This window comes from Oncorhynchus masou, chromosome 3, assembly GCF_036934945.1.
Source record: "Oncorhynchus masou masou isolate Uvic2021 chromosome 3, UVic_Omas_1.1, whole genome shotgun sequence".
Taxonomy (NCBI): Eukaryota; Metazoa; Chordata; class Actinopteri; order Salmoniformes; family Salmonidae; genus Oncorhynchus; species Oncorhynchus masou.
This window is the reverse complement of record NC_088214.1, coordinates 36970181-37042269: the sequence shown is the minus strand read 5'-3', so window position 1 is coordinate 37042269 and position 72089 is coordinate 36970181. Positions and strand designations below refer to the sequence as shown.

Below are 72089 nucleotides of genomic sequence, written 5' to 3'. Positions count from 1 at the left end.
AAGCACAATTTTACACTGGATTAAAGTAGAGACTCAGAGCTACAAAATGGTATATCTTACATTACAGTTGAGAACAGTAGGAAAGTCATTCTGCTTTGATCATTGATAAACTTGTAAACTCACTTTTGAGAAAATGGCCTTTGAATGTTTTGGTACTACTACTGGAGAGCTCCTCTTTGTCTACACCCATTCAGCATCGTTCACACCCTCTTAAGCTTTAGCCCCACCCATCTATTTAAGGATTAATCTGAGCATTCCGTGGAAACAACAGCAGCCAAGCACCCAAGCTAACTTGGTAACTACTTCCAGACACAAATGAGTGAACAGCTCACTTAACATTACTTGCCCTAGCAGAGCTGGTTAGGCTGTTATGTTATCCAGAGCGTTGGTGACTGCAACTGTGCTGTCAGATTGTCCGTTCGTTAATTCAGAGTGTTTCGCTCTTGGAGCATTCAGAGCGCAAATATGCAAGTAGCTAACCAACCAGGTTAGCTAGCTAACATTGGCTATAGCTAGCCAAGCAAATTACTCTGAGATACGAATAATAAGATCATACATGTAACGTTAGCTAGCCAGCTAGGTAAACAATGAACCATAATCCAGTCAAAAGTTTAGAAACAACTACTCATTCAAGGGTTTTCCTTTATTTTTCCTTTTTTTTTAACTACATTTTGTTCTATTGTAGAATAATAGAAGAGAGAGTGCCTTGAATTCTAAATAAATTACTGACAGTGTCACCAACAAAGCATCCTCACACCACCTCCTCCATGCTTCACGGTGGGAACCACACATGCGGAGATCATCCGTTCACCTACTCTGCATCTCACAATGACACGGTGGTTGGAACCACAAATCTCAAATTTGGACTCATCAGATCAAAGGGCAGATTTCCACCAGTCTAATGTCCTTTGCTCATGTTTTCTTCTTATTATTGTTGTCCTTTAGAAGTGGTTTCTTTGGAGCAATTCGACCATGAAGCCCGATTCAGGCAGTCTCATCTAAACAGTTGATGTTGAGATGTGTCTGTTACTTGAACTCTGAAGCATTTATTTAGGTTGCAATTTCTGAGGCTGTTAACTCTAATGAACTTGTCCTCTGCAGCAGAGGTATCTCTGGGTCTTCCTTTCCTGTGTCGGTCCTCATGAGAGACAGTTTCATCATAGCAAATTCCACAAATGAACTTTTAACAAGGCACATATGTTAATTGAAATGCATTCCAGGTAACTACCTGATGAAGCTGGTTGAGAGAATGCCAAGAGTGTGCAAATCTCTCATCAAGGCAAATGGTGGCTACTTTGAATAATCTCAAATATAAATATATTTAGATATGTTTAACACTTTTTTTGGTAACTACATGATGCCATAATCTACAATTTAGAAAATAGTAAAAATAAAAACCCTTGAATTAGCAGGTGTGTCCAAACTTTGGACTGGTACTGTGCGTGTTATATATATATATAACACACACACAGTACCAGTCCAAAGTTTGGACACACCTGCTAATTCAAGGGTTTTTATTTTTACTATTTTCTAAATTGTAGATTATGGCATATATATATATATATGCTGTATGCCATGATAGTCACACATGTACTACAAACACATTAGTTTCTGTATTCAATAGTGAGTGGTCTCATACTGTATATGTTCTGTATTTTGACCCACATACCTTATCTTTTTTCAGATAAAGAAACCTAAGCCAGACTGATCAGGCATGTTGACCCCTGTCATGACCTCTCGCTTCCCCTCACACCAGTGCTACCTGCCTTTAACCAACCACCAGGACAATGCCGAGTACAGACTGACAGTATTACCACTCATTTTGGCACTGTGGACATAGACGAGAGTTGTAGATTTTTTTTATAATGAGATTTTTAAAAATAGTACATACTTTATGTAAAAAAAAATGGATGAAGTTAAAAACAAAGATGGTTTCGTATAGAATATTTGTCGTAAATATCATGCTGTTGAGTGACATAATTTCTTTATTATTGGACCTTTTAACCAATCAGTAACCATATAGCCATATAAGGTAATGAAGAGAACGGACACAAACAAGCTGTGTTGCTCCTGGCTGAAAGCTGTGATTAATACTACTGATTGTTTTAACATGTTTTAACAGTTAAAGGTCAAATGTAGCCATTTTTATCTCAACGCAAAATAATTTCTGGGAAACATTTAAGTAGCTAACTGTGAATGTTTTTTACCATTTGAATTTAACACAAACAAAAATATCTTCTTAGCGAATAGCAATTTCTCAAGGACTGTGTGGTAGTGGAGAGGGGAAAACTGAAAACTAGCTGTTATTGGCAGCTGTTAATAACTAACTGACATTTACTATTGGTCTATTAACTAATTTACCACCTGGTGGTGCCACCAGGCAGGCCTAAACTCCATCCCACAAAAACAGGCAGAAATTGCAGGTGTTCTTTTTAAACAGCCTTTACCATTAAAGTGCATTATCATTATTTTCACAGTATTATCCCAACCTCAGTGTGGAAATGCATATAAAAATGCATATAAAAAACACAGGAAAAATCACTTTTTTGACTGCACTGGGCCTTTAACATGTCTAATAGTCTATCAATATTACGGAAACAATTATGGGAACAATTACATATGAGTTAGTTATTGCAAAAAGTGCCATATTACATCCTTAATCATCAATGATTTGTCTAATGTTAAGTATCTGTTGAATATGCGTAATACGTCATTTTGTATTTTCAGGTAAACAGAAAGTCCCACAATAAAGGGCTATGGTCGTTAGTTCTTTCTAACCTTGTACATTTGATGTTTGATTTTACATTGTAAATTATAGTGCACAATAAAATAATCAGTCAAGTAACTTGTGGCTTATCATTGTGCTCCTACAGACAGACCTTTCAATGTGAAGGCTAGCTACTTGTCTTCCACTATTACAAGTGTGGGAACAAAGTCATGAACTAAATAAAGCCTTTGAAGTAATCAATCTTGAGATTCATCCACACACAGAGCTTGCCTAACCCTTTAGGTTAAAGAGATGGGGAAAGACCTTTGTTTTGGTTTGGGTTTTTGAGAGTAGGAAGTGGCACCATCTGTGTTGATGGAGTCGGGGATCTGCACACAGGGCTTCTGGAGAAATAAAATCCATCTTTATGGAAACAAACATAACAGTTTATGTTCCAATGGGTTCTTCCTTTAACATCCACTTGTTTCGCTCAAGCAGTGCTCCTGCCTTTGTTTTCCATAGACATTCGACAGCATCCTACCTTCATCCCCTTCACTAAGGTATGCATTACAGTAAACATCACTTAATGACCGGAGAGGAATAGGTCAATTCATCTGTCCAGTTTAATTTATTTTGTGTCCAGTCCTCTGCAATCACAGCATTCTCACACAAATCAGAAATGTTACAAATGTCATGAAAATGACAATGGGTAAAGCATATTTACAGTAGAGAATCATTAGTACATTGTTCCAGCTTTTTCTGTCATTGTAGTTGAGTTCAGTCAACACTGCATAGGCATGAGACTCTCCTGTGGCACCGCCATTTCCATCTCCAGCAGGCTGTAGTAGTGTAGACCACCAGGAAAATAAAAACCTGGTCATCATGCTGATGACATTCTTAGTTTATATCGTTCATTGCTTTTTAAATCAACCTGGAGGTTGTCATATGCTGAATAAAAGGCCATTGAATAAATTCCTCGACACAGTTCTTCCACGGAAGAACTGAAGAAGGCCAAAGCGTGTTATTTTTTTCACAAACTTCAATTTGTCCTCCAAGTGTCTGAATTTGGTCTCACAAACTCCGTCTGTTCCTTCTATTCATGCACCTTCACTAGGCTGCGAGGTAGCGATAGCATACAATCTCATTTCCACAGTAGAAAGTTCCAGAAAGTACCAGTTTCTTACACCTTGGTTGGACTGCGAGGTAGCGGAAGCATACATTCTCCTTCCACAGTATAAAATACTAGTTCCTCCCCAAAGCCCCCTGAATGGTCAGGTCTGGTTAGTTCTGGTCAAATCCGGTTAGTTCCATTCAGCACTGGTCTGACACGAAGCGTATTCTCTGGTCGGGGTCATTGAAACTGTCCTTGCCATCCATGAAGCTCTCCCTGAGGTCTCGGTCAGAGATGATGAACCCTTGTTTGGGGTCGATGACCACCACACCATCCTTTTACAGCGCCCTGCGTACCACCTCGGGGTATTTTTTTATTTTTTATTTATTTATTTTTTACCTTTATTTTACTAGGCAAGTCAGTTAAGAACAAATTCTTATTTTCAATGACGGCCTAGGAACAGTGGGTTAACTGCCTGTTCAGGGGCAGAATGACAGATTTTGTACCTTGTCAGCTCGGCGATTTGAACTTGCAACCTTTCGGTTACTAGTCCAATGCTCTAACCACTAGGCTACACTGCCACCCCATATGCAGGGTTCCGCGAGCTCTGACGGGATGTCAGCTTTATAGCAGGGCTGCCTACCAGCCACCTCTGGGGGAAGCACAGAACTGAAAGGAGGTTTGTGCTCAAACAACTGTGTAAGAGAAGCATCCTTAAAATGTGTAACTACTCCATGTAGGCATAAACAATATCTGATGTTCTGTCAGATGAAGGTCCTAAATTTCACAAAGTGTTTAGCATAAATAAAATACAATTAGATGTGTTGTGGAGGGGGACAAGTTGGGACATTACCTAACATTATCGGAATGTTGAGTTTGCTGGGCTGCCGCTCAGATCTGGGTCAAAATAATATTGGCGTTCATTCAAGTACTTTTGGTGCTCTTGCTAATTGCTTGCCCAGCCTAATGGAACCAATGGAACAGTCCCAAAAGTGCACGCCCTGCCTATCGTGATCCTATGTATTATTCATTAGAATAAGATTGGCAACCACTTCTTTGTGTGATCTGAAAGAACAAAACAACATACAGATGGGTAAAGGATTTGTTTGGACACCTAGTGATCAATTCAAGGCAAGTCAGAGGGCTGCAGTCAATGTTCACACCAGAGCCACATATAGATGCATACCCTCACCATCACTACATCCTTGAGCAGCCAGAGCTAAACACAAACCTCAACACAACTCCCATTCTATACCTGTCTCCCTGGAGTGCGCACTCTTTTACTTCACATCATGGGTTTAGAAGCTTTGGATTGGCAAGCATGGACACATTTTTACACAAGTGGGATTTTCACACAATTTACAGTAAATCCACGAGGAGGAATATAACTAGTTCACGCTTTGGGGAGAATGCGTTTGGTCAGAAAGTGTGCCTGATATGTAGTGCTACTAACACACTGGAGGAGCACTGGTGAAGGGCAGGGCGGTGGAGACCATGGTGCTGGGTCTGGTTGCAGTAGTAGTGGTGGTGGTGGAGGTGGCGATCCGTTGTCTCACTGTGGTTGTCGTAGCAATCGGAGTGGTTGTAGTGTGAGTGAGAGTAACAATGTAAGGTGGCGTGGTGCGGGTGTAAACCATCTGAACTCAGCTCTGCCCCCCCGTGAAATCAAGACGGAGTGAATTAGTATCCAGTTTTGAATGAGTTTCCTTGAAGCAGAAGAAAACTAATGAACTTAATAGTGAATCGTTCAGCTCCTTTTCAGGGCAGCCTCCGTCTACCCAGTCCTGGCGATGTCTGTCGAAGCCACTGGAGCACCTGATTAGGAGAGAACAGCAACTATGAGAAAACACAGAGCTGATATGGGAGAGATAGGTTGGTCTTTTTTCTTTTGGGTTCTTCACAGCAACATTCCAGTGTATTTTCTACCTACAAATGGCAATAACCTTTACTTGGACTTCCCTATTTACCTCTGTAGTCCACTAAACGAGCTGCAGTTAAAGCCGATCTCAGAAGAGACAAAAGGACCACAGCTGGAGAACTGGACACACAATGAGACACTAAAGAAGAAGGCATTTCCAATAGAACAGCATCTCCTGAACCCTAGGCCAGAGCAATATTCATTAGAACACACTGGAGCAAAATGTTTTGCAAAGGAAAACTAAAATGTTTCTTATTGCACAAGTTCAACTAGTCCGCCCCGTTTCAGTCTGTTTTGTGCCAAATTAATACAGCCCTGGAGTACCCCGAAAATGTAACATTTTCGTTCCAACCCAGAACAAACAATAACCATATGGATCTTACTGTAAAGAGCTCGGCAGACTGACTTACTGGGCAGAGGAAGCACCTCGACCGCAGTGGAGTTGGAGCTCTTGGACTTAAGGATACCCACTTTGTGGTACTCATAGACAATCCTCCAGCGGACATCTGTCATAATGACTTAGGTGGTCAGACTGCGGTCTGGCATAGTGTTTTAATCATTTAACATTTACACTTAAGTCATTTAGCAGACGCTCTTATCCAGAGCGACTTACAAATTGGTGAATTCACCTTCTGACATCCAGTGGAACAGCCACTTTACAATAGTGCATCTAAATCATTTAAGGGGAGGGGTGAGAAGGATTACTTATCCTATCCTAGGTATTCCTTGAAGAGGTGGGGTTTCAGGTGTCTCCGGAAGGTGGTGATTGACTCCGCTGTCCTGGCGTTGTGAGGGAGTTTGTTCCACCATTGGGGGCCAGAGCAGCGAACAGTTTTGACTGGGCTGAGCGGGAACTGTACTTCCTCAGTGGTAGGGAGGCGAGCAGGCCAGAGGTGGATGAACGCAGTGCCCTTGTTTGGGTGTAGGGCCTGATCAGAGCCTGGAGGTACTGCGGTGCCGTTCCCCTCACAGCTCCGTAGGCAAGCACCATGGTCTTGTAGCGGATGCGAGCTTCAACTGGAAGCCAGTGGAGAGAGCGGAGGAGCGGGGTGACGTGAGAGAACTTGGGAAGGTTGAACACCAGACGGGCTGCGGCGTTCTGGATGAGTTGTAGGGGTTTAATGGCACAGGCAGGGAGCCCAGCCAACAGCGAGTTGCAGTAATCCAGACGGGAGATGACAAGTGACTGGATTAGGACCTGCGCCGCTTCCTGTGTGAGGCAGGGTCGTACTCTGCGGATGTTGTAGAGCATGAACCTACAGGAACGGGCCACCGCCATGATGTTGGTTGAGAACGACAGGGTGTTGTCCAGGATCACGCCAAGGTTCTTAGCGCTCTGGGAGGAGGACACAATGGAGTTGTCAACCGTGATGGCGAGATCATGGAACGGGCAGTCCTTCCCCGGGAGGAAGAGCAGCTCCGTCTTGCCGAGGTTCAGCTTGAGGTGGTGATCCGTCATCCACACTGATATGTCTGCCAGACATGCAGAGATGCGATTCGCCACCTGGTCATCAGAAGGGGTAAAGGAGAAGATTAATTGTGTGTCGTCTGCATAGCAATGATAGGAGAGACCATGTGAGGTTATGACAGAGCCAAGTGACTTGGTGTATAGCAAGAATAGGAGAGGGCCTAGAACAGAGCCCTGGGGGACACCAGTGGTGAGAGCGCGTGGCGAGGAGACAGATTCTCGCCACGCCACCTGGTAGGAGCGACCTGTCAGGTAGGACGCAATCCAAGCGTGGGCCGCGCCGGAGATGCCCAACTCGGAGAGGGTGGAGAGGAGGATCTGATGGTTCACAGTATCGAAGGCAGCCGATAGGTCTAGAAGGATGAGAGCAGAGGAGAGAGAGTTAGCTTTAGCAGTGCGGAGCGCCTCCGTGATACAGAGAAGAGCAGTCTCAGTTGAATGACTAGTCTTGAAACCTGACTGATTTGGATCAAGAAGGTCATTCTGAGAGAGATAGCGGGAGAGCTGGCCAAGGACGGCACGTTCAAGAGTTTTGGAGAGAAAAGAAAGAAGGGATACTGGTCTGTAGTTGTTGACATCGGAGGGATCGAGTGTAGGTTTTTTCAGAAGGGGTGCAACTCTCGCTCTCTTGAAGACGGAAGGGACGTAGCCAGCGGTCAGGGATGAGTTGATGAGCGAGGTGAGGTAAGGGAGAAGGTCTCCGGAAATGGTCTGGAGAAGAGAGGAGGGGATAGGGTCAAGTGGGCAGGTTGTTGGGCGGCCGGCCGTCACAAGAAGCGAGATTTCATTTGGAGAGAGAGGGGAGAAAGAGGTCAGAGCACAGGGTAGGGCAGTGTGAGCAGAACCAGCGGTGTCGTTTGACTTAGCAAACGAGGATCGGATGTCGTCGACCTTCTTTTCAAAATGGTTGACGAAGTCATCTGCAGAGAGGGAGGAGGGGGGAGGGGGAGGAGGATTCAGGAGGGAGGAGAAGGTGGCAAAGAGCTTCCTAGGGTTAGAGGCAGATGCTTGGAATTTAGAGTGGTAGAAAGTGGCTTTAGCAGCAGAGACAGAGGAGGAAAATGTAGAGAGGAGGGAGTGAAAGGATGCCAGGTCCGCAGGGAGGCGAGAGTTTTCCTCCATTTCCGCTCGGCTGCCCGGAGCTCTGTTCTGTGAGCTCGCAATGAGTCGTCGAGCCACGGAGCGGGAGGGGAGGACCGAGCCGGCCTGGAGGATAGGGGACATAGAGAGTCAAAGGATGCAGAAAGGGAAGAGAGGAGGGTTGAGGAGGCAGAATCAGGAGATAGGTTGGAGAAGGTATGAGCAGAGGGAAGAGATGATAGGATGGAAGAGGAGAGAGTAGCGGGGGAGAGAGAGCGAAGGTTGGGACGGCGCGATACCATCCGAGTAGGGGCAGTGTGGGAAGTGTTGGATGAGAGCGAGAGGGAAAAGGATACAAGGTAGTGGTCGGAGACTTGGAGGGGAGTTGCAATGAGGTTAGTGGAAGAACAGCATCTAGTAAAGATGAGGTCGAGCGTATTGCCTGCCTTGTGAGTAGGGGGGGAAGGTGAGAGGGTGAGGTCAAAAGAGGAGAGGAGTGGAAAGAAGGAGGCAGAGAGGAATGAGTCAAAGGTAGACGTGGGGAGGTTAAAGTCGCCCAGGACTGTGAGAGGTGAGCCGTCCTCAGGAAAGGAGCTTATCAAGGCATCAAGCTCATCAAGCTTAATCATAATGGAGGACCAGGGATGCAGGGAGAAGAGACAGTAGATTAGTAAAGTACGTTGATATTCACTGGGTGTCTGCTCAGTCTCATGAAGCACCACAAACTCGTCAGAGACGCCCACTCCGACTGGGTGGTTCACTGCACTGACCTTACTGATGTCAATAGGAACCTAAACACAAGAACAAGCACACCAAAGTCAGTCGATATGTATGACTGCCAGAGGGGAATTCACCTCCTTGTAGGCGAAGACGATGCTTCCGTCACTGTGCATAGAGGTCTGGAAGGTGAACCGGCACTGACTGACACTGTCGTGCAGGTGAACCTGGTCCCGCTGGACCACCAAGGCTGTGCCTAGTGGACAGACACACACAGAGACAGAGCTGGTTATAACCATATACTAGCACACCCAACCACACATGTAAGGTTCCAGGTTGTCCTTTTTTTTAGTACTGATGCAGCTGCACAGATGATAAGATCTCACAATGCATGGGTCCCATTATGCCTGGCGAAAACCAAACACTGCATTCCACAGTAAGAACCTCATACCAACGGTCAAGCATGGTGGTGGTGTGACGGTTTGAAGATGCTTTGCTGCCTCAGGACCTGGACGACTTGTTTTAATAGAAGGAACCATGAATTCTGCTCTGTATCAGATAATTCTACGGGAGAATGTCAGGCCATCCGTCTGCGAGCTGAAGCGCAGCTGGGTCATGCAAAATGACAATGATCCAAAACACGCAATCAAGTCTACATGAAAATGGCTAAAAAGCAATACATTTTATGTTTGAAATGGCTTAGTGAAAGTCCAGGCCTAATCCCAATTGAGATGTTGTAGCAGGACTTGAAAGGAGCAGTTCATGCTGGAAAACCCACACGTCGCTGAGTTAAAGCAGTTCTGCATGGAAGAGTGGGCCAAACATCAACCACAGTGACGTGAGAGACTGAACAACAATTACAGGAAGCATTTGGTCGGAGGTAATTGCAGCTAATGTGGCACAACCAGTTATTGAGTGTAAGGGGGCAACTACTTTTTCACACAGGGGCATTGAGTGCTACATAACTTTGTTTGTGAAATAAGTATCCCGTTGTTGTGTCATTTGTTCACTCAGGTTCCCATGATCTAATATTTTGGTTGAAGATCTCTGTTGACATTCTGTATAAACAGTAAGCAAAAGAACAGAACATTAGAAAGGGGGCAAATACTTTATCACGGTACTGTAAGTCAAATACTTAGACCATTAAATACTTCAGATCCACTTGATTGGTACAATGCGATGAACAGAATAAGCCCAATAACACTAACTCTGCCCACCTTCACATCCATCAAGCTAAATCAACCACACTTCCAAGTATTTAACATTATGTGTATATAAATGCAGGTCTGGAACTCTCCGGGAGGACGTAGCCCCTGCACGCCAGCACGGGAAACCCCTGAGGAGAGTGAAAGGTGCTCCATATGACATAGTGTTACTGGTCATTAAGTTTCATCCTACCAGTGTTTGAAAACCACGTGAGGGGTGACAATAGCATGTTGAATGTATTTTCAGAGGAGAGAGGGAAAGGCTCTCTCGTATTCTTCACACTAGCAGGCACAGCCAAAGGGGATGGTATACGGGCAGCTATGCCAGAGGAGGAGGGTGTGTTGTGATTGAGGTTGTGATTGAGGTCTCCTGTGGCCACCAGAACACTAAGTGTTATTGTGGTTTGGAGAAGACATAGAATACTTTCGAAGACCTCGGTTTCAATGGGAAATCAGCAGTTCAAACAAAAGTACTCTCCTCGCCATTGATTTGGTAAATAGTGATGGGACTGGAGAAATGTAACCACTCTCAAATTCATAGACAGAGCTATGGATCCAAGATCAACATGACAGTTGTAACCGTGTTTTGAGGCTACACAGTGTTTGTTTATTTCCAAACGAAGGAGTAAAAGAAGCTAATATCATAAAGCATTTGTAAAAAGTACAAAAATGTATGTAGTGATCGCAGACTGCCCCTTTAATGAGCTGCGACTGGCACTAATAGCAGTAATAGGTCTACATTTCAGCAAGGTGACATTTATGAAGCAGGTCCTCTTATCTTGCTAAGTTGTTTTATCTCCTGGTATCTTGGGAAAGTCCCTTGGGAAGTATTATTCTATTTTAATCTATGCCAGACAACTGTTTCCACTCTTTCATGATTCAGCATTGCAGCGATGTCGATTAATCACAACAATTGAGCCTGTTCTTTTATGGCCTAATGTTTACAGTAATTTCTTCGATATTTAAGCTATTTCTAAAAAGGTGAATAACTTGCCAAAACATCAAGGCTAGAAATCATAGTGCACAAGGCTGAGCGTTAAGAACAAAACACAGAGATAATTTGAGTATGATAATGACTTACCACTTGCAGGCTTTAATTCCACATGGCTTATTTTATACTGGCAAACAATCAATATTCCAGAGATAAAATTGAGTCTTCGACATTGTCAGTTCCTATGTCTGTTTTTTTTCTCCTTTTAAATCCCCAAATCACACTATCAAATAAAACACCCTGTTAGACAACTATTCATGCCCTCTGCACAAGGTCCTTTTGGTTCGAAGTCTCAAGGCTATACTAAAGGCTGTCTGCTTTTCAAACAAAAACCCGGAGCAAGGTATGCGATAAAAATTGAGTAGTTGAATCTTTAACGTAAAATACAAAACATATCAATAGCAATACTTCCTGTAAGAATCAAAAGTTGCTATATCTATTCTTCTTGGAAAGGTTGTGTGATCAGTTGATAGGAGCTAAGATCTAGAGCTAAGATCATACGTCTGATGACAATGAGTGTGATGCTGTTATTATCGTCACCCTCCTGCGTGGTAGAGACTGGAACCTGTCTATAAGCGCTGGAAACTCCATGTGCACACGTCCCAAAACAGTGAGTCCGTGGCCGTGCTGAGTACATAGGACCGTCTCTTTCTGTACTATTTTGTGTGTGTGTGTGTGTGTGTGAGATGGATCATACTGTACTTCCTCCCACAGCCAAACACAGGACCTCTTCACTATACTGTATCTCATTATTACTGAATGCCGCCCTTATACAGTTGTGTACTAGTGAGACATGGCATAATACTGTAGCTTTCAAGATGAAATAAAAGACATCAATATGTCAACTCTCGGTTACCCAGGTTACTACATTGGAGTTATCATAGAGAGTATTGTTGTTGTGATTCTGTATATTTCCCACTTGGTCTGTGGTGATGAATGAGAAACAGATATGGTTGTGCTTCTACTGCACCATTAACAGTAGCCACATGACAAATAAGCATCCGTTGACTAGACTAAGCAACACGCCACTGAATATCACACTGCCAAGGACTGTGTTCACCCTGGAAGTCTATACCACAAATGGATTAATACACACTAGCAGTAGCCCTGGTTTTCTATCATGTGTTTATGGTGTGTATTATTTCATCGTGGTACACCCCCCGTCAAATACACGTGGATCAATGTACAGTAATAAAGAAACCCACATCTTTGATCCTCAGCTAGTTTCAGAGGCAGACAACCTACAGTAAATGTGCCTGTGCTCACAAACAATCATTTTCCCCTCACAGCTTGAGGTTCTACATGAAACCCAAAATACTTCTGTCCACTGTGGGGACTGCCGCAGAAACCTTTGGAACCCTTTTTTTCCTAAGAATGTGCTAATGTCTTGCCACTGGCATACCAGACACCCTCGCAGCTCTGGGGGGCCCATGCGCCTGTCATAGATATCTATTTTCTAGTAACCCTTCAAAATGTCATTTATATTAACCTTTTTCATTTCCATATGTATGTACTGCTGTAGGAAGCTAAGTGTTTGTTTCTTGGGCTTTAGGAATATGACTGAAAAAGTGACTCAGGCCTTGACAAGTAAAAATAAAATACAGATTGAACACATAAGAGGATATCGGTTGACAAATGCCGTGGTCAAGGCTACGCCAGTGTAATGAGTGGAGCTTACACAGGTGCTCGAAAGGCATATCAGAACAAGAGCTTAATGCTTCTGAGGGAGTTCTTCATGAGTTTTAGTTTAGAAAACAATCTCTCCGCAGAAGCGACAGTTACAGGATGGTAAAAAAACAGCTTTATTACCTTGGGAAACTGGGCCGAAGGGCGTTGGGCTTCAAATAGAGCAGCTCTGCAACGTCTTTAATTGAGCCGCTCATTCTCCTTAATTGCCGGCCTCGACACGTTACGGAAAGAGATTAACTGTACAGGTCGTCTGGATACTGGACAGCCAATACATTGGCAGACGCAAATAGATGATCATGTTTAGTGGACAATAAAAAAAGAGGGTTGCGATTTTGTTCATTCTGGTGAACCGCCGTTTGTGTTGTGTGGTCGTAAATATCAGCAGTCCTTTACCTCTGGTATGTCTTAAGTTTAAATTGTGTGCATCACAGTGGACATAGGCATACAATGCACCATGTTTCAGGAAAGACTGTCTGGGTTGGCAATACTCGGTATAGAAAACAGTCGGCCCGCAACCTGGACCGACAGTGAATTGTTTTCCCAGGGAATTCTCTGAAGTTGGATTTAATTTAATTTACCTTGAATATTGCAGGCCATTTGTGTAGGCTATTAGCCAGAAACAATAAATAGTTGCTTCTTTTATCCTCGAGCCAACTACGTTTTTCCTCATTGTTAGGCTATTTGTATTTATTGAGGATGACCATTAGCTGCTGTGTAGTTTTTATACAAAGTTCATAAATAGCATCTAAATACGATAGATGGCTATAGATAGTGTACTGAATTAAGAAACAATCCCTAGGAAGCTAATGTTTTGAAAGTGGACTGACTATTATTTGGCATTGTTAGACTGGTTTTTATGCACAACAGCTTTCCATCCAAGCTGGGAGAGAGCACGGGGACGGCTCATGTCATGCAGGTTCAGGGAGCCTACACAGGACAGGTGCATATTATAAAACATCTCATGGTAGCTGATTAGTATTAGTTGCAGAAAACATTTATTTTACAATCTGCAATGTTTGAATTTCCAAATTTAATTACTGAACAAGTAATTACATCATCATTGCCACCAACCAGCAGTCTAAAAATGACATCATTGAAACACCATATATAGCTTCGTGAAATAGGCTTAACGAAAATGATGAACAAATAGGCCTACCAATAAACATGTATCCATTAGCTAAAGCAAAGATACACATGCCCTTGCACCACAGAAAGCCTATCATCAATTCATTAGGCATGCAGCCAAATGGGGGAGTCTGGGTGTTTGCTACCATGTCTGTGCTGGATGTGCCAGGGCCTGGGGATGGATGGACAGTGGGGCTGGGGCTTGGAGAGAGGTCTGGGGACGGGGGTGGATAGAGGGCTGGGGGTTGGGGCTTGGAGAGAGGTCTAGGGATGGGGCTTGGAGAGAGGACTGAGGCTTGGAGAGAGGACTGAGGCTTGGAGAGAGGACTGAGGCTTGGAGAGAGGACTGAGACTTGGAGAGAGGACTGAGACTTGGAGAGAGGACTGAGGCTTGGAGAAAGGACTGAGGCTTGGAGAGAGGACTGAGGCTTGGAGAGAGGACTGAGGCTTGGAGAGAGGACTGAGGCTTGGAGAGAGGACTGAGGCTTGGAGAGAGGACTGAGGCTTGGAGAGAGGACTGAGGCTTGGAGAGAGGACTGAGGCTTGGAGAGAGGACTGAGGCTTGGAGAGAGGACTGAGGCTTGGAGAGAGGACTGAGGCTTGGAGAGAGGGCTGGGAATGGGGCATGAGATGGTTGTCTTGTATTACAGGTTAGAGAGGCAAAGACTGAAAAAGAAACTTGTAAATAAACATTTATTACAGTAAAGTGCAACACAAAAAAACTCTTACTCTAGATACAAAGATTTGTTTGTTGGTTTATCTAATGTCATTATGAATATACCACTTTTTAACATAGCTTTTGATCTTCATCAACATTGTCCTCGTCACTATGGTAAATGCAATTCCCGAGCATAAAATAATGAACATACAGTAGCAGTCAAAAGTTTGGACACACCTACTCATTCAAGGCTTTTTCTTTATTTTTTACTATTTTCTACATTGTAAAATAATATTGAAGACACCAAAACTATGAAATAACACATATGGAATCATGTAGTAACCAAAAAAGTGTTAAACAAATCAAAGTTGCCACCTTTTGCCTTGACGACACCTTTGCACACTCTTGGCATTTTCTCAACCAGCTTTATGAGGTAGTCACCTGGAATGCATTTCAATTAACAGCTGTGCCTGGTTAAAATTTGTGGAATTTCTTTCCTTCGTTAATGTGTTTGAGCCAATCAGTTGAATTGTGACAAGGTAGGGGTGGTATACAGAAGTTAGCCCTATTTGATAAAAGACCAAGTTCATATTATGGCAAGAACAGCTGAAATAAGAAAAGAGAAACGACAGTCCATCTACAATGTAAAAAAAAATGAAAAAATAAAGAAAAACCCTTGAATGAGTAGGTGTCTCCAAACTTTTGACTGGTACTGTATGACAATCGAGCTTTCCTAAGGCTATAATATGAATACTGTTCGATACAAACTGAAGCTCATTCACTTCAGTTGACACTGTATTTAGTAGTGTTTGAGTTTATTACATTTTTTACAGGGATAGTGCACATTAATCAATGTTTCTGTAAAATGGATGGTTTTAGTCGGCCAGCTAGTTTTCAATCGCTCTCCCTAGTGTATATGGCAACTTTGTGTTGCTATGAGCTCATGAGAACAGTTATGAGAACGGTTTAGAGATATTCCTCCTCAAGCATCAGAGTTAACCTCTCTGAACTCTGCAGGGTCTGAAGAGGGATCATACAAGGTGTTGAAGAATGACAGCTCAGATTCCCTTCCAACTTCTAAACCCTAGAAATAAAAGAAAAAAAAAAGTCTCTTCATACAGTCCTAGACAGAGCACAACTTGGCCAATATGGCTCTCAAACACACGTTTTCACGATGGCATTGACTGTCATAACTTTTAACAGTATAGAATATGATTTTGTGATGATGTTCGCTATTTTATGTATTTCATGTAATTTCATGTAATTCTACTTACGCTGCTAAGATCAAAAACGTGGACATTTTCCAGAGGTTCAGGTAGGCTGTGGGGGAGACGTCACTGAATTATTTCTACCACTTTTGTGATCAGGTATCATTGGATCTGTTTTTACATTGGAATCACAAATAATGCCATTGTCATTGTCACTGCTATCATCATCATCAGCAGCAGCATTCTCATCACCAGGAAAGACATCACCAACTCATCATTAACAACTTGATCATAATTCTCATCGTGACATACTTGGTGGAGCGTTTCCGTGGGAGGACAAAGAGAACAGTGGCGATGACAGCCACCGCCAGCAGAGAGAGAACCACTCCCAACCACATGGCCCACGAATCTGTCGGCACAGGAACACATGAGAGAGTTCAAAAGTCAGTGAACACTGTAAACATTGTGTACATCAGTGTAACACCCTCGTCAAAACGGGGTTGTTAGTAAACTCATTCTAATACCATCCTGCTGACCACACCAAATGTCTAAACCTGGGGGCTGAGGGACCATTGATCAGACGTTCCAGTCCAGAACAAGTCCAGGCCAGTCCAGTACAGCACAGTACAATACAGCTCAGTGCAGTGTGGTCCAGTCTAGTGCAGTGCAGTCTAGTACAACAGAGAGAGAGGCCTACTATCTGGAGTTGGAGTGTCCGTGGGTACGGTGTTGTAGCAGTGACCAGGATGGATGGTGATGTCATCGAGAGCCACGTCACCGCCGGGGGCCCGTCCCCTCCAGTACATGAACACAAACTGTGGAGGGGACAGGACACAGCCTTTATATAAATCACAGACATATAGAGTATAATTAGTGACACATCAGTCTCACATGACCGTGCTTCCAAGTCTTGTTAATGATTTGGCTTGGAAGCCTGGGAATGGTGGTTTCTGACACAGGTAGTCACACACTAATACGGTAGTCCAGTGATGTTTAATCAAACCAGAGACAAAACGTACATGGAGAAGACAAGTATAAAATGTAAGAAGATCCTTGTATGCTTTCCTGGCCACTACAACGACCGCTTAATATAAAGCCTCCCTGAAGTGTTAAATGATTTACTTAATACGTATGACTGTAGACACTTACCCAGAATGGCTGAGTATAATCCACGTATACGCTGCCCTCCAACCACACGTCTCCCTGGCTGCCTGACTCCGTCCACAAGACATCAGCAGCACCTCCACTAGTATGCTGTTTCCTGGGGGAATGAAAGAATCAACCAATCAATAAGCCAATCAATCTACCATTCATACACCCCGTCCATCAATCCATCCATCCACCCACTGTCCATCCATCCTTCCCGAGGACAACACGATCGTACCCACCTGTCATTGCGGTAGAGGTTGAGGGTCCCGATGTGAGGGCCATACATGTGAAACCAGAAAGTCAGACAGTAACCCCTGCTGTCCGCCTGCAGTATCTCACTGACCAGCATGGATCTGTCTCCCCATTGGCCAACAGAACTGTCCACATACAGGTAGTAACCTGGGAGGAGACAGGACAGGGAGAAACTAACGGGCCTTTTCTGACCAGCATCCCATTGACAGCCACACTATCCAAAATATAGAACTGACACTTACCTTAAACCTAACCTTAAAGGGATAGTTTGGGATTTTGGCAAGTTCCATTTATCTACTTCCCCAAGAGTCAGATGAACTCGTGGATACCATTTCTATGTATCTGCGTGCAGTTTGAAAGAGGTTGCTAATTAGCATTAGTGTAATGACTGGAAGTCTATGTAGACTTCCAGTCATTGCTTTTAAAAGCTAGTTAGCATTGGCTTGCGAATCTACCTCCGACTTCCTTTATACTGGAGGCAGATACATAAAAATGGTATCCACTAGTTCGTCTGACTCTTGGGGAAGTAGATAAATGGAACTTGCCAAAATCCCATACTATCCTTTTAATGTTAGGGTTAAGGTAAGTGTCAGTTTTATATTTTGGTTAGCCGGGCTGTCCCTTTAACCAAACCCCTAACCTAGGGATGTCAAACTCAATCAGTGCAAGGGCCATACTGGAAAAAAAAAATCACAGGCCAGACATAGCCTATTATGTTTGTTAAAAACATTTTTTTTTTTTTAATCATACAACTACGACCTAAACTGGCCATTGTTCTATTAGAAAACGTATGGCCTTTTATAATGTACATAGGATGTTTGTATATAGCATATTTGACATGTAAATAGAATAAAACATTTAAAAAAGTAATAAATACTATTTGTCCAGCCTTTGCCGCTTGCAGATGTGCATTAGGCTATATGCTGCGACCCTAATCAAAAACAATTGAACAAATCAAAATAACAAAAACATAGCTAGGTTGTTGTAACATTTAAACCTAAAACAAAGTTTTTCTGTTTTTTTTGCACTGCATGGATCACCGGTGAGGTTGAATGCAGATTTGCTGTATGGCAGTGGAGGCTGGTGGGAGGAGCTATAGGAGGACAGGTAATGGTTGTAATGGAATAAATGAAACGGAGTCAAACATGTGGTTACCATATGTTTGACTCTTTTCCATTCATTCCATTCCATCCAATATAATAAGCATGTCCTCCTAAAGCTTCTCCCACCAGCCTCCTCTGCTGAATGGTACACTCAAAGGGCCGGTTTCCCGGACACAGATTAACCCTAGTCCTGGACTAAAGAGTACTTTCAATGGAGATTTTCCATTGATCTTGCTTTTTAGTCCAGGATTAGCCTTATTTCTGTACCCAGGAAACCGCCCCATTATGTCTTGTAGTTGTAGGCTACAGAAAAGGGCCCGTTGGAACCCAAACTTGGCATGACCATTTAGCCTACAACAAGTTTACACTTTCAGTCCGGTAAAAGATTCGGTCAATGCCATTAGTGATGATATGACACAGTGCACTGGCTGGCTCGTGTGTAGGTTTGGGAGGAGGGGTGTTGTGTGTGGCCATTTGGCGTGCAGCACATTGGCTGTGACTTGTAGTGCAATGCATCGCGGGCTGTATGGAAGCGGGCCAAAATTAATTGACAACCCAAATCATTGCGTGGGCCGGATAGAAATGTGTCATGGGCCGGATTTGGCCCGCGGACCTAGTGTTTGACACGTGCCCTAACCAAATTTTAACAAATTCTCTAATTAAATAGCCGTTTGCACGTCAGCAACGTCCCATGTATTTTCCCCCACAGGACAGGTACACATAACACAAAAACTTTCAAAATGTTTGGAAAACAGAGACAATCATACCAGAACGTTAACATTAAGAACGCTAACGCTTTGATTTCTCTGTTTGAAAACATTTTGCTACGTTGTGCCCTACTGAACATAACACATGCTCACCTAGGGAGGAGTTGGTGGTGTGGTCCACACTGGGTCCAGTGTTAGGGTTTGGTGAGGCCCCTCTGCCCCTCAGCCAGTCCCCCTCATCCACCCCTGCCATGGCCATGTTGGTCCAGCCACACAGGTTGGTCTGGAAGTCACAGCGTCCAGGGGGAGGACAGGGGCTGTTGGTCACCAGGATGTCATCAAAGGCCATGTCTCCCTCATCACTGCTCCCCTTCACCCCCTCCACAATGATCTGAAACCGCGTAATAGCTATGAGAACCACCAGGAACAAAATCACTGTCATGTACAGCAACCTTCAAACGACTCCTTGTGGACCCCCAGATGTTTAAAACTTTTGTTGTGGCCCTGAAATAACTCACCTGGTTCACCTATTCAAGAGCTTGATGGTTAAATCAAATCAAATTGTATTTATCACACGCGCCGAATACAACTGGTGTAGACTTTCACAGTGATGCAGTTTTATTGATTATTATAAAAGATAAAATAGTAACTAACACGAGAGGAATACAATAAAATACACAAGAATGGAGCTATATACAGGAAATACCCATACCAGGTCAATGTGGAGTTATATACAGGGATTACCAGGTTAATGTGGAGCTACATACAGGGATTACCAGGTCAATGTGGAGCTACATACAGGGATTACCAGGTCAATGTGGAGCTACATACAGGGATTACCAGGTCAATGTGGAGCTACATACAGGGATTACCAGGTCAATGTGGAGCTATATACAGGGATTACCAGCACCAGGTCAATCTGGAGCTATATACAGGGATTACCAGCACCAGGTCAATGTGGAGCTATATACAGGGATTACCAGCACCAGGTCAATGTGGAGCTATATACAGGGATTACCAGCACCAGGTCAATGTGGAGCTATATACAGGGATTACCAGGTCAATGTGGAGCTATAAACAGGGATTACCAGGTCAATGTGGAGCTATATACAGGGATTACCAGGTCAATGTGGAGTTACATACAGGGATTACCAGCACCAGGTCAATGTGGAGCTATATACAGGGATTACCAGGTCAATGTGGAGCTACATACAGGGATTACCAGGTCAACGTGGAGCTACATACAGGAATTACCAGCACCAGGTCAATGTGGAGCTACATACAGGGAGTACCAGTATCAAGTCAATGTGGAGCTATATACAGGGATTACCAGCACCAGGTCAATGTGGAGCTATATACAGGGATTACCAGGTCAATGTGGAGCTATATACAGGGAGTACCAAGTCAATGTGGAGCTATATACAGGGATTACCAGGTCAATGTGGAGCTACATACAGGAATTACCAGCACCAGGTCAATGTGGAGCTACATACAGTGAGTACCAGTATCAAGTCAATGTGGAGCTATATACAGGGATTACCAGCACCAGATCAATGTGGAGCTATATACAGGGATTACCAGGTCAATGTGGAGCTATATAAAGGGAGTACCAAGTCAATGTGGAGCTATATACAGGGATTACCAGGTCAATGTGGAGCTATATACAGGGAGTACCAAGTCAATGTGGAGCTATATACAGGGATTACCAGCACCAGGTCAATGTGGAGCTATACAGGGAGTACCAGGTCAATGTGGAGCTACATACAGGGAGTACCAAGTCAAATGTGGAGCTATATACAGGGAGTACCAAGTCAATGTGGAGCTATATACAGGGAGTACCAAGTCAATGTGGAGCTATATACAGGGATTACCAAGTCAATGTGGAGCTATACAGGGAGTACCAAGTCAATGTGGAGCTATACAGGGAGTACCGGTACCAGGTCAATGTGGAGCTATATACAGGGATTACCAGGTCAATGTGGAGCTACATACAGGGAGTACCAAGTCAAATGTGGAGCTATATACAGGGAGTACCAAATCAATGTGGAGCTATATACAGGGAGTACCAAGTCAATGTGGAGCTATATACAGGGATTACCAAGTCAATGTGGAGCTATACAGGGAGTACCAAGTCAATGTGGAGCTATACAGGGAGTACCGGTACCAGGTCAATGTGGAGCTATATACAGGGATTACCAGGTCAATGTGGAGCTACATACAGGGATTACCAGCACCAGGTCAATGTGGAGCTACATACAGGGAGTACCAGTACCAAGTCAATGTGGAGCTATATACAGGGATTACCAGGTCAATGTGGAGCTACATACAGGGATTACCAGTACCAAGTCAATGTGGAGCTATATACAGGGAGTACCAAGTCAATGTGGAGCAATATACAGGGATTACCAAGTCAATGTGGAGCTATACAGGGAGTACCAAGTCAATGTGGAGCTATACAGGGAGTACCGGTACCAGGTCAATGTGGAGCTATACAGGGAGTACCAGTACCAGGTCAATGTGGAGCTATATACAGGGAGTACCAGGTCAATGTGGAGCTATACAGGGAGTACCAGTACCAGGTCAATGTGGAGCTATACAGGGAGTACCAGTACCAGGTCAATGTGGAGCTATATACAGGGATTACCAGTACCAGGTCAATGTGGAGCTATATACAGGGATTACCAGCACCAGGTCAATGTGGAGCTATATAGAGGGATTACCAGTACCAGGTCATTGTGGAGCTATATACAGGGAGTACCAATACCAGGTCAATGTGAAGCTATATACAGGGAGTACCAGTACCAGGTCAATGTGAAGCTATAGACAGGGAGTACCAGTACCAGGTCAATGTGGAGCTATATACAGGGATTACCAGTACCAGGTCAATGTGGAGCTATATACAGGGATTACCAGTACCAGGTCAATGTGGAGCTATATACAGGGAGTACCAGTACCAGGTCAATGTGGAGCTATATACAGGGATTACCAGTACCAGGTCAATGTGGAGCTATATACAGGGATTACCAGTACCAGGTCAATGTGGAGCTATATACAGGGAGTACCAGTACCAGGTCAATGTGGAGCTATATACAGGGAGTACCAGTACCAGGTCAATGTGGAGCTATATACAGGGAGTACCAGTACCAGGTCAATGTGGAGCTATATACAGGGAGGACCAGTACCAGGTCAATGTGGAGCTATATACAGGGAGTACCAGTACCAGGTCAATGTGCAGAGGTACGGCATACTTTAAGTAGATATGTATGTTAAATAAAGAACAGAGTAGCAGCAGGAAACGATTAGTGCAAAAGTGAGTGAGTGTGCATGTAGGTTTGTTTACGTGGTGTTGATATGTGTGTGTTAAGTGTGTGTGCGTATGTAGTGTTTGAAAGTGGGAGGGATTTGTTTGGGGGTGACAGTGTGAGATTGAGTGTTACCCGTTTCAAGAAGCTAGGTGTATGTCGCACGTCACTACTTCACAGGAGAGGCATTTTAACGTAATTATTTATTTTTTATCAACATTTTGTGAACATGTCTAGACAATAATGATCCAACCAATTACCTAGATGTGGCTGGTGGGAGGTTAAAGCATTTCTTTCACATGACCCATTAATTTAACAAGTGTGTCTGGGTAAGCATCACCTAATTATTATAAAATAATTATACAATATTTTTATCTGGACACTTACAAAGTCAGATTAGGATATAGGCCAAGGACTAGATGAGGTGAATTTTTTACTTGGAGTTTTTCCTTATTGTAGCCTACTACTTTCATCACTTTTAGTTTTTAAATCTTTCGTTGTTTACTAACACTACCTTACTGTAACGGCGTTCTTCGTTTGTCAAAAGAGAGTCGGACCGAAATGCAGCGGGGTGGTTACTCATGATCTTTAATGAAGGATCGCGATACATTAAATAACTATTACAAAATACAAAACAACAAACGGAACGTGAAATCTAATTACAGCCTATCTGGTGAAACTACACAGAGACAGGAACAATCACCCACGAAATACACAGTGAAACCCAGGCTACCTAAATACGGTTCCCCATCAGAGACAACAAGAATCACCTGACTCTGATTGAGAACCGCCTCAGGCAGCCAAACCTAAACTAAACACACCCCTACAGGGAGTACAATCCCAATGCCTACAAAACCCCCAATACGACAACACAATAACATAAACCATATCACACCCTGGCCTGACCAACTAATTAACTAAAACACAAAATACTAAGACCAAGGCGTGACAGAACCCCCCCTAAGGTGCGGACTCCCGGACGCACCTCAAAACCATAGGGAGGGTCCGGGTGGGCGTCTGTCCATGGTGGCGGTTCCGGCTCGGGACGTGGACCCCACTCCATTAATGTCATTGTTCCTCCCCTACGCGTCCTGGGATAATCCACCCTCGCCGCCGACCATGGCCTAGTAGTCCTCACCCAGAACCCCACTGGACTGAGGGGCAGCTCGAGACAGAGGGGCAGCTCGGGACAGAAGGGCAGCTCGGGACAGAAGGGCAGCTCGGGACAGAAGGGCAGCTCGGGACAGAAGGGCAGCTCGGGACAGAAGGGCAGCTCGGGACAGAAGGGCAGCTCGGGACAGAAGGGCAGCTCGGGACAGAAGGGCAGCTCGGGACAGAGGGGCAGCTTGGAACAGAGGAAGCCCAGCCAGGCAGTTGAATCCGGCAGATCCTGGCCGACTGGCGGACCTGGAAGAGTCTGGCCGACTGGCGGATCTGGAAGAGTCTGGCCGACTGGCGGACCTGGAAGAGTCTGGCCGTCTGGCGGACCTGGAAGAGTCTGGCCGACTGGCGGATCTGGAAGAGTCTGGCCGACTGGCGGATCTGGAAGAGTCTGGCCGACTGGCGGATCTGGAAGAGTCTGGCCGACTGGCGGATCTGGAAGAGTCTGGCCGACTGGCGGATCTGGAAGAGTCTGGCCGACTGGCGGATCTGGAAGAGTCTGGTCGACTGGCGGATCCTGGCAGACTGACGGCTCTGGCTGCTTCATGCTGACTGACGGCTCTGGCTGCTCCATGCTGACTGGCGGCTCTGGCTGCTCCATGCAGATTGACGGCTCTGGCGGCTTCTTGCAGACTGACAGCTCTGACTGTTCCATGCAGACTAACAGCTTTGGCAGCTCCTTGCCGACTGGCAGCTCCTTGCAAACTGGCAGCTCCTTGCAGACTGGCAGCTCCTTGCAGACTGGCAGCTCCTTGCAGACTGGCAGCTCCTTGCAGACTGGCAGCTCCATGCAGACTGGCAGCTCCTTGCAGACTGGCAGCTCCATGCAGACTGGCAGCTCCATGCAGACTGGCAGCTCTGGCTGCTCCAAGCAGACTGACAGCTCTGGCTGCTCCATGCAGACTGGCAGCTCTGGTTGCTCCATGCAGACTGGCAGCTCCATGCAGACTGGCAGCTCCTTGCATACTGGCAGCTCTAGCTGCTCCATGCAGACTGGCAGCTCTAGCTGCTCCATGCAGACTGGCAGCTCTGGCTGCTCCATGCAGACTGGCAGCTCTGGCTGCTCCATGCAGACTGGCAGCTCTGGCTGCTCCATGCAGACTGGCAGCTCAGGCTGCTCCATGCAGACTGGCAGCTCAGGCTGCTCCGAACAGGCAGGAGGCTCCGGCAGCGCTGGAGAGGAGAAAGGCTCTGATAGCGCTGAACAGACAGGAGACTCCAGCAGCGCTGTAGAGGAGGAAGGCTCTAGAAGCGCTGAACAGGCGGGAGACTCCGACAGCGCAGGAGAGAAGAAAGGCTCCGACAGCGCAGGAGAGGCGAGGCGCACTGTAGGCCTGATGCGTGGTACTGGCACTGGTGGTATTGGGCCGAAGACACATGCACAGGAAGCCTGGTGCGGGGAGCTGCTACCGGAGGGCTGGGGTGTGGAGGTGGTACTGGATAGACCGGACCGTGCAGGCGCACTGGAGCTCTTGAGCACCGAGCCTGCCCAACCTTACCCGGTTGAATACTCTCGGTTGCCCTGCCAGTGCTGCGAGGTGGAATAGCCCGCACTGGGCTATGTAGGCGAACCGGAGACACCGAGCGCAAGGCTGGTGCCATGTAAGCCGGCCCAAGGAGACGCACTGGGGACCAGATGCATAGAGCCGGCTTCATGGCATTTGGCTCGACGTTCAATCTAGCCCGGCCGATACGCGGAGCTGAAATATACCGCACCGGGCTATGCAACCGCACTGGGGACACCGTGCGCACCACTGCATAACACGGTGCCTGCTCGGTCTCTCTAGGCCCCCGGTAAGCACAGGGAGTTTGCGCAAGTCTCCTACCTAGCGTAGCCATACTCCCTGTAAGCCCCCCCCAAGACATTTTTGGGGCTGATTCCCGGGCTTCCCTCTGCGCCGTCGTGATTGCCTCTCCAACTCCATTCTCCTATAGCCCTCTTCGCACTGCTCCAGCGAATCCCAGGCGGGCTCCGGCACTCTCTCTGGGTCGACCGCCCACCTGTCTATTTCATCCCACGTCGTATACTCCGTACTTCTGCTGTCCATAACGTCCTCCCTTCGCTGCTCCTGCTGTCGCTGCCTGTTACCACGCCGCTCGGTCCGTGTGTGGTGGGTGATTCTGTAACGGCGTTCTTCATTTGTCAAAAGAGAGTCGGACCGAAATGCAGCGTGGTGGTTACTCATGATCTTTAATGAAGGATTGCGATACATGAAATAACTATTACAAAATACAAAACAACAAACGGAACATGAAATCTAATTACAGCCTATCTGGTGAAACTACACAGAGACAGGAACAATCACCCACGAAATACACAGTGAAACCCAGGCTACCTAAATACGGTTCCCCATCAGAGACAACAAGAATCACCTGACTGATTGAGAACCGCCTCAGGCAGCCAAACCTAAACTAAACACACCCCTAATCAACCACAATCCCAATGCCTACAAAAACCCCAATACGACAACACAATAACATAAACCCATGTCAAACCCTGGCCTGACCAACTAATTAACTAAAACACAAAATACTAAGACCAAGGCGTGACACTTACTCACTCTGTTTAGCACATGGCCTCACATGTGAATCCTTAGAGGTGGGTGGGACTAAAGTTTAAGATTCTGAATGGGTGTAGACAAAGAACAGCTCTCCAGTAGGTGTACCAAAATATTCAAGGGCATTTGCTCAAAAGTGGGGTTACAAGTTTATCAACTTTCAAAGCAGAATTACTTTCCCATTGTTCCTCAACTGTAGTGTATAATATATCATTTTGTAGCCGAGTCTCTACTTTTATCCAATGTAAAAAACACCATTTAAACTTTTGCTACATAAGACCGAATAGAGGAGGTTGGTCACATATATGGTGAGTATATAAAGTGAGTGTCTGTAGGGTCAGTGAAAGATGGAGTCAGTGCAGATAGTTTGTGTACCATTAATTGACTTATTAACTATTTAGTAGTCTTATGACTTGGGGGTAGAAGTTGTCTTGGAGACTGTTGGTCCGAGAGCCGATGCTCTGGTACTGTTTGCCAGACGGGCCATCCTCTGACACCACCTGATATAGAGGTCCTGGATGGCAGGGAGCTCGGCCTCAGTAACGCACTGGGCTGTCCGCACCACCCTTTGTAGCGCTTTACGGTCAAGGGTGGTGAAATGACCATACCAAGCGCTGATGCAGCCAGTCAAGATGCTCTCGATGGTGTCGCTGTAGAACTTTGAGGATCTGAGGGCTCATGCCAAATCTTTTCAGACTCCTGAGGGAGAAGATGCACTGCCGTGCCCTCTTCACAACTGTGTGGGTGTGTGCGGATCTAGTCCTTAGTGATGTGGACACCAAGGAACTTAAAGCTCTCGAACCACTCCACAATAGTCCTGTCGATGTGATAGGGGCCTGCTCTCCCATCTTTCTCCTTTAGTCCACGATTAGCTCCTTGGCCTTACTTTGTGGGAGAGGTTGTTGTCCTGGCACCACACTGCTAAGTCTCTGACCTGTGGGCTGACTCATCACTGTCGGTGATCAGACCTAGCACCATCGTGTCATCAGAAAACTTGATTTTGGTGTTGGAGTCGTGCGCGGCCACACAGTCATGGGTGAACAGGGAATAGAGGAGAGGACTAAGCACACCCCTGAAGAGCCCCCGTGTTGAGGGCCAGCATGGCAGGGGTGTTGTTGCCTACCCTCACCACCTGGGGCTGACCCATCAGGAAGTCCTGAATCCAGTTGCAGGTGGAGGGGTTGAGTCCCAGGGTCCCTAACTTGGTGATAAACTTGGAGGGGACTATGGTGTTGAACGCTGAGCTGTAGTCTATGAACAGCATTCTCACATAGTTATTTCCCCTTTTGTACAAGTAGGAGAGGGCAGCGTGAAATGTAATTTAGATTGCGTCATCTGTGGATCTTTTGTGGAGGTATGCAAATTGGAATGGGTACAGGGTGTCTGGGATGATGGTGTTGATATGTGTCATGACCAACCTTTCAGAGTACTTCATAATTACATTTAGGCTGATTACCTTGGAGCTCTTGGGAACAGGGACAATGGCGGTCAGTTTGAAACCTTCTTTGGATTACAGACTGGGTCAAGGAGAGATTGAAAATGTCTGAAGATACCTACCATCTGGTCTGCACATGCTGTGAGAACGCGCCCTGGTATTCCAGCTGTCCCGGCAGCCTTGTGATTGTTAACCTGTTTAAACATTTTGCTCACATTGGCCACGGAGAACGGTATCATATAGTTATCCGGCTTTCACGTGAGGCACAGTGTTATATTCCTCGACGCGAGCATAAAATACATTCAGCTCGTTTGGGAGTTCTGTATTGCAGGGCAGCTCATGGCTGGGTTTCCCTTTGTAATCCGTTATCGTCTGCAAGCCCTACCACACAAGACAAGTGTAGAACAAGTAGTAGGATTCCACCTTAAACAGGATTATTTACAGTAAGTGTTAGGCTGGAGAAGGATGGGAATAGAAACTAAAAACATTGGGTTTCGACACATAGCAATCATCAGTGTGTTTGGCCTAGGACAGCATCCCACAGCGTCAAGACAGGGGCTCACCCTGTAATCGTCCCTGTCGAGCTGCAGCGTTGCCTGGGCAAACCTCCACAGAGCCCCCTGGTCCCCTGAGCGAGACAGCAGCATTACCAGGGCCCCTTGTTTACTCCACTGGTACACATTCAGCGTCCCCATGCCCCTCCCGGACATGTGGTACCACAGCTGAAGACACACCCCTTTACCTGCGCCACAAACAGACATGTAACAAATATTCTTATTCATTTTTTTTTAGGATCTGCTCAAAAGTAGTACACTATATGCAAGTGAAATAATAGGCTATCATTTAAGACCAAACCTCTGTCATCTCTAGGAGATGGTTGCCAGTCTATGATTGCGTTCTGATTCTCTCAAAGTGTGCACTTGTCCACTCTTCCCCACGCAATGAACAGCATTGGGGTTGGCATGGGTTCATACCAATCTTCCACCATGGAATTAAAAGGAAAGGACTGAAGGGAAGTGAACAAGTGCACATAGAGCAGAAGGGTAGAGAAATGGGACGCAGAATATCCCTTTCACCTGCAAGGAAAAGTGGGGAGGCCATCCTGGCTGTCTGTCCAGGCCGGTCAACCCCCGATGAGGGCAGGTAGAAGTAGTGTCCAGTGGCGGTGTTGGTGGTGTGGTCGTAGTCCGGACCGGTGTTAGGGTTAGGTGTGGACCCGGACCCCCTGACCCAGTCACCGTCATCATCAGCCTGCTGAAGCCAGTTACAACTGCTCTCCTCGAAGTCACACAGGTCTGGAAGGTAAAAAAGAATAATTAAGATATACAAAATATATGCAAAGGTATGTGGATGTCAAATTAGTGGATTTAGCTATTTTAGCCACACACAGCCATGCAGTCTCCATAGACAAACATTGTCAGTAGAATGGTGTTACTGAAGAGCTCAATGACTTTCAATGTGGCAGCGTCATAGGATGCCACCTGTCCAACAAGTCAGTTGGTCAAATTGCAAAGTGGCAGGCCACACAAGGTCACCGAACGGGACCGCCGAGTGCTGAAGCGTGAAGTGCGTAAATATTTTCTGTCCTCGGTTGCAACACTTAATACTGAATTCCAAACTGCCTCTGGAAGCAACGTCAGCACAAGAACTGTGAATTGGGAGATCATGAAATATGTTTCCATGGCCGAGCAGCCGCACACAAGCCTAAGATAACCATGCCAATGCCAAGCATTGCTCACCGCCATTGAACTCTGGAGCAGTGGAAATGCGTTCTCTGGAGTGATGAATCATGCTTCACCATCTGGTAGTCTAACGAACGAATCTGGGTTTGGCGGATGCCAGGAGAATGCTACATGCCCGAATGCATACTGCCAACTGTAATGTTTGGCGGAGGGAGGAGGAATAATGGTCTGGGGATGTTTTTCATAGTTCGGGCTAGGCCCCTTAGTACCAGTGAAGGGAAATCTTAACACTATAGAATACCATGACACTCTAGATTCTGTGCTTCCAACTTTGTGGCAACAGTTTGGGAAAGGCCCTTTCCTGTTTAAGCATGACAATGCCCCCGTGCACAAAGTGAGGACCATACAGAAATGGTTTGTTGAGATCGGTGTGGAAGAACTTGACTGGCCTGCACAGAGTCCTGACCTTAACTCCATCGAACACCTTTGGGATGAATTGGAACACTGACTGCGAGCCAGGCCTAATCTCCCAACATCAGTGCCCGACCTCACGAATGCTCTTGTGGCTGAATGGAAGCAAGTCCCCACAGCAATGTTCCAACATCTAGTGTTAAGCCTTTCCAGAATAGTGGAGGGTGTTATAACAGCAAAGGTGGGACCAAGTCCATATTAATGCCCATGATTTTGGAATGAGATGTTAGACGAGCAGGTGCCCACATACTTTAGGTCATGTAGTGTATCAACATATAGTTAATGATATATGGAAATATACAGGTATATTAACATATACAGACATACATAAAAACTAACAAATGCATGCTAGGACTTGTATCAGAGTACACCATTAAGAAAAGTTATACTAAGTGTACAGAATGAAGTTATGATGAAGGGTACCTGATGGGGCACAGGGTCCCGCGGTGAAGGTGATGTCATCGATGGCGATGTCCCCCGCCTCCCCACCCACCGAGGCCTCCAATACCACCAAGTGGACATCTTGTAAGGTCACATGACTCTGGGCCAGCCGCCACTCATCCCCCTGAGTGCGACCCCTGTACCACACCTATAGATAAAGACAGGAGAGCAGGTAGATGATATAGATCACTGATCTTGTGTCAGATATTACCTATAGGTCATAGGTAAAGACAGGGGGAGATTTAGATGTTACTCCTAATCTCTGATCCAGGTTCTGTTCTTACCAGTGTTCCTAGCCGGGACTGTGTGGTGTGTAGCACCAGCCTAAGTGATCCTACAGTGGGCCCAAACATGTGGTACCAGAAAGAGAGGCAGTACCCCTGGGGCCCTGCAGGGGGCAGCAACTGGGACTTCAGCTGAGCAACACTACCAACGGTGCTGGGAGCAGAGCTCTCGATGTACAGGTAATACCCTAGGAATTAAACAACACACCGATTAACATTGAGGAAACCATTGAATTATGCAACAGGTTGGAACCGTTGAAAAAATTGAAAGCACCCTGCTGACTATGCCAACATTACAAGATGGCAACAGTTCCATAATATTACGTATATTGACCAGATTTGATGTAATCATGATCATTGGTTACACTACCCCTTTAAAGTACCAGAAACAGTGAGGGAAGAACCATAGCCTACTAGCATCAAACATTGAGAGATGCTTTAATGTTGCAATAAAATATAAAATAAAAACAGGGTGTGTTTTAATGTACATCATCATGAAATGAGTACATTGAGTGCTGATGTGATGCAACTATGGGAATGACTGACCAGTGGTGGTGGTGTGGTCCCCAGCAGGCCCAGTGTTTGGGGTGTCTGTAGGACCAGACTTCACCTGCCAGTCCTGTTCCTCCTCTGCCCCCCGCATCCAGCCACACAGGTCCCTCTCGAAGGAACAGTCATATGCAGACAAGGCTGGGGAGAGAAAAGTTAAATAGTGACCCAGTGACATGATGTGGCCTCGGCCTGTATTCATAAAGCTTCTCAAAGCACTGATCTAGGATCAGGTCTAGGATCAGGTCCTGCCCTGTCTACCTAGTCTTATTCCTTATGATCTAAAAGGCTAAACTGATCCAGTCCTAGCCTTACCTGGTGGCTGGTAGGATGTGTCACAGTTGAGGAAGGAGATATCGTCCAGTGCAACAGCACGGGAGACATCTGAGAGGCTCTCCCCTGCCAAGCTTCTGAACACTACCTGAGAGTACAGACAATTACGTCAGTACAGTCAACTAGCATGCTGTGGGTCCAGAGGTTTCTCCTGATCGCCTGAACTGAGAACAGAATAATCTCGGCCCTCGTAGAGTCGAGTAGCGATCAGAGTTTTTCCTGGTCTAGTAACATGATCAGTTAAAAATGACTCCTGGACCTAAACATGTGGTTTTATGGCTCCACTGAAGTACCGTGCCAGTTCAATGTATGGCCCAATGGAGTCATATCAACAAAGCTAGTAAAGGGTATATGGGAACACACACCTTATAGGGCTGCAGATGTTGACCTAGGGGCAGGTGCTCTGGTCTCCACTGGGGGTCGGTGGTGAGTGTGCGTGACCATAATGCTACCTCTTTGCCCTCAGCCTCCTGCAGAAGAACAGTCAGAGACCCTACACTTTTACCACGCATCTGGAAGTGAAACCTGAGTGAGTGAGAGAGTGAGAGAGAGAAGGGGGTTTGGATAGAGAAGAAGGGGGGGGCAGAGAGAGATGCTAATACATGGTCTGTGAGTCTATAATATAAAATATTGTTGAATAAAACTGAGGTCAAAATCCACAGGTAGACATTGAAGGCGGGCTCGTGGCATCAGCCTACTGGCTGTCCTGTCTGTCACTCACAGTATCTGGCAGTAGGGGGACAAGGATGGGAGGGCGGGACTCTGGAGACGAGCCTCGATTTGGGACTGGCTGAAATTGACTGCCATGTAGAAGCCTATACACAAAGTAGGAGGGAGAAGGAAAAGGCCTAAAACATGCAATCTGTAACTTTCATTTCCTGTCAAAAGTGCTGCTGCTGCACTTGCTTTTTAAACTGTGTTGAGGAACGAAACCATCAGTTTTTTTCTTGGCTGATTGTGTTAATAGTACCGATCGAGTTGTCACTGGTGAAATGAAAATAACAGAACACAACTTTATGTTAAATGGCTTTACATGTGCCGTTGCGTTGTCATTGGTAGGTGGTTGTGGCCATGTGTTTGGTCAGTGTGTGTGGTCCATTGCAGTTACCTGTGCCAGTTGTGTGGTCCGTCTCTGGTACTGTGTGGTTTCCGGCTTCCTGTCTCTGCCATCTGTTGACGCCCTCGCTGGTGTCACTCCACAGACACTGGTCACTCTCAAATGTACAGGGACTGGTGGTGGGAGGGACTGAGGAAGTGGGTGTGGTTTCAGTTGTGGGAAGGTCTGAGGGAGTGGGTGTGGCTGGATTAGTTGGAGGGACAGAGGAAGGCGGGTTGACTGGCAGCTGGCTGTTGTTAGGGTCGTGGACACACTCCTTGAAGAAGGAAACGTCGTCAACTGCAACCAGACCAATGTGGTTATCTCCTCTCTTATACTGGAATACAATCTGCAGACACACAAGCATACGTACACACACCAAGTGAGCCGATGTGAGCAAGACGGATTACCAGGACATGTGATCAGAGCATGTGCTGACCAACTGGCAAAGTGTCTTCACTGACATTTTCAACCTCTCCTTGACCGAGTCTGTAAATCTACATGTTTCAAGCAGACCACGATAGTCCCTGTGCCCAAGAAAGCTAAGGTAACCTGTCTAAATGACTACCGCCCGTAGCACTCACGTCGGTAGCCATGAAGTGCTTTGAAAGGCTGGTCATGGCTCACATCAACACCATCATTCCAGAAACCCTAGACCCACTTCAATTCACATACCGCCCAAAAGATCCACAGATGACACAATCTCAATCACACTCCACACTTCCGTTTCCCACCTGGACAAAAGGAACATCTATTTGAGAATGTTGTTCATTGACTACAGCTCAGCGTTCAACGCCATAGTGCCCACAAACTCATCACTAAGCTAATGACCCTGGATCCTGGACTTCCTGATGGGCCGACCCTCGGTGGTAAGGGTAGGGAACAACACATCTTCCACGCTGATCCTCAACATGGAGGCCCCTCAGGAGTGTGTGCTTAGTCCCCACCTGTACTCCCTGTTCACCCACGACTGCGTGGCCAAGCACCACTCCAACACCATCATTAAGTTTGCCGACGATACAACGGTGGTAGGCCTGATCACCGACAATGATGAGACAGCCTATAGGGAGGAGGTCAGAGACCTGGCAGTGTAGTGCCAGGAAAACAACCTCTCACTCAATGTGAGCAAGACAAAGGAGCTGATCGTGGACTACAGGAAAAGGAGGGCCGAACAGGCCTCCATTAACATCGACGGGGCTGTGGTGGAGCAGGTTGAGAGTTTCAAGTTCCTTGGTGTCCACATCACCAACAAACTAATATGGTCCAAACACACCAAGAAAGTCGTGAAGAGGGCTCGACCACGTCTTTTCCCCTCAGGAGACTGAAAAGATTTGGCATGGGTCCCCAGATCCTCAACAGTTCTACAGCTGCACCATTAAGAGCATCCTGAACGGTTGCATCACCGCTTGGTATGGCAACTGCTCGGCATCCAGATGTAAGGCACTACAGTAGATAGTGCGTACAGCCCAGTACGTCACTGGGGCCAAGATTCCTGCCACCCAGGACCTATATGCTAGGCGGTGTCAGAGGAAGGCCCAAAGAATTGTCAAAGACTACAGTCACCCAAGTCATAGACTGTTCTCTCTGCTACCACGCGGCAAGCGGTACCGGAGTGCCAAGTCTAGGTCCAAAAGGCTCCTTAACAGCTTCTACCCTCAAGCCATAAGACTGCTGAACAATTAATCATATGGCCACCCGGACTATTTACATTGCCACCCCTCCTCCCTTTATTTTTACACTGCTGCTACTCGCTGTTTGTTATCTATGCATAGTCACTTAACCCCTACCTACATATTACCTCTAACCTGTACCCCTGCACATTGACCCGGTACAGGTACCCCTTGTATTTAACCTCATTACTGTTTTTTCCCTCTTTAGTTTATCTAGTAAATATTTTCGTTAAGATTTTCTTAACTGCATCGTTGGTTAAGTAAGCATTTCACGGTAAGTTCTACACCTGTTGTTTTTGGCACATGTGACAAATAAAATTATATTTTAATTTGACACCAATGAGCCATCCAATCTGTTATGCAATACACACTAAATAATCTCCATGTCACAAATGTCTGTGTGTGTGTGTTTGTATGTGTATGTGTGTTGTCCTCTCTGACCTTGCTGTTGACCGGTATGAACAGTATGACCTCTGCCCTGTGCCAGCTGTAGTCCTGTGATGAGTCTCTGGTCCACAGCACAGTGTCATCAGCCCCATCCTGGTCTGTCCTCAGCCTCATAGTCAGACTGGCCGTCTCCTCATCCTGACTGTAGTAGAAGAACCTCACCTGTAGGGAGAGACAGAGAGCAGCGTCTCACTGAGAGAACTACAGACTAGCTTGAGGAGGCTTCGGCACTGCTGTTGGCAAGTGCCAACAGCAGTGGCAAGTGCACCCTCTAGCCAACTCTATGTGCTGGTGTAACATTCATGTTCATTGCGAACCATATAGATAGCGATTGACAGAGTGGTTGTGAACGTAGAGCGACTCACGGTGCAGTTGGAGCTGGGTAGCAGAGTGCTGGAAAGCAGCTCTGATGTCTGGCCCTTCTCAGTCAGGTGGCTCCCGGGAATCACATAGTGCCCTGAAATATAAAGACGACCTCGTTCTATCACAAAGAACCGGCCTGTATCTACACCACCGACAGTAGTGGGGGGACGGTAATCTCAGCACCCTGAAGTAAATCTCTCAGGAGCGTTGCTACTCCATAAGTCTGTGACGAAAGACCACGGGGATGGCCAGAGGGCAATTCTTGAACTCCCTGATCCACACACTATAATCTGTCTCGAAGTGCACCGAGTGGACCTACCTGCTCCGTTGTTTTTGGTGTGGTCCCTCGGCGGCCCGTGTTGAGGCCAGGCACTCTCTCCCTTCTGGAAGGTCCAGTCAGCCCCGGGGGTGTCCACCTCACTCTCCTCCCAGGAGCACAGGCCCTGCTCAAAGCTGCAGTGCCCTTTGTAACCCTGCTTCTCTGGATACACGCGGACAGAGGAAAGGGAACACTCAGGATACAACCAACCCGATTAGAGCGCTTTGTTATTATTATGTGACCTGGCCAGGAAAAACTCCAGGTCCTTGTTAAAAGTATGAACCAAGGTTTTCCTGCGAACAAAATGGTCCTTCTCACTCACCACAGTCGGCCTCGTCAGTCCCATCCCCACAGTCGTCGGTGTAGTCACACACTCGGCTCTGTGCCACACACACACGGTTAGAGCAGGTGAACACTCCAGCTGGACAGGAGTCCTGGGGCTCTGAGGGGGAGCGAAAACAGAGTTCAGCAAAGACTCACTCAACCTGCTTTAAAATCAGCACTGGAGCAAAGTGAGATTCAATCTATATACTGTAGCTCCTGTAATAGACAGGTAGTACAATGCTATGTTTTGCTATACTATATTCCCCTAAATGCAATTGACCACTTAGGATATTGCCATTGTATTTTATAGCGTAATTGTTTCCCTTCCTCTGCAACACAAGTACCACAACCCATGTCTACAGTCACTTTGCGTGTTTGCTGCTCACCAGGCAGACTACAGTTGAGGAAGAGGATGTCGTCGATGGCGATGTCCCCTAGCTGACTGAAGGTCCTGGTTGCCTGGAAGAACAGGGTGAACACATGGGGGGTACGACCCACGATCACCTCCCCCCGACGCCACGCGTCCCCCTGGTCCCCCGACCGCCACCACAGAGGAGTGGTCCTGGAACCCTCCTGAAGAAGCACACGGAATTCCCCTACACCTACATCAACGCAAGCACACACACAATGCACACACCCATAAACACTACGACGGCCCATACCAAAAATGTAACCATAAGCAGACCAAACTCTTTGGTCCTTTAAAAACCTGCTGTATGTAAAACATTGTGTGCTATAGCTTGGAAAATAAATAAATGTGACTCTGGATGACAACATTATGATGTTTGTTTCCAACATTAGGTCTGTTTTCCTAAAGAAGTTAAATCCGCTTTGTGTTTTGTTTCCTTGCCACGATACTAACGAGTATGACGATACTGGTATCATCCCGGCCCTAATAAACACGCATAAACGCAAAACGTGCACATACAGGTAAAAAGTATATTGAAAGAAGGTGCTTCCACACAGGTGTAGCTCCTGAGCTAATTAAGCAATTAACAGCCCATCATGCTGGGCAGGCCATTATTTTGGCCACCGTGGCTATGTTCCTATAGGACGACAATGCTCCCCATCCACGGAGCACGAGTGGTCCCTGAATGGTTTGATGAGCATGAAAGTGATGTCAATCCTACGCCATGGCCGTCTCAGTCACCAGAGCTCAACCCAGCTGAACCCTTAAGGGAGATCCTGGAGCGCCGCCTGAGACACCGTTTTCCACCACCAACAACAAAACACCAAAGGATGAAATGTATATGGAGTTCCAGACACTTGTAGAATCTATGGCGATGTATGGAAGCTGTTCTGGTGGCTCGCGGTGGCCCATCGCACTATCAAAACACTTTATGTTGGCATTCCCTTTATTTGGGCAGTTACCCGTACGTGCAAGCACGCACACACACACACAGTACTTGTTACGCACGCGCGCAGATGTGTTGGAGCATCTTACCTGTTCCATACATGTGGTAGTAGAACTCCAGTAAGCACACAGCACTGGCCTGCTTCATGGTGGGACTCTGCAGCGCTGCAAAGCTGTCCACATCCCCACGGCTAGACTCCACTGCCATGTACCAGCCTGGAGGAATACAGGGTAAACAGAGGGGAGTTCAAGTAGAACTACAAGGGTGGTGTGTGTGTGTGTCTTAAATGTGTGGGTGTGCCTTACCCAGCTCAGTGCCCAGGGTGTGGTCTAGTGACGGGCCAGTGTTTTCCGTGGTAGTGCCATTCCTGCCCCGCTGCCAGGTAAACTGGCCCACACTGACATCCGCCCAATCACAGGTGCCGTTCTCAAAGGAGCACCCCACAAAGTCGCCGCTGGTCCCATTGTCTGTCGGGACAGGTGAACGTGGGATGGAAGGACATGGAATAGGGTATGGGGGGACCGAAACAGGTGTAGGGGACAAGGGCCGACAGAGGAAAGGGACAGTTAGCCTTGCTGTTTTGATTTTCCCATAACCAGTCTACAACTATAGCTATAAAGCCTTCCACTTGGTTTGTACTGTACCTGGACAAAGCCCTGGCGTTACAAAAATGTCATCAACAGCAATAAATCCACGGCCTCCAGATTCTGCGTCTATCAGCACCTAGACAGACAGGGGTTAGAAAGTACACTCAGATGAGCAGGACCAGTGTTTGAGCTGCTTACACAGCGTTAAACCAGTCACTCAGTCACTGTACCTGGAATGGACCGGACTTCTCCACAGTGCCAGAAAAACGGGTCCAGTTGGATCCCCCAGACTGGGTCTCAAACAATAACTCTTGTTTTGTTGGACCAGAGCGCTCAAACACGCGCAGGGCTCCAGACTCACTGCACAATAAGGAACACAAAGGGAGGGCCGATAATTATTCTATTAGAGAAATGTTGACTCCTACCACACTTCACCAATATAGAGCCTGCTATCCCAATAGTAGTAGTTCATATACAGGTCATTACAATAGTAACGTTCCATACGGTGGCAGGTAGCCTAGTGGTTAAGAGCGTTGGGCCAGTAACCAAAAAGTCGCTGGTTCAAATCCCCAAGCCGACTAGATGAAGAAAAATCAGCTGTTGATGTGCCCTCGAGCAAGGCACTTAACCTTAAACTGCTTCTCGATAAGTGTCTGCTAAATTACTAAAATGTAAATTACTCCAACCAGAGGGTGGGGTGTGTATGTCTTGTTTTTGAATGTATGTAACTTGTCATATGTGTTTTTAATGTACCGGACATCACAAAAAACAACTTCCCGTCTAAGAAAAGTCAAGTCCCAGTAAGTTTAGGCTCTGACCTGCCATTCATGTGGTACCAGATGGTAAGGCAGGTGGCTTCAGCCTGAGACTGGATCCACTCGGAGACCACCACGGCCCGACTGCTCTGGTTCTGTGGCAGGGCCGGGCTCAGCAAAAACCTCCCTGATAGGAGAACAGATCACAATATAGGTAAACGTATACATCAGTCATCATAAGGCAGCAACTATCATTTCAGCTTGAGTATCTGATGCACAGGAAAATGGGCTTTGATGTCTGGCTGCACCACATTAAGCTACTAAAACAATGTGTGTACAATCTCCGTGTTTATTTACCGTTATTTTACTAGGTAAGTTGACTGAGAGCATCTACTCCTTCACAGGTTTAATTGGAAGGGAATCCTATTCTAGCATGATTTTCAACTAGTTGACCTGGATCGATCGACGTGTTTCTCTCTGTAACTGCCTGCGGTGCCTGTGGTCCAAGCTCTCACCCTCTGGTGTCTGACTGGTGTGGTCAGTGTCTGGGCCATGGAAGCGTCCGTCTGCCTGTACCCAGTCATGTCCGTCTGTCCGGGCCTCGTTGACCCAGGTACACTGGCCAGACTCAAAGTCACAGCTGCCCGTGGGAGTACAGGCTCCTTCCCTCATAGACACGTCATCAATCTGCACCGTCCAATCAGAGCCCGGCGCGTGCTCTGCTCTGAAAACCACCTGAGTGTGTGTGCGGTGTGTGGGGTGAGGGGATGGGAGGTTTTTGGGCGTGTGAAGTCAGAAGAAAGTGGAAAGATATCCATCAGTCACTCGCCATTCCACTTTCCAATGAGGATACCTGGTCATAGGAATGGCTGGTATCACAGCCAATTAGAATGCGTACAGTGTTGCGGTAGCTAGCTAGCGGAGCTAACCTTAAAGGTGTTAGGGGCGGACACAGTGAGTTCTGCCACCTCCCAGCCTGTAGAGGGAGCTCCAGAACGCTGCCACAGAGCCAGGCCCTGCTCCTCGCTCCTCAGGACATGCACTGACAGACGGTCAGTGGAGCCAGCAGGCAGCCAGTACCTAGAGGCGAGGAGTGAGAGATCAGGGGCAGAGGTGAAATGAGAAGATTGTGGGGTGAGGTTTTTAGTAGGAGAGTTAGGTGAGAAACGAGGCTAAGGGGTGAGAGGGGAAAAGAAAGGTGAGGAGAGGTGAGTTGGGAGGAGAGTGAGGTAACAGCGAGGGACTGAGCTCACCAGAAACGAACACACATCCCTGTGGTAGAGCTTAGCTCTGAAGAAAGCAACTGAGCCACCTCGATCTCCTCGGAGTTCCGTTTCAACACAGTCAGATAGAAACCTACAGGACACAGACAATCGATAATTGCCATTATAATAGATTGGATTTACGCAGCACTTTAACGGGTGCTCAAATCCCGCTTTTGCACCAGCTAAATTCTCAGCCAAACAATGCCATGAATGACTACTGTTTGACCTGCTTCCTGAAGACGGCCAGGTGGGACATCCCAGTTAGATACGGTTCAACAAAAAAAAGATGTTTCCCTTCCTTTTCTACCACCCTTCCCAAACACAATGATATTGGGCCATAATAGCACTCACCGTTCTCAGTTCTGTAGGTGTGGTCCAGTCGGTCCTTCCTGCCTCTCAAACGGCCCCAGCGCCCCTTGTGACTCACGTCTACCTCAAAGTCACACCAGGAGTCTACCTCAAATCCACACGGATCTGTATGAAGCAAACACTTATTACCCTGCTGCTTCCCCATTCTCTCCCAATTTAGAATATCCTCATAGTCTCAAATCAGTGAGGAAATATATTGACGACATGATGCGTTTGATATGGTGTAACCCCACAGAATGAAATGGAACTCTAGTAAGTGATATGATCGATATAGGTTATACTATGTGCATTAGTGGCAATATAATAACAACAATTATATACACTTTCAGTGTTAAAAAATGCTTCACAGGGCAGTGTGTTTATAGAGCCATTATGAACGCATCTCTTACGTTGATCTTTGCAGGCCCCTTCCTTGACTGTGACATCATCGATGGCTATAAACCCACTGCCAGAGGTATTCCTGCTTCCAGAGAACTGAACCTAGACCACAGATCATACATGTCCATTTATTATGGATCCCCATTAGCCAAGGCAGCAGCTACTCTTCCTGGGATCCAGCAAAATTAAGGCAGTTTATACAATTTTCAAAACATTACAATACATTCACAGATTTCACAACACACTGTGTGCCCTCGGGCCCCTACTCCACCACTACCACATATCTACTGTACAAAATCCATGTGCACGTGTGTGTATGTTATCATGTGTCTGTGCCTATGTTTGTGTTACTTCACAGTCCCCGATGTTCAATAAGGTGTATTTTTATCTGTTTAAAAAAATATATAATTCACTGCTTGCATCAGTTACTTGATGTGGAATAGAGTTCCAGGTCGTCATGGCTCTATGTAGTAGTGTGCGCCTCCCATAGTCTGTTCTGGACTTGGGGACTGTGAAGAGACCTTGTGGCATGTCTTGTGGGGTATGCACGGGTGTCCGAGCTGCGCGCCAGTAGTTCAAACAGACAGCTCGGTGCATTCAACATGTCAATGTGCACGTGTGTGTACCATCAGGTAAACCTCTCACATATACAAGTAGTGATGAAGTCAATATCTTTCTCCACTTTGAACCAGGAGAGATTGACATGCATATTATTAATATTAGCTATCCGTGTACATCCGAGTGCCAGCCGTGCTGCCCTGTTCTGAGCACTCATTACCACTGTGTGTGTGTGTGTGTGTGTGTGTGTGTGTGTGTGCGCATATATACCTCCTGTGTGTCTACTATGCCTAGTTGAACCTGTGCATTCATCCACTCTGAATCCTGGCTGCCTTGGCGAGTCCACACCACAGTTCTTGATGTTTTCTACCATGAAGAGAATGATTATAGTTCCATGTAATACTAAATGTTACAGTACTCTTGTAGGTGACGCATTGAAAAAAACAGAACTATTAGTTGAGAAGGTAGATATGTGCAAGTTAGAGGACAATAACATAAAAGCTTGGTGATGAAAGGCACTTGTTCAACCGTCAGTTCAACCAACTGTAGAAGGCTGTTACTCTAAACCCCCTCGCCACTAATACATATATTGACAATGATTTGGGCAATTGCAGTCATCAGGGAATTCTGTATGTTTATTATAACGTAACTAAGGCCCAGAGTTGTAAAACTCCTTATAAAACATCCGTGTAAAAAAATATACGGCCAGGACAGAGATTAAGCCTCGTCCCGGATTAAAAAACAAGCGCAATTTGGATTCTGAATTGAAAGTACTTCTCAGTCCAAGACCCGGTTGAGTCTGTGTCTGGGAAAGCAGCCCATACTGTAGTAGCTGTCTACTGTACATACCGTCTGCACTAAGAGATCCAGGTTGGACACAGATGGTCCCAACATGTAATACCAGAAGCCAACGCAGAGGTCCGTGGTTTGGAACGTAAGAGGAACAGTGACGACCGCGGTCTCACCGTCCACGCTACCAGACATATTCACCATCAGGTAAAACCCTGTCACACACACAGGACACAAAGCAGCCATTTTTTAAACGACAGTCTTCGCCACTTTGAGTGAAACTTGTGGCAGATGCACAAGGAGACATGACCCCCTCCTTTGGACCATCTGGCAGAACGGCCAGAATATGTAGGAGACGGTGCCAGACGCATGACGGAACCAACCCTATGAACTATGCCTATGTAACGTGTAACCAGTATATAAAGAGATCTAACGGGACTGCCCCGTGGGGGAAGATCACTTCAGACCGGTACTTTATGCATCTAAGTTTGACAGTGACCTCTCCAGCATGCTGATAATAAACAATGATTGATTTAAAAATTGATTTGGAATGTCCCTGTGTAAAATGTCCATGACAGTAGCTAGCTCTTCAGGTCCAGAACAGTACCTTTGTCATTTCCGACCGTGTGGTCGTACAGTGGTCCATTCCATGGCTGGTCCACCTGCAGGCCTTGGGAGTGGACCCAGTCGAAGGCGTCGTCGGTCTCCTGGACACAGTTACACAGGCCTGATGGGGAAAGACAGGAACATTTTCATCTTATGTAGTTTTCCCCATATTCTCTTTTACAGGCGTATGTTATTGCTTCCTTCACAGTGCTCCTTTATGAAGCTGAACCCTCCCCGCAACTCATTCTTAATGCCAATCAGACCTAAGTAAATCTTCTTGGAATTCTTCCGCAATTCCAGGAGACTTCAGGCTAAACTAGGAGGGGTTGGCAAACAGATCTGGGACCAGGTTGATGTATTTCCTAGCAAGCCTCTTCTCTGTGCCTCACCATGTTCAAAGGTGCAGTCCATAGGAGTGGCTGGAGGGGTGGTGGGGGCTGTGGTGGGGGCTGAAGTGGTTGGGATCAGCTCTGCACAGGTCAGGTTCATCCTAACGTGGATGTCATCCAGGGCTATGCCTCCGTCTTCGCTGCCGGGGCGCCTGGTAGAAAATATGATCTGCAACAAAACATATGGTCCAACAATGTCTACTTGAATGCTCACTGGTACATTGGTTGACCGCTGTCTGATTGGTTGACCGTTGTCTGACCTGGTGTGGTCCTGTAGCGTTGTAGTCCACCATGGCCTGATACCAGATTGGGTCGAGTTGACCAAATCTGCTCCATATCGAACGTAGAACACCTGTCTCGTTCACATAGACTGTCAGCTCCATCTGGTCTGGGGAGGGAAGCAAACACTAAATGCACACTTTTTTTTTTGGTATGTATGACACCATTAGGCCCTATAGTGGCATGGTATTACACGAACAGGAGACTGCTGTGGGGAGGACAACTCATAATAATGGCCGGAACGGAGCAAATGGAATGGCATCAAACACCTGGAAACCATGTTGGATGTATTTGACAACATTCCACTGACTTCACTCCAGCCATTACCACAAGCCCAATTAAGGCGCCGCCAACCTCCTGTGCGTGCAAGATCGGTTTATTGTTTTGCATTATATCCTTCACCATTTACAGCCATATCAGAGCCAGTTTAGGCCACTTACCCATGGCTCCCCACATGTCCATGAAGTACCAGAACTCTATACATGCATTCTCTACCGCCTCCATAGGTTCACTCTGCAGCTGGGTAATCTCCAGTCCAGAGGAAAATACACCTGTCGAGAAGATGATGTAGTGTCCTGGAGAGGAGAGCCACAACAAACACAAGTAAAGCCATTTTCTTTAGACAACGAAAACCACCGCTGGAAACGCTGTGCCCTGGGTATAAACTTCAGCAGGCTAACGCTGTCTTGTGGCACAGGGCCGACCAGGGCTCAAACCCAATTGGTCACACAGGCTTGAAGACTTGTTAAAGCTCCCCAAGCCTAAAGTTGAGCTAAGACTTTAGCTCAGCGGTCAAATATGATCTTGTGGTACAGACAGTTGACCTAGGATCAAACCCCTTCAGTCACACCGTCAGCCTACCCTGGCCAGAGTTGGTGGTGTGGTCCACTTTTGGAGAGAAGCGCCCTCCACTGGACCCTGACCACCATTCCCAGTCCACTCCTGACGCAGCTGGGGGATTGTTCAGCCAGCCACAGTAGTCCATCTCAAAGTCACAGAACCCTGCAGAACACACACACAGATGGACTTACGTGCACACACATACGGATGGACGCATGCACGAACTCAAGAACACACACATAGTAAGAATAGCTTTCAGAGCCTTTCTGGTTTCTGTGTGTATTTTCTTTTGTTTTTTACACTAACATCCCACTGGTCATCGATTCATTGACACACTCACCTTGTGGTGGACACGGCCCATTAACAAGGGTGAGGTCATCAATGGCAATGTCCCCCTCCCGGCCATCCCCGGCCACAGCCTCAAAGATGACCTGTCAATCAGGAAACACATTGCTGTAATCTTAGTGAGTCTATCTATGAACGGTCTGTGTTTGATTGTATGACAATACGTACAGGGTCCATGCTTCATAAATGTAAATTAGTGGGCAAGTAGATTACAGGGTACAGTAAACAGTGGTCCTCAGCTGAAAGTTTCCTCAGCTGAATTCCAGAGTAGAAGTCATACTATATCTAGGGTTTGTCTGAAATGGCACTCTATTCCCTATATAATGCACCACTGTAGGGCTCTGGTCAAAAGTAGTGCACTATTTAGGGAATAGGGTGCCAATAGGATGCCTAGATATCACCCCATACTCTCATTCTGACTCTCTGTGTGTGCTAGTACACCTTTAGTGGTCTACTGAAGGGTTGAAGTGCACAACCTGACTGCAGATTGCACGTCAGCACTCACCAGACTGTTTGCACATAACGCATCTGATTATGTTGAGGGTATATGTCCGTTTTTTTCAGATTATCCAAAGATTATATATCGCAGACCATGGCGGACTTTGTGACAAACTCAACCATGAACGTGCCAGCTGTTTTATCTCCAGGGCAGAAAAACAAGACACCTCTTTTCTTTATCTTTTCATTGGAAGATGATTTATGACGCTCAATCAGATGTTTAACGGTTCACATGTGATAAAACACTTTATCGGTGTGGATCTACTTCTAGTGTTAAGTCATGTATGACCAAAATGTGTGTTTAGCTTTCACATGTAAACACCACAGTTGGGGTCAATGCAATTTCAATTCAGTTGTGTAGTAAGTCAGTATTGGGGCAGATTACTTTTAACATGAAAAATAAAGTAATCAGTAACGTAACCGATTACTTTTGGATTTACTTTCCATTCTAACACCCCGGGCATATTTTAACTGCAACTAAAATACAGTAACATGACTATTTCTATTTTGGGGACTGGTGTGAAAGCATACAAATGCTATAATTCACATTATATTTGATATTGTGAGACCATCCACAGGGCTCAAAATAAACTTTTTCCTAACGTTTTCAATTGGCGGCACAAGCCAACAAATCTGGTCAGGCAATAGAACACACAAGTAGTCTACTGATCTTATCTTAAACCCACTCAAATGACTTAAATCTAATAGACTACTAAAATTCAATTCAATTTAAATTTCAAAGATTCAATAAATCAATTGTTTAAATGAATTAGCATGTCTAAGCAGGAATGCATGATTCAAGATTCTGTGGTGTATAATCTTAACCACGGATTATCATAACATTTGGGTTGGACAATAGGTTCAATAGTTCATGGTTTGAAATGTTGCTCAATTAGAAAGCATTTTCTGCCCCGTTACTCAGAGACAGAGTGAAATTGAACTGTAAATACACTACAAAGCAGCAACTCTATGGAGTCCAGACAACTTTCTGATTGACCAGGCCTGTGGTAAATGGTTTGGTAGCCTTACCTATCGATTCAATCAATTGGAACACAAAAGAAGCCACGCACCCTTGACGGGCGATCAGCAGGACAATAGAATCTTGCCGAGCTGAGGGCATGTGAGAAGTCTTGAGGGTGCACAAAATGACAGCAGTGCTGACGAAGTGTTATCAAATGTTCCATTGGATGGAGAAATCCCTTTTTTTATACCTTTATTTAACTAGGCAAGTCAGTTAAGAACAAATTCTTATTTTCAATGATGGCCTAGGAACAGTGGGTTAACTGTCTGTTCAGGGGCAGAACGACAGATTTGTACCTTGTCAGCTCAGGGGTTTGAACTTGCAACTTTCTGGTTACTAGTCCAATGCTCTAACCCCTAGGCTACCCTGCCGCCCCAATGTCATTAGCTGTTTAAGAAAGTAACTGTAATCCTGATTAAACATGTTTTTAAGTCATCCGGGCTGATTAAAGTTACCTCATTTTTGTAATTTGATTACTCAATCTCCATTACAAATAATCCATAGTAGCAGCAGTAGTAGTAGTAGCAGTAATAATAGTAGCAGCAGTAGCAGCAGCAGTAGTAGTCGTAGCACCAGTAGTAGTAGTAATAGTGGTAGTAGTGGTAGCAGTAGCAGCAGCAGCAGTTGTTGCAGTAGTAGCATTAGTAATAGTAATAGTAGTGGTAGAAGAGGCAGAAGCAGCAGTAGTAGTAAGAGTAATAGAAGTAGAAATAGTAGTAGTAGCACCAGTAGTAGTAGCAGCACCAGTAGTAGTATCAGCACCAATAGTAGTAGTAGCAGCAGCAGTAGCAGAATCAGTAGTAACAGCATCAGTAGTAGCACCAGTAGTAGCACCAGTAGTAGTAGTAGTAGTAGTAGTAGTAGGAGTACCAGTAGTAGTAGCACCAGTAGTAGTAGCACCAGTAATGACTTAAATGTAAATGTAGTAGCAGTAGTAGTAGCACCAGTAGTAGTAGTAGTAGTAGCAATAGTATTACCAGTAGTAGCACCAGTAGTAGTAGCAGTAGTAGTAATAGTAATAGTAGTAGTAGCCCCAGTAGTAGTAGCAGCACCAGTAGTAGTAGCACCAGTAGTAGTAGCACCAGTAGCAGCAGCAGTAAAAGCAGTGCCAATAGTGTCTGCATGTACCTGGTAAGGTATATCAGGGCTGAGGACCGTAGTTCGGCCGTGTCTCCAGCGATCTCCCTGGTCTCCAGTCCTGCTCCACAGTAGGGTCTGGGTCCTGGAGCCTGGGAAGGGCTGCAGATAGATGTTGAGCTCCCCTGAGGCCCTGCCCTCCATGTGGTACCAAAACATCCAGCACTCTCCACTGCGAGGGGTGGCATCGTTCACCCCCGTTATCATACGCCCCCTGCTACCCACGTGGTGGTTCCACAGCTGGGCACTCAGGTAGTATCCTGAGCAAAAACATACCATCATATACAGGATGAGCGTGTGTGTGTGTACACGAGTGCCTGCTTGTGTGCGTGCGTGTGCGTCTCTCTCACCCAGTTCAGTACCCAGAGTGTGATCCAGCGCTGGGCTGGAAGTGTTGGCTCCCAGGGCCCCGGTGGTTCTGTTCCAGGTGAAGTCTCCAGACATCTCCACCTGCAGGCCACACAGGGACCCCTGGAAGGTGCACTCTCTCTCCGCCGGACAGGAGCCATTCACATTGCTGCTGCTGCTCACTACCATGTCGTCTATGACAATGCTACCTTGCTTACCACCCACCACAGCCTCCAATATGAACTGAAAAACACGTTATGTGGTCAAAATACATGACAATACATTGAAAAATACAGATGGTATATGGTCAACATGTAGAGACGGCACATTTGCCGTACCAGGCGGTGATACAGCCCGACAGGATGCTTTCAATGGTGCATTTTACAGAACGCTTGTCAAATAGATACTGTAAGTCGCCCTTAGTCTGTTAAAAAAAGGACTAAGTTGTTCTGATGAAAATACCAACCAGAGGGCAAGCGTATCATGAAGGACTTTGGTTGCAAGCAGGACTAAGACAAAGAGGAAGAGGCAAAGCGAGAGGGCTCACTCTCACCAAAAATCTGTCCAGAATAAGACCAATGCGTTTCTGTGGGCTTAGTAATATGCAGGCCTCAACTTGATGCCTGCGATTCCTGCTTTTGGGACAACGACTCCCGACTTGTTAGGTTGGAGACATGAGCATCTCATCATTATACACAGATCTCTGACTAAGGTAACACCAACATCATCTTTTAGGGAGCGGAAATGAGGTGACCAATAATGGTTGCAATTGAGATCAGCTGTGCGGGTGAATTTAGAGCATACGGATTTAACAAGACATCAACTGGCGATCATCTTGTGCCATCGGCGGTTGCAATAGACCCCTTGTTTTTTCAATTATATTACAATAAACTTCATTCGGATTGCTACCCGTTAGCCTATCCATTGCCACATAACGAAAGATGTGAAGACCAATAATAGACTACTGTTTGTTTCCCTGGCTGAGTGGATGAGCTGATTTGGGCCCTCAGCTGATTGATTTGGGCCTACTGTAGAAAGATAAACTTTCCTCCAGTGTGGATGCTCGCCCACGTTTTCTAGTTAGGCTACGTATAATTTGCAGAGGTGGGTAAAGTACTGAACATCTGTACTTTAGTAAAACTACTGAAGAAACTACTGAAGCAGCTCCTCCAGTAAGAGTAAACAAAGTATCCAGCCAGAAGTACTAGTACACATTTAGTTTGGTCATTTTTTACACCTTATGGTAAACTGTGATAGCAAACAAAAAAGACAACTACTTAGTCTAACTGATTTGACATTCATTTATTATTTAACCCTGCCAGCAGCATCTTGCAGATGTCCTCCAGCCCAGGTAGTCTTCAGTGAAGACTGACACTAGACAAGTCCGTGACCTGTCATTTTTTTTTCTGCCTAAATTGGTCATTACAGTCATGTCCCATCGCTGCAACTCCTGTACGGACTTGGGAGACGCGAAAGTCGAGAACCACAAAAATGACCCTGCCAAGCTGCACTGTTCCTTGACACACTGCTCGCTTTAACCTGGAAGCCAGCCGCGCCAATGTGTCATTAGAATCACCGTGCAACCCGGCCGCCAAACCCTCCCCGAACCCGGGCGACGCTGGGCCAGTTGGTGCTGCCTCCCGTCTACATCCATTTTTGCCATATATATTCTATTACAGACACCTTAATGCAGACTTTTAAATTATACTATGTGAGCTAAACATTCAAATGAATGTTATAGTATTATTTTTTGAGATTACTAATGATACTGTCCCGACTACAACAACAACAACAAAGACTTTAATACGTGTAATTTTGTCCTTGAAAATGTTTAGTGAAATACTATTCATTACTGCATTAGTGGTGTGGGGGCTGTGCTTTGGCAAAGTGGGTGTGGTTATATCCTTCCTGTTTGGCCCTTGTTATATCTGGAGTACTTCTCCTGTCCTATTCGGTGTCCTGTGTGAATTTAAGTGTGCTCTCTCTAATTCTCTCTTTCTCTCTTTCTTTCTCTCTCTCGGAGGCCCTGAGCCCTAGGACCATGCCTCAGGACTACCTGACATGATGACTCCTTGCTGTCCCCAGTCCACCTGGCCGTGCTGCTGCTCCAGTTTCAACTGTTCTGCCTTATTATTATTGGACCATGCTGGTCATTTATGAACATTTGAACATCTTGGCCATGTTCTGTTATAATCTCCACCCGGCACAGCCAGAAGAGGACTGGCCACCCCACATAGCCTGGTTCCTCTCTAGGTTTCTTCCTAGGTTTTGGCCTTTCTAGGGAGTTTTTCCTAGCCACCGTGCTTCTACACCTGCATTGCTTGCTGTTTGGGGTTTTAGGCTGGGTTTCTGTACAGCACTTTGAGATATCAGCTGATGTACGAAGGGCTATATAAATACATTTGATTTGATTTAATTTACTATGGAGGACTGCTCCTACTGGGGAGTGCCTCAGCAATCCAGGGTTTATATGCATTACTGATTCAAACCCATGCCGACTCCGGCATATGTGAGCCGGGTCAGCGGCTGTAACCACTGGATCACACAGGCACTGAGGCAACCAATCATTTATTTGGCCTATTGTTTGCTTTGAACAATTTATTATAACAAAAAAATACATCTACCCCCTACAAATATGTCAATTTATTCTAAATATTAAACATCAATTCAAACCCTTCTGCTGCAGGATTATTTCTTCTCCTGCGACGAAAGGGGTCAAATTAAGATCCGACTACGTACCTGTAGTGGGGTGTCACTGGTGAAGGTAAGGTCTGTAAAGCGCCACTTGTTCCCCTGAGTCCCATGTCTCATCCACACAACAGTCTCTGGCTCTCTGGTTGACTTGGTGAGGAACCTCACGGAGCCTGGAGAAGAACCAGATAAGAGTCATGTCTGTTCAACTGTGACAATAGGCAGTCGGCACCATTTGGTCTGTTTTGATCCCCCTTGGCCTCCTCAGAGTCTGATATGTCAGAGTTATCATGCCTATTGACACTCCCCATGCAATTGTATCTTTATTGGGCCGGGAAAAAAATTACTAATTGCCTTATGCAAATAATGAATTCAATGATATTGAGTTTGGCCATCAGTGGCGACCTAAAAAGAATATCCTTACCAATATCACTGCCGTACATGCGATACCAGAAACTAACACAGATGACTGTGCCTGCTGGCTGAGGGTAGCTGATGAGTCTGGCTGTTGATGAGGGGTCCAGCTTACTGCCGGGGTTAGTGGACATGAAATAACCTGTTAACACATGCACACGCACAGTTGAGAACGATCTTGTACTCTAACCAGGTTTCCATCCAACTTTTTTAAAGTAAAGTATGAATAAAAAGATGGAACTGTCTTTGGTAAAAAAAAAAAATAATAATAATAATAATAATTCACTAGGTGGCATCTTTTTGTTTCAGTAAAATGAATTATGCGAGAAATGGCGGTGGAAACGCATTCAATGAACACATATTGATATAATAACCAACATTTGTGTGGGCCTCCTACTATGACTCGGGAAAGTATGCAGTTTATTAGACTACAGATTAAATACATTATGATGAACTTCACAGGGGGATGAAAGTCCAAGGTGATGAGTTTGATGCTCCTTTCCAATAAATATCGATGGTCTTATTCTGGTGACATGATGATCCATTCTTGGCTGTCATTTGACAAATAAAAAAGAATTCTGCTCTAGTCCATAATAATAGGCTAGCCTACCAGCACTGTATCCGAGTTGCTGGTGTGTGCCAAGACCAGAGTGGGCACATCCGCTATAACGCAACCATTTTTTGTGACAAAACTTGTCACTTGCATTTTTTTTTTCCTTCGGTAAAATGGAAATTTAATCGCAGAAGTTATTTTTATGTGCGCAACGTCATCACGCACAGCATTTAATCCGGAATGCATTACATTTGATGGAAATACATCTCTGATGGGAAATGTACATATTCTTTTTATGCAGGTTTTAGCATATTTGCATGTCTCCAATTGGATGGAAACCTAATTTCTGATTACCATGTGAAATGTAATCCACAGAAACATACACTACATGACCAAAAGTATGTGGACACCTGCTCGGTCGAACATCTCATTCCAAAATCATGGGCATTAATATGGAGTTGGTCCCACCTTTGCTGCTATAACACCCTCCACTATTCTGGAAAGGCTTTCCACTAGATGTCCGAACATTGCTACAGGGACTTGCTTCCATTCAGCCATAAGAGCATTAGTGAGGTAGGGCACTGACGTTGGGTGATTAGGCCTGGCTCGCAATGGGCGTTCCAATTCATCCTAAAGGTGTTCGATGGTGTTGAGTTCAGGGCTCTGTGCAGGCCAGTCAAGTTTTTCCACACCGATCTCAACAAATCATTTCTGTATGGACTTCGCTTTGTGCACGGTGGCATTGTCATGCTGAAACAGGAAAGAGCCTTCACCAAACTGTTGCCACAAACTTGGAAGCACAGAAATGTCTAGAATGTCATTGCATGCTGTAGAGGTCTGCCGGACTGCCAGATGGTGAAACGTGATTAAACACTACAGAGAACGCATTTCCACTGCACCAGAGGCCAATGGAGGTGAACTTTACACCACTACAGCCGACGCTTGGCATTGTGCATGGTGATCTTAGACCTGTGTGCGGCTACTTGGCCATGGAAAGCCATTTCACTAAGCTCCCAACTAACAGTTATTATGCTGATCTTGCTTCCAGAGGCAGTTTGGAACTTTGTAGTGAGTGTTGCAACCGAGGACAGGCAATTATTATGCGCTACGTGCTTCAGCACTCAGTGGTCCCGTTCTGTGAGCTTGTGTGGCCTCCCACTTTGCGGCTGAGCTGTTGTTGTTCCTGAACGTTTCCACTTCACAATAACAACACTTACAGTTGACCTGGGCAGCTCTAGCAGGGCAGACATTTTACGAACTGACTTGTTGGAAAGGTGGCATCCTATGACGGTCCACGTTGACAGTCACTGAGCTTTTCAGTAAGGCCATTTTACTGCCACTGTTTGTCTATGGAGATTGCATGGCTGTGTGTTTTATTTTATACACATGTCAGCAACAGTTGTGGCTGAACTGGCCAAATCCACTAATTCGAAGGGGTGTCCACATACTGTTGCATGTGTAGTGTAGTCAACATCCAAAATATACATCAAATAAACAAAACCACACACCAAGAGAATAATCCTGTTTACATTTCCTGACTAAAACACCTCTCCTTCCATCTCTCCTTCTATGATATGATCTAGTCTGTGGTTTGGCAAACCCTTGACTTACCACTGCCAGTAGTGTGGTCTATTCCTCTTGCTCTCTTCCACAGAAGGGAAACAGTGTGGTCTGGGTACCTTTAAACATCACCAGGAATAATGTTATCTTAAGGAGGATGATGGTGATGATGAGTATGATTATGAGGATTGGAGATTATATTGATTCTTATTATGGTTGTATTGTTGTCATTACCAGGCACAGGTGTCCTTCTCAAAGTCACAGGTGAGGAATTGGGAGCCAGCAGGTATGTCCCATTCCCCACAGCTCTCAAAGCTGATATCATCCAGCATGATGTCCTGAGCTCCAAGGGATGAGGGGTCCACAGAAAACTCCAACTAAAGGGGGGAGAAAAATAGAGAGAGAGCAAGAGAGAAAGAGTGTGCATGTACAAGTGTGAAAGTGAGTGTGTGTGTGTGTGTGTTTCCAATGCCAACCTTGAAACCTCCTGGTTGATTACCGATGAAGGCCGTAGCATTCTCCCATCCTCTAGTCTGCTGTGGCTTGGAGATCATCAGTAATTCTGTGCTCCCAGTGCTTCGGATCATCTTCAGATACATCCGAGCGGACGCACTAAAGTCCCCATAGAGATGGTACCAGAAGCTAAAAATATGAGAGCATCCTTAGTACAACAGCTACTGTAGCAACCTCAACAAGAGGCTTGGACCTCTTGGCTAAGGTGTAATGGCTAAGGCCAATTACCTCTGACCATGTCTGGCTAAGAACCCACAAACAACATTTTAAACTCTTTCTTGATATCATAGTAAATGAGCTCTAGCTACCACATAGAAAAGCATTTGTTTGTTTTTTAGTAAATAGCTGTTTCAATACACCATCAGGTTATTAAATACTTTTAAGAAGACACAAAACAAAATTTTCCCAGATGAAAAACTATGACTTTATACCTCACGAACTCTCCCTACTGCTCTTTTTGTTACACAATGATTAAAACCGTAAAGCCGTAAATCAAAGAGAAACGGTGACTAGTACAGAATTACTCCTTACCTTATATGGCATCCCAAAGCCATTGGTTTGTCAACGGAATGCAACAACACAGCCCTGCTAAAGTGTGTTGCTGAGTCTCCTTCCACATGCATAACATGTCCTGGGACATATAAACACACACATCAAGCAGGCAGCACAGATACTGTACAAAGAAGCACATGGACAACACAGCAGTCATAACAATGGAGCTATGTGACCATTCTATTCCCTAGGGCTGGGTTTCCCTTAAAGCAACGTAGCACTGCGATCATCTTTTGCCCATTTAGTTTCAATGGAATGAAGATGAACTTAGTGTGTGTATTGAGACATATACCCCAAGGTGATCCCGTGGTGTGGTCCTGTCCAGGAATCAGGCTGATGTTAGCCATCTCCAGACTCCAGCGGTACACTCCCACACTGCTGTCGTTCCATCCACAGGAGTGGCGCTCAAAATCACACGACCCTGAGAGGGGACACCAGGGTCGTATTCATTGGGCACAAAACAGAAGATAACAGGCGGACACAGGGATGGACTACATGAACTTGTCCAATAGAAACGCTCATTTTTTGTTGTTGTTGTTGTTTTTTTAAACGCTACGGTGTGCCCTAATGAATATGACGCAGCAAACAGTCAGACACGCTCGAGAAACACTAAGACTAAAACTAAAGGGATAGAAAGTGTTTGATTGTTAGACAGAATGGTGTTTGTTTTTTTATCAAAGGAAGAAACAACTGGTTTCCACAGCCTCTGTCGGGCATTTTGAACGAGAAGACGAAGGAGTTGAGCAGAGAGAAGAGAATAATAGCTCTCTAGAGCTGAAGAGTACGCAGAGAAGCCGGAGGAAGATTTCAGATTGACGTACCACAGAACTCCTCATCGGAACCATCATCACAGTCGTCCTTGAAATCACAGACATCATCAACTGGGACACATTTGCCAGACGCACACAGGAAGTCGCTCTCAGGACAACAGCAAACTAGGATCAAAAAGACTGAAAAAGAAAAAATCCTATTAGACGAGTTCCTTGACCTCTCGGATCTGATCATTCTATATTTTGAATGACAACATTACATTGGCAAACTGCAATTAATAGAATTCAGGAGGTGTGTGTCTACTGAAATGAGAAAGGGAGAAACAAATGAAGAAATATGTAGAGTATTTTCATTCTGAATTGCACTGCTGTTGATCATTGTCTGCCGTGCTGGACACATAATCACAAAGCGAATTCACCGTGTTCAGGAAGGTTGATTACAACGGCAACCATTTGAATATAACGGTTACCGACGGCCTCTGACGACCATTCCATTCCCTCTAGGTATCACTGTTGCGCCACACGTGAGACCACCCTGACTTTCCTCATTATACACTCATCCAAAAGACAAACACAGTCATGCACATAGGATCATGCGAAGTCATTATGTGTAAGGTAAACTCACCTGATAGGAGAACCAATAATCTTCTCATGTTGAACAAACCATGGAAACAATACAATAAATACAGAAAAGAAAGAAAAGGAATGTGAGGCTTCAGAAAACGTTTATACCAGTCAGGCAGTTACCATCCCATCCAAGGAACTGATTGAACTGATCGTTTTTATAAAGATTCCATTATCTCAACCGTTTGGTCTTATCAATAGCATGTGCTTAAAGTCCACACAGCGCACTCATTAAACTCACATTGCATTCCCTCTGCCTAGTCTTTATGGCCCACCGTGTATTTCAGGGCCAGTATTCATTAAGAGAGTCTCAGAGTAGGAGTGCTGATCTAGGATCAGTTTAGCCTTTTAGATCATAATGAAGAAGATTGTATTACAGGGGGGGGGGCTGATCCTAGATCAGAACTCCTAATCTGAGATGCTTTTTGAAAACGGGCCCTGAACCCTATCACTCTGTCTGGCACAGCAGCACAGTTGAGCTCTGGACTACCTGATCTAGAGAGAGAGTTAATATGGTTCTGCCCCTTGATCCCTCACTGTGTTCCTATCTTTGCCAGCTTTCCTAGAGATTGTAAGGCGGTGGGAGATGAGGCAACAAAAATCAAGTGTGCTTGTAACCAACTGGCAGTGAACCTAGTCGTCAGTGTTGAGAGTGGGAACAGTACACCGATGTTAAACGTCAAACGACTGTACAGTTACCCATCAGTGTAAGGGTGACAGTTAAATTTGAGGTCTGGAAACCAAAGTCAGTGATAAGCTACTGTGTGATGTAGATTAGTCTACTACATTCTAATCTAATCGACACGGACACAAAAGTGACGTGATTGGGACATACATTTTTTTACATAAAAGTTAATACAACGGATTTACCATAGTAACATTCATTGGGTTGTTGATAGATGGACTTCTAAATAACGCAAATAATATGTTACTATGGTAGTCAGACTATGGAATTGTGATGTGGAACCTCCTCTGTGACATCATATTGTGTCCAAGCACAGTCACCATAGACATTATGACATCATGAACGGTCATCTGTGGTTTATTGTGACATCACCATCCCTCTGTATCCATTTGAGGACAACAAAGTCAGTGGGTCATGAGGTATGGCATCTTGGAGGTTGTCAAATCCATCAACTGCCCCTGGTATGTTCAGATAATTAATTGAAAATAAATATTGCATTACAATATCATTGGTTATTATAATATATAGAACATGCCAATAGTTTGAATTATGCATTTACTTTGTAGATTCATATGTTTACTCTTACAGAATATTAGTAAGGTCAACCCTGTCTGAATTAACAGTTTCTTTAAGATGCCATTAAAGAGGCGAGGGCTACAAATCTTATAGATTATAGTGGTAAAACATACAGTAACAGGCTACTGTAGGCAGTTGTTTCTGTCTGAAAAAACTTAGAGGAACTCTGTTTCCCTGCCAGTCTGTGGGAGGCGTAGGGGGCTCAGGAGACCTCTCTCCATGGCCAGAGACTCACTGAAAGTGCTGAGGAGGGGGAGAGAAGGGAGAGGGAAGCGTGGGACTCCGGCTTGCCCCTGCCCACCAGGAGCCTCTGAGCCAACAGAGCGGAGAGACTCTCCCCAGCCACAGTGCAGGAGAGTGGACGCCAACTCTGTGAGAAGGCGCAGGCCTCCAGTAATCGGCTCTAGAGATGGGATGAAACACTTTCCCCGTAAGAGGCTGGAGGCCGACTCTGTGAGGAGGTGCAGGTCTCCATGCGGAAGAAGGAGAAACTCTCCCCAAGGCAGGAGGTTAGACAACCCTATCAGGAGACGCAGGTCCCAGATCGAGAGGGACCAATCTCCTGGGAGCTGCAGAGAGAGTGATGAGAGTAAGGAAGAAGAGGAAGGAAGCAGCAGCAGCTCTGGCTCTGCCAGTGAGAGTGAGACGTCTGGAGAGAGTGAAGGAGAAAGACAGGAGAGAGAAAGTAGAAGAGTGATGAAGCAGGCTGCTTGTCTGTTTGAAGATATATCAGGGCTGAGGGTCAGGGAGAGTCACACCCAGGAGACAGAGAGTGAGGAGGAACAGCAACAACAAGCATTCCCTTATTTATTGAGAGTAAGGACCAACAGAACACCCAACCATTTACCAAGAGAGAACGCTAGAGGCCGAGCCAGACCCAAACCAAAACCAAGTAGGAGCGAACCCACCAACAACGACTCTCCTGGCCCATCCCGAGCCAAGAACCCACGCATGAGGCCCAACATGATCAAACTGAAGTCCAGAGAGAGAGTCAAAGCCAAGGACATGGGGGAGGAATCGCTCCTGAGCCGACGCAGAAGTCGAAGTGAGACATCCAGCAGAAGTCCTTCTTCTCAGAGTGAGACAGTCGGAAGACGGGTCACTCCAGCCTTAACGTACACTTACAAGCTAAGGCCCAGAGCCCCAGCTCCAGCTCCACATAGGCAGGCCGAGCTTGAGAGAGAAGCTGCTGCCATTAGAGAGAGGGGGGGGAAGAGAAAAGAGGAAACCCTGAGAGGACAGAACGAAGTCCAGGAGGAAGAGCAAGACGAGGAGGAGGAGGAAAAGGAGAGCGCAGCTCTTTCCTGCTCGGGACTGAAGGGAGGGAGAGGAGGGTTGGTGAACAATGGTAAGGGACTAAACCTTAGATGGCGTGATGACAACACCAAACGGAAGAGAAGAAAGAGGGCCAGAGAGGAGGAGGAGAGCAGTGAGGAGTTGGTGGAGAGGGTGTGGTCCAGGGAGGGCTGGAAGAGGAATAAGAACAATAGAAACACTAGTCCGGAGATACCCATCGTTATCCACTATCTAACCCGACAAAGGAGAGGCCAGTTGAAGAACCCACTACCCAATGATAGAGGATCGTCCTCATCTTCTTCATCCTCAGACTCCAGTATCTTTAATCTTGGACCCAACCCCAGTAAGACCGGACTACACATAGTTTCAATTCAGCAGAAGAAGAATTAGCCTGGTCCCAGATGTGTTAGTGCTGTCTTGCCATGGGCCTGACAATGACCACAGGAGCTGGCAAGACAGCACAAAGACATCTGGGACCAGGCTAAAGAAGAACTAGTATTTGGATATGACATGAAACAGTATCTAATCTTGAGTTTGTTATTTCTAATCTGTGATGATTTGGGCTTTATCTCATGCGTAACTTTGTTGCAGGTAGCTTTGACTCTCTCTTCACACTGGGGAGCATGCTGGGTAAAGGAGGATGTGGGGCGGTCTACGCCGCCATGCGCAAAAGTGACGGCCAACAGGTGAAGCTTTTAACATTAGAATTCTTTAACCAAATTCTGGTCGTAGTAAGTTAACAGATAGGAGTAAACATTAGAATTTTCATCTATCAATATTCACATAACGCAAGAAGTGAAAGCACACTACTATATGAATATATCATGTTGCTTTTACCCCGTCAGGTGGCCATAAAGTATGTGAACAGAGGAATGGCCGAGCCATACGTAAAGCTTGTAAGTAGCCTGTTTTAGTTGACGCAATGGCAAGTACTGTAAGTCTAAGAAGACAAGAACGCTGGGTTTTGGGTTTTGGTCTGGCTCGCCCTGTTGCGTTCTCCGTTGGGAAACAGTTGGGTGTTCTGTTTGTCATTACGCTCAATAAAGGGAACGCTTGTTGTTGTTGTTCTTCACTCTCCTTCTCACCTGTGGAGAACACCTCATCTAATGGCAACCCCCCTCTCAACCTTTCCATCCCATCTCACCTGCAGCCTGGAGAGAGGAGTGCCTTGCCCCTGGAGGTGGCCCTGATGCAGATCGTCTCACGGCCCCCGTCCTGCTGCTACGTGCTGGGCCTGCTGGACTGGTTCGAGGAGGCCGAGCGTTTCATCCTGGTGCTGGAGAGACCCTATCCGTGCATGGACCTGTTTGATTTCATCGAGGAGCTGGGAGGCCGGGTGGACGAGTGTCTGGCCAGGATCATCATGATACAGGTGATGTGTCGAGACCTGTGTGGTGCAGTTGGTAGAAGCGTGGCGCTGGAAATGCTAAGGTTGTGTTTTCATTCCCGCAGGGATCACATACACATATCTCTAGTCACTCCTAAGTCACACTTTACTTTATCACCGTTTTTTTAAGGGGCATATGTTATGTTATTGCAGGTGGTACTGGCTGTTCGGCATTGCCGCGACCGAGGGGTCCTGCACCGAGACGTCAAGGCTGAGAACCTGCTGGTGCAGACGGACAACCTGCGGGTTAAGCTCATCGACTTTGGCTGCGGAGACCTTCTGAGAGAATCCTCCTACAGAGACTACTCAGGTAGGACACAACAGGAGAATGGTTGGTCAGGGTGATCATGTTCAGTAGGCACGGAATGCAAGGAAACGCTCTGAAACCGAGGGAAATGGGGAGGTACTATCTAAACTCGTCCAATAAGAAGCGCTCATTACCGTTTAAAAAAACATTTTGTCAGTGTGCCCTAATGTACATGACCAGTGGTAAAGATAAATAAAAAAATTCTAATGTTTCACCCCTCAGGCACAGAGGAGTACTGTCCTCCAGAGTGGGTGCTGAGCGGTGTGTACCAGGGCCGCCACGCCACCATCTGGTCACTGGGGGTACTGCTCTACGGCCTGGTGTGCGGCCGTCTGCCCTTCAACAAGGAGGCTGATATCATTGCTGGGCGCCTGCGCTTCAAAAAGGGCCTGACTAAAGGTGAGCGGGAGGGAGGCAAGTGCAATAGACCATTTGAGAGAGAAAATAAAGTTTGTGTTGGTAAACGTGGGTATGCATTTAGATGTGGTTATGGATACATAAAATGGTGCTCAATGACAAAAACTATATATAAAATAGGGACCCAAAGGCAAACTCACCATCCTATCATTTTTTTTCCCTTTATGGTAGAGTGTAAGGAGTTGATCAACTGCTGTCTGCAGCAGGATCCCACCAAGAGGCCTGTTCTAGAGCAGATCCTTCTTCATGACTGGATGGCAGACGGACCTGTGATCTAGGACGAACTTTATGAGACTGGGTGATCTACTACCTGGGTCAGCTCGCAGGTTACCATGACAACAACGATCAGGGAAGAAACGCAAAATGAACCTTTGCAAGATACCAGTATATGAATAAAGAGAAGAAAGCAATCAAAACACACCGAGTGGCATGTCAGGGTTTTTTTCTGCAGTATTTTCATAGACATTTTCCATTGTCTTGTTTTTCCATAGAGAAACGTTAGTGTTTGAAATTTAAGAAATGTGAAAATTTCAGGGGAAAAAAACAAAAAAAATGTAAGACGTTTGTTTATTAAATCCAGAAATGTCCTATACAGCATATATATAAAAAATGAATATTTCAATAAGGCATTTTGGTCATTTGATTCAGAATGTGTACACTTGTTCTAAAGGAACGTGATATTCCCTCAATAACTCTAACAAGACATTCGGATATTTTTCTATACTTGTAAATAGGCTATAGAAAAGAAGAGGCATGTGTCCAGGATCATAGTGATAATGTCACTCCATCACTACATTCGAAAGGGCTCGTTCCTAGCTTGGCCCTAGATCTGTTAGTGCTGTATATTATTAATGCCCAGTGGAGTTGGCTGTAGATGACAAACAGATCTGGGACCAGGTTAACTTGTACCAGCGTAATCGCACACAAACTGGTCTCTGCATTAGAGGGCATGAAAGCTTACTTGACGGTGCCATCCTACCCACCATGACGATAGCACAATATTTATCTAGGAAAATGACACAATAGCACGTCATTCTTACGACGTTACGATGACGTGAATCTTACAATATAAGTATTTCTCAACTTCGTTGACAACAACAACAACATTTTGACAAACGTTGGATTCCGATGGAACATCGTTAAGCATTTTAGGACTACGAAGGGGCCGTTTGAGACAGGCTGTCCGATGTCTGCGAGCTTCCTTCAAGTGTAGAGAGAAAACCAGTTCCGGGGGGGCGCATATTCAAAAAGCGTCTCAAGAGCGTCCGTGTATTCTTACTCATTAGGATCTAAAAGGCCAGACTGATCCTAGGTCAGTGCTCCTGCTTTGAGACGCGTTATGAACACACGCCCCCTGGGGGGTTTCCAGTGCCAGCACATCCCCTGAGTGAGTGGTCCCAGCGGTCAGTCGGTCAGGTCCAGTACAAGCCCTACACAGTTTTCCTGGCCGTGAGCACTCTCACGATGGAGCCCACTCCTCCTGCAGAGAGAGCCTAGAACACACACAGAAAGACACACAGTATGAACACAGTGAAAGCAAAGAACAGCATTATATCAACAGCTTGCGGGACACCCACTGGGGATGTTTGTCATCACTCAATGTAATTCCTCTCTCCTGCTAATCAAATAGCCTGTGTGTTTATCTGGTCAGCTTTTGGTGTCTCTGGATAGACTGCCAACGTTCTCAAAATAACATGTTATAGGGTGCGGTTTTTGAAGGCACTTGCTTTCTGGACCGTCACTGACGTCTGTGAGATGTGCGACACGCCCACTCGCTGCCGCGTGTGTAGGTGTCGCATGGTTTGATATGAATAACATGGGTTCGTGGTAGGCCTATTTATTTAAAAACAGAAGCCTAGAATGTAATGACTATAGTGATGCATAATTGCAATGCAGTTCACCCCCGTCTGCAAATTAAAAATCTCTGGATATAGGAAAGGTCATTTTTTTGAGGCCAATGTGTTTATATATTTTGTCCAGGGGGCATTACAGGTACAATATTTAAATTAATATCAATTCATATTCCTCCCATGGGCCTATTTCCCTTTGTATCGTGGCACTTCTAGTTACAATCAAATGTTTTGATAGGCATTTTTACATTTAGGTCATTTAGCAGACGCTCTTATCAAAAGCGACTTACAAAAAAATAAAAGGATAGTGATCCACTTTAAAATGACAGCTGGTAGGGACTTGGTGGGACACAAACACAGGATGTCATTCAGCCAACCGCATCGTTGTCTGGTGTCAGGGGGTCAAAGGTGAGCAATGGTGGTGAGTGCATACATCTTCATACTTTTCTCTCGTCCTGGTCCCCCGTGGGAATCGAAACTACAAGCCTGGAGTTGCAAGCGCCATGCTCTACCAACTGAACCACACGGGAACAAATGAGCCTACCAACTGCACCTACCATGAACCCATCTCATCCATATCTATAAAAAAAAAAAGCAGAGTCGGCCTGTAGGTTAGGGATGGTCCTGCATGTCCGTTGCGCAGGACTCACATCAAAACTGGGAGTGTAAACCCCCCCCCCCCCCTCCCGTGTAGGCTGTCTAATCTACCAGCTCACGTTTGTTGCTTATGTTTTAGGCCTAGTGCTTGTTTGACTCATTATGTACCTTGCTCTAATTGACGGCGTTACTTGAAAGGATTTGAAGCTTAGTTTAAGAGTTGGGGAAAACAGGGCAGCGGGTCATGAGATCTGCTGACTGCTGTTGAAGATTTGACGCACATGCCCGCCATAGACCATTAGCGCAGCAGCGCAGTTGATAGGATGCTGCGGATCGCTGGCTGCATATTCATATTACGACGCATAATTGCCATGGTAATTTGGAATGTTCAGTCAATTAGCATATTTATTAGGGATCCCCATGGCAGCAGCTACTCTTCCTGGGGCCTGGCAAAATTAAGGCAGTTATACAATACCGAATTCACAACACACTAAGTGAGTGCCCTCAGGCCCATACTCCACTACCACATATCTACAACACAAAATCATATGTACGTGTGTATTCCATGTTTGTTAATTCCATGTGTAACTCCGTGTTGTTGTTTGTGTCGCACTGCTTTGCTTTATCTTGGCCAGGTCGCAGTTGCAAATGAGAACTTGTTCTCAACTAGCCTACCTGGTTAAATAAAGGTGAAAAAAATATATATAAAAAAAAATAGTGCATATGGTATCGTGTGTGTATGCATGTGTCTGTGCCTATGCTTGTTGCTTCACAGTCTCCGCTGTTCCACAAGGTGTATTTTTATCTGCTTTTTAAATCTGATTCTACTGCTTGCATCAGTTACCTGATGTGGAGTAGAGTTCCATGTAGTCATGGCTCTATGTAGTATTGTGCGCCTCCCATAGTCTGTTCTAGACTTGGGGACTGTGAAGAGACCTCTGGTGGCATGTCTTGTGGGGTATGCGTGGGTGTCCGAGCTGTGTGCTAGTATTTTAAAAACAGACAGCTCGGTACCTTCAGCTTGTCAACACCTCTTACAAAAACAAGTAATGAGGAAGTCAGTCTCTCTTTCACTTTGAACCAGGAGAGATTGACATGCATGTCATTAATGTTAGCTCTCCGTGTACTTTTAAGGGCCAGCCGTGCTGCCCTGTTCTAAGCCAACTACAATTTTCAGAGGCCCCTCTTTGTGGCACCTGACCACACGACTGAACAGTAGCCCAGGTGCTACAAAACTGAGGCCTGCAGGACCTGCATTGTTGATAGTGTTGTTAAAGGCAGAGCATCACTTTATTATGGACAGACTTCTCCCCATCTTAGCTACAGTTGTTTCAATATGTTTTGACCATGACAGTTTACAATCCAGGGTTACTCCAAGCAATTTAGTCACCTCAACTTGCTCAATTTCCACATTATTCATTATGATATGTTGTTGAGGTTTATGGTTTAGGGATTGATTGATTTGTCCCAAATATAATGCTTTTAGTCTTGGAAATATTTAGGACTAACTTATTCCTTGCTACCCATACCGAAACTAACCGCAGCTCTTTGTTAAGTGTTGCAGACATTTAGCTGACGAGTATAGCGTTGAGTCATCCGCATACATAGATATAATGGCCTTACTCAAAGCATGTCGTAGGTAAAGATTGAAAAAAGCAAGTGGCCCAAACAGCTACCCTGGGGAATTCCTGCTTCTACCTGGATTATGTTTGAGAGGCTTCCATTAAAGAACACCCTCTGTGAACACCCTCTGTTAGACAAGTAACTCATCCACATTATAGCAGAGGGTGTAAAGCCATAACACATACATTTTTCCAGCAGCAGACTACGATCAATAATGTCAAAAGCTGCACTGAAGTCTAACAAAACAGCCCCCACAATCATTTTATCATCAATTTCTCTCAGCCAATCATCAGTCATTTGTGTAAGTGCCGTGCTTGTTGAGTGGCCTTCTGTATAAGCACGCTGAAAGTCTATTGTCAATTTATTTACTGTGAAATAGTATTGTATCTGGTCAAACACTATTTTTTCCAGAAGTTTACTGTGTTGGTAACAGGCTGATTGGTCGGCTATTTGAGACAGTAAAAGGGGCTTTACTATTCTTGGGTAGCAGAATGACTTTAGCTACCCTCCAGGCCTGAGGGCACACACTATCTAGTAGTCTGAAATTGAAGATGTGGCAAATAGGAGTGGCAATATCATCCGCAATTAACATCAGTAATTTTCCATCCAGATTGTCAGACCCCGGTGGCTTGTCATTGTTGATAGACAACAATAATTTTGTCACCACTTCCAAACTGACTTTACGGAATTCAAAAGTACAATTCTTGCCTTTCATAATTTGGTCAGATATACTTGGATGTGTAGTGTCAGCATTTGTTGACGTTTATCTTGCCAATGAAAAAGTCATTAAATAAGATGGCAATATCAGTGGGTTTGGTGATAAATAAGCCATCTGACTCAATGAATGATGGAGCCGAGTTGTCTTGTTTCCCCAAAACGTCATTTAAGGTGCTCCAAAGCTTCTTTACTATCTATCTTTATATAATTTATTTATGTCTCATAACGGGTGCGTCCTTATTATTAACTGGAATAAGACATTTCATAAATGTGTCAAGTGCAGCGTCAGGTTGCTCCTCATTACACACCCTAGACCAGAAAATATTCTTTACATCATCAACATATGAATCCCTACAAAACGTCTTGTATGACCTCTTATACACTATATTAGGCCCAGCATTTGGAACTTTGTTTTTCCTAGATATGGCTATTATATCGTGATCACTACATCCTATGGATTTGGATACATGTTGAAGATTTCATTCCTGTGCTGTTTGTAAATACCCTGGCAGGTTCACTGATAACCTGAACCAGAACCAGTTTACAAGACCTGGTTACAGTTTGAAGTTTTTTTCTTGAGTGGGCAGCTTGATGATAGCCAGTCAACATTTAAAATCACACAGAAAATATACTTCTCTGTTGATATCACATACAGTATCAAGCATTTCACACATATTATCCAGATACTGACTGTTAGCACTTGGTGGTCTATAGCAGCTTCCCACAAATATACAGTTGAAGTCAGAAGTTTACATACACCAAGTTGACTGTGCCTTTAAACAGCTTGGAAAATTTCAGAAAATGATGTCATGACTTTAGAAGCTTCTGATAGGCTAATTGACATAATTTGAGTCCCTTAGAGGGGTACCTGTGGATGTATTTGAAGGCCTACCTTCAAACCTATGTTTGATATCATGGGAAAATAAAAATAAATTAGCCAAAACCTCAGAAAGAAAATTGTAGACCTCCACAAGTCTGGTTCATACTTGGGAGCAATTTCCAAACGCCTGAAGGTCCCACGTTCATCTGTACAAACAATAATACACAAGTATGAACACCATGAGACCACACAGCCATCATACCGCTCAGGAAGGAGACGCCTTCTGTCTCCAAGAGATGAACGTTTCATGAGCTTTGTCAGAAGGAATGGGACACAATTCACCCAACTTATTGTGGGAAGCTTGTGGAAGGCTACCTGACACATTTGACCCAAGTTAAACAATTTAAAGGCAATGCTACCAAATACTAATTGAGTGCATGTAAACTTCTGACCCACTGGGATGTGATGAAAGAAATAAAAGCTTAAATAAATAATTCTCTCTACTATTATTCAGACATTTCACATTCTTGAAATGAAGTGGTGATCCTAACTGATCTAAGACAGGGAATTTTTACTAGGATTAAATGTCAGGAATTGTGAAAAACTGAGTTTAAATGTATTTTAAATGTATTTGGCTAAGGTGTATGTAAACTTCAACTGTATCATCAGTCAGGCTTTAGCATGCCCACACACCCTGTAAGTGCTTCCAGCCATTCACCAATAAGGATAAGTCTTACCTTTTCGTGCCACAGCAGCAGTGTAGCACTGCTGTTTTCAGAAGGCTTCTCAAAACCCTTGTAGATGTACTTCATGAGCAGGTCAACGCCGTTCTTATCCAGAGACTGAACAGCCTTCTCAATGTCACTACTCTTGAAGGCGCTCAGCACTTTAAGCACCAGGGCCTCAGCACGATCCTATAACACACATTTAGTATCTTCTGCTAAGGAAGTACACACTTGCACATGTCTCTACTCTGTATGATGTCATGATGTGTGAACCGCAGACTATACAGTTCCGTTTTGAGGAGATGGAAGCTCAAAGTGTATGTTGAGGAACACAGAGGCAAGTAGTGTATGTTGAGGAACACAGAGACAAGTTGTGTTTAACATTGGGCTGTTATTAATGCACAAAACGGATCTATTGTGTTGTATTGAAGACTCACCTTAACATTTTGGTTTTTGGTGTTGATTGGAGGATTCTTCAGCACAGCCTGCAGAGCTTCCATCAGGTTGCCTGTGCATCACAGTGTTAAGGAAAACAGACAGAGAGACAACACACAACACAGTTTAACACTGATGAGACAGTCATGGTCGGCTTGATTCACCTCTTCAAATCAAGTTGCTTTTATGTTTCAGAAACTCAATGAATAACTGACTTGTGGAATCCACTTCCTACCCCCCAATTTGTCAGAACCTGCTTCAGGTAATAAACAAAATATTAGGCCTACCACCACCACTAAACCTCTACTGAATAAAACACAAAATCTGACTGCACAACGTGTATTGTATTTTCTCCTCAAATATATATATTTATAACGATTAAAATAAATAAGAGCACCACGCCCTGACTTGAAGTGACACGCGCAAAGGCATATACTTGATTCTGCAAAATCATACCACGACTTGCCAGATGGTCTGTGCATTGCAACATTTTGGAGAAAATCTGTATCGGCTTCACGCCACTTTATCAAATGTAAAAGTGCACGTATAAAATCAAATCAATGTAAAAGGATATTGTCTGATCAGCGAATCCACTTCTGCTTCATCTGGACCGACCTGACTCTCTCCATTATCCTCATCATCCACAAATTTGTTCTCGTCGTACTCGTCAACGTCCACCTTCCTGAATTGGTTCGAATCAGTATTTTTCGACATTTTGACGTTATGGTTTGTTGTTTAAAGAAGAATACTGCAATCTGTCTGTGCTCCTTTTACAGTAAAATAATTCCTGGTTTAATTTCCTGTCTCGCACTGACAGCTTCACTTCCGCATAGAGGGCGCTTTCTCGTCGTTGATGTATGATTTGTATAGTTGGAGCAGTACTCATAAATAACAGTAGATGGTGGTAGAGGTCAAGAAAACACTATCTCTCTGCCTGAGTGAGAAGCTAGGCTGAAACGCCTGCATTTTGGAGCTGCCTTACTCAAGAAAGAAAAAAAGAGATCATGTTTGTATTCGGCTTTTTAATAAAATAAAATAAACGTTGTATGCAAACTGATATGTGACACGTAGTAGTATGCAAAACAGGCAAAGAAAAAGTATATATACAGTGGGGCAAAAAAGTATTTAGTCAGCGACCAATTGTGCAAGTTCTCCCACTTAAAAAGATGAGATAGGCCTGTAATTTTCATCATATGTACACTTCGACTATGACAGAAAAAATGAGGAAAAAATGCAGAAAATCACATTGTAGGATTTTTAAATGAATTTATTTGTAAATTATGGTGGAAAATAAGTATTTGGTCACTGACAAACAAGCAATATTTCTGGCTCTCACAGACCTGCAACTTTAAGAGGCTCCTCTGTCCTCCACTCGTTACCTGTATTAATGGCACCTGTTTGAACTTGTTATCAGTATAAAAGACACCTGTCCACAACCTCAAACAGTCACACTCCAAACTCCACTATGGCCAAGACCAAAGAGCTGTCAAAGGACACCAGAAACAAAATTGTAGACCTGCACCAGGCTGGGAAGACTGAATCTGCAATAGGTACGCAGCTTGGTTTGAAGAAATCAACTGTGGGAGCAATTATTAGGAAATGGAAGACATACAAGACCACTGATAATCTCCCTCGATCTGGGGCATCACGCAAGATCTCCCCCCATGGGGTCAAAATGATCGCAAGAACGGTGAGCAAAAATCCCAGGACCACACGGGTGGACCTAGTGAATGACCTGCAGAGAGCTGGGACCAAAGTAACAAAGCCTACCATCAGTAACACACTACGCCACCAGAGACTCAAATCCTGCAGTGCCAGACGTGTCCCTCTGCTTAAGCCAGTACGTGTCCAGGCCTTCTGAAGTTTGCTGGAGCGTATTTTGATGATCCAGAAGAAGATTGGGAGAATGTCATATGGTCAGATGAAACCAAAATAGAACTTTTTGGTAAAAACTCAACTCGTCGTGTTTGGAGAACAAAGAATGCTGAGTTGCATCCAAAGAACACCATACCTACTGTGAAGCATGGGGGTGGAAACATCATGCTTTGGGGCTGTTTTTCTGCAAAGGGACCAGGATGACTGATCCGTGTAAAGGAAAGAATGAATGGGGCCATGTATCGTGAGATTTTCAGTGAAAACTTCCTTCCATCAGCAAGGGCATTGAAGATGTAACGTGGCTGGGTCTTTCAGCATGACAATGAACCCAAACACACCACCCGGGCAACGAAGGAGTGGCTTCGTAAGAAGCATTTCAAGGTCCTGGAGTGGCCTAGCCAGTCTCCAGATCTAAACCCCATAGAAAATCTTTGGAGGGAGTTGAAAGTCTGTGTTGCCCAGCAACAGCCCCAAAACACCACTGCTCTAGAGGAGATCTGCATGGAGGAATGGGCCAAAATACCAGCAACAGTATGTGAAAACATTGTGAAGACTTACAGAAAACGTTTGACCTGTGTCATTGCCAACAAAGGGTATATCACAAAGTATTGAGATAAACTTTTGTTATTGACCAAATACTTATTTTCCACCATAATTTGCAAATAAATTCATTAAACATCCTACAATGTGACTTTCTGCATTTTTTAAATCATTTTGTCTGTCAGTTGAAGTGTACCTGTGATGAAAATTACAGGCCTCTCTCATCTTTTTAAGTGGGAGAACTTGCACAATTGGTGGCTGACTAAATACTTTTTGCCCCACTGTATATACAGTACTAGTCAAACGTTTGGACACACCTACTCATTCAAGGGTTTTTCTTTATTTTTACTATTTTCTACATTGTAGAATAATAGTGAAGACATCAAAACTATGAAATACACACATGGAGTCATGTAGTAACCAAAAAAGTATTAAACAAATCTAAATATATTTGAGATTCTTCAAAGTAGCCACCCTTTGCCTTGATGACAGCTTTGCACACTCTTGGCATTCTCTCAACCATCTTCTTGAGGTAGTCACCTGGAATGCATTTCAATTAACAGGAGTGCCTTGTTAAAAGTTAATTTGTGTAATTTCTTTCCTCCTTAATGCGTTTGAGCCAATCAGTTGTGTTGTGACAAGGTAGGGGTGGTATACAGAAGATAACCCTATTTGTTAAAAGACCATGTCCATATTATGGCTTTTTGGATTCCTTTCTCTGCAAGTTGAACGAGTGGATTACTCAATTCGATGGTGCCAACTAAACTGACTTTTTGGGATATAAAGAAAAAAATAAATAAATAAAGAACAATTTTATCTTACATAACGACCATGCATGTTGTAGCTGGGACCCTGTGGTTTGCAAATCAGAGGAAGATTTTCAAAAAGTAAATGAATATTTAATCGCTATTTGTGATGTCAGGTGTCGGTTGAAAGATATTTTGATGTGGGGCGCCATCCTCAAACAATTGCATGGCATGCTTTCGCTGTCAAGCCTATTGTAAATCGGACAATGCAGTTAGATGTACAATACTTTAAGCTTTTAACCGATATAAGACACTTGTATGTACCTAAATGGTTAATATACATCATTTTTATGATTATTTATTTGAATTGCGCATCCTCCAATTTCACCGGAAGATGTCGACAGGTGTCCCGCTGATAGGACGCCTAGCCCTAAGAAGTTCAGTCAACCCGGAAAATTTCAAGAGCAAAACCATCAAGTGCAATGATGAAACTGGCTCTCATGAGGACCGGCACAGGAAAGTAAGACCCAAAGATACCTCTGCTGCAGAGGATAAGTTCATTAGAGTTAACTGCACCTCAGATTGCAGCCCAAATAAATGCTTCACAGAGTTCAAATAACAGACACATCTCAACAATTATTCAGAGGAGACTGCGTGACTCAGGCCTTCATGGTCGAATTTCTGCAAATAAACCACTACTAAAGGACACCAATAAGAAGAAGAGACTTGCTTGGGGCAAGAAACATGAGCAATGAACATCAGATCGGTGGCAATCTATTCTTTGGTCTGGAGTCCAAATTTGAGATTTTTGGTTCCAACCTCGGAGTCTTTGTGAGACGCAGAGTCGGTGAACGGATGATCTCCATATGTGTGGTTCCCACCGTGGAGGAAGAGGTGTGATGGTGTGGGGGTGCTTTGCTGGTGACTTCGCTTAGTGGGAATGTCCTTTGTTTTTCAACTGGACAATGACCGAACACACCTGCAGTCTGTGTAAGGTCTATTTGACCAAGCAGGAGATTGATGGAGTGCTGCGTCAGATGACCTGGCCTCCACAATTTATTTTATTTATTTATTTATTTCACCTTTATTTAATCAGGTAGGCAAGTTGAGAACAAGTTCTCATTTACAATTGCGACCTGGCCAAGATAAAGCAAAGCAGTTCGACACATACAACGACACAGAGTTACACATGGAGTAAAACAAACATACAGTCAATAATACAGTATAAACAAGTCTATATACGATGTGAGCAAATGAGGTGAGATAAGGGAGGTAAAGGCAAAAAAAGGCCATGGTGGCAAAGTAAATACAATATAGCAAGTAAAACACTGGAATGGTAGATTTGCAATGGAAGAATGTGCAAAGTAGAAATAAAAATAATGGTGTGTGCAAAGGAGCAAAATAAATTAATTAATTAAATACAGTAGGGAAAGAGGTAGTTGTTTGGGCTAAAATATAGGTGGGCTATGTACAGGTGCAGTAATCTGTGAGCTGCTCTGACAGTTGGTGCTTAAAGCTAGTGAGGGAGATAAGTGTTTCCAGTTTCAGTGCTTTTTGTAGTTCGTTCCAGTCATTGGCAGCAGAGAACTGGAAGGAGAGGCGGCCAAAGAAAGAATTGGTTTTGGGGGTGACTAGAGAGATATACCTACTGGAGCGTGTGCTACAAGTGGGAGATGCTATGGTGACCAGCGAGCTGAGATAAGGGGGGACTTTACCTAGCAGGGTCTTGTAGATGACATGGAGCAGGTGGGTTTGGCGACGAGTATGAAGTGAGGGCCAGCCAACGAGAGCGTACAGGTCGCAATGGTGGGTAGTATATGGGGCTTTGGTGACAAAACGGATTGCACTGTGATAGACTGCATCCAATTTGTTGAGTAGGCTATTGGAGGCTATTTTGTAAATGACATCGCCAAAGTCGAGGATTGGTAGGATGGTCAGATTTACAAGGGTATGTTTGGCAGCATGAGTGAAAGATGCTTTGTTGCGAAATAGGAAGCCAATTCTAGATTTAACTTTGGATTGGAGATATTTGATATGGGTCTAGAAAGAGAGTTTACAGTCTAACCAGACACCTAAGTATTTGTAGTTGTCCACGTATTCTAAATCAGAGCCGTCCAGAGTAGTGATGTTGGACAGGCGGGCAGATGCGGGTAGCGATCGGTTGAAGAGCATGCATTTAGTTTTACTTGTATTTAAGAGCAATTGGAGGCCACGGAAGGAGAGTTGTATGGCATTGAAGCTTGCCTGGAGGGTTCTCAACACAGTGTCCAAAGAAGGGCCAGAAGTATACAGAATGGTGTCGTCTGCGTAAAGGTGGATCAGAGACTCACCAGCAGCAAGAGCGACCTCATTGATGTATACAGAGAAGAGAGTCGGTCCAAGAATTGAACCCTGTGGCACCCCCATAGAGACTGCCAGAGGTCCGGACAGCAGACCCTCCAATTTGACACACTGAACTCTATCAGAGTAGTAGTTGGTGAACCAGGCGTGGCAATCATTTGAGAAACCAAGGCTGTCGAGTCTGCCGATGAGGATGTGGTGATTGACAGAGTCGAAAGCCTTGGCCAGATCAATGAACACGGTTGCACAGTAATGTTTCTTATCGATGGCGGTTAAGATATCGTTTAGGACCTTGAGCGTGGCTGAGGTGCACCCATGACCAGCTCTGAAACCAGATTGCATAGCAGAGAAGGTATGGTGAGATTCGAAATGGTCTGTTTCTGTTTGTTGACTTGCCAATAAACACTAACCAGAACAGCAATGGACAAGGCATA

At 45.2% G+C, this 72089-nt stretch overlaps 3 protein-coding genes across 6 annotated transcripts in view; 1 reads left to right on the top strand and 2 right to left on the bottom strand.

Moving 5' to 3' along the window:
* Nucleotides 1–2839, top strand: part of LOC135515767 (rab effector MyRIP-like) — a 54723-nt gene extending 51884 nt beyond the window's left edge. For all 4 annotated transcript variants that reach the window (XM_064939516.1, XM_064939500.1, XM_064939507.1 and 1 more), the window contains one exon: nt 1685–2839. In XM_064939516.1, coding sequence (XP_064795588.1) covers nt 1685–1708 — 24 coding nt within the window. In that variant the 3' untranslated portion in view covers nt 1709–2839. The remainder of the gene's footprint in view (nt 1–1684) is intronic.
* Nucleotides 2840–14687: 11848 nt separating this feature from the next.
* si:ch211-106h4.4 (MAM and LDL-receptor class A domain-containing protein 1) lies at nt 14688–54890 on the bottom strand. Its single transcript, XM_064939478.1, has 50 exons — nt 54721–54890; nt 54147–54275; nt 53618–53746; nt 53305–53404; nt 52737–52902; nt 52495–52637; nt 52312–52379; nt 50158–50289; nt 49782–49906; nt 47045–47285; nt 46686–46954; nt 44034–44124; nt 43715–43855; nt 43294–43428; nt 42835–42962; nt 42575–42743; nt 42187–42306; nt 41640–41794; nt 41061–41156; nt 40244–40334; nt 39837–39959; nt 39474–39576; nt 39150–39300; nt 38736–38955; nt 38284–38407; nt 37696–37825; nt 37523–37601; nt 37184–37345; nt 36968–37093; nt 35910–36125; nt 35522–35641; nt 35200–35361; nt 34883–34974; nt 34512–34679; nt 32413–32749; nt 32026–32119; nt 31670–31829; nt 31287–31392; nt 30969–31112; nt 30423–30610; nt 30121–30286; nt 28621–28839; nt 28108–28286; nt 19242–19479; nt 17266–17425; nt 17027–17138; nt 16575–16692; nt 16190–16286; nt 15944–16048; nt 14688–15753 (listed from the first exon to the last, which is right to left on the bottom strand). The coding sequence occupies exons 1-49, from the start codon at nt 54746–54748 to the stop codon at nt 16033–16035; spliced, it is 6966 nt and encodes a 2321-aa protein (XP_064795550.1). The 5' UTR covers nt 54749–54890; the 3' UTR covers nt 14688–15753; nt 15944–16032.
* A 5050-nt stretch (nt 54891–59940) lies between these two features.
* On the bottom strand, nt 59941–66996 carry LOC135515753 (actin-related protein 2/3 complex subunit 5-like). The gene is made up of 4 exons (XM_064939466.1): nt 66729–66996; nt 66157–66229; nt 65732–65908; nt 59941–60880 (listed from the first exon to the last, which is right to left on the bottom strand). Exons 1-4 carry the CDS (start codon nt 66866–66868, stop codon nt 60818–60820), a joined length of 453 nt encoding a protein of 150 aa, XP_064795538.1. The 5' UTR covers nt 66869–66996; the 3' UTR covers nt 59941–60817.
* Nucleotides 66997–72089: the final 5093 nt, after the last annotated feature.

Coding starts and splice junctions, on each gene's coding strand:
- si:ch211-106h4.4 (XM_064939478.1), bottom strand. CDS start 54,748: ATGAGAAGATTATTGGTTCTCCTATCAG. Junction 31,393..31,669: donor AACATCTGCAGCCCTATAAG/GTGTGTGTTCCC, acceptor CTGTACTCTCAG/GTAGTGTTCAGAAGCTTGGC. Junction 30,611..30,968: donor GGACCACACCACCACCACTG/GTCAGTCATTCC, acceptor TTTAATTCCTAG/GGTATTACCTGTACATCGAG.
- LOC135515753 (XM_064939466.1), bottom strand. CDS start 66,868: ATGTCGAAAAATACTGATTCGAACCAATTCAGGAAGGTGGACGTTGAC. Junction 65,909..66,156: donor CCAAAAACCAAAATGTTAAG/GTGAGTCTTCAA, acceptor TGTGTGTTATAG/GATCGTGCTGAGGCCCTGGT. Junction 60,881..65,731: donor TGCTGCTGTGGCACGAAAAG/GTAAGACTTATC, acceptor TGTGTGTTCTAG/GCTCTCTCTGCAGGAGGAGT.